General features: G+C 31.7%; 3 protein-coding genes across 4 annotated transcripts; 2 read left to right on the top strand and 1 right to left on the bottom strand.

The window, feature by feature from the left end:
* Positions 1 to 2,957: 2,957 nt before the first annotated feature.
* Positions 2,958 to 7,753, top strand: LOC134681267 (nucleoside hydrolase-like). Of its 2 annotated transcripts, none has more exons than XM_063540819.1 (6): positions 2,958 to 3,119; positions 4,387 to 4,591; positions 5,167 to 5,341; positions 6,087 to 6,203; positions 6,554 to 6,696; positions 7,364 to 7,752. In XM_063540819.1, exons 2-6 carry the CDS (start codon positions 4,409 to 4,411, stop codon positions 7,691 to 7,693), a joined length of 948 nt encoding a protein of 315 aa, XP_063396889.1. In that variant the 5' UTR covers positions 2,958 to 3,119; positions 4,387 to 4,408; the 3' UTR covers positions 7,694 to 7,752. The 2 variants fall into 2 exon arrangements, with proteins under 2 accessions (XP_063396889.1, XP_063396890.1); XM_063540820.1 differs by lacking the exon at positions 2,958 to 3,119 and adding an exon at positions 3,338 to 3,357 and having other exon boundaries at positions 7,364 to 7,753.
* A 2,112-nt stretch (positions 7,754 to 9,865) lies between these two features.
* Positions 9,866 to 13,549, bottom strand: LOC134681266 (toll-like receptor 4). The gene is made up of 2 exons (XM_063540818.1): positions 13,434 to 13,549; positions 9,866 to 12,546 (listed from the first exon to the last, which is right to left on the bottom strand). The coding sequence occupies exon 2, from the start codon at positions 12,520 to 12,522 to the stop codon at positions 10,318 to 10,320; it is 2,205 nt and encodes a 734-aa protein (XP_063396888.1). The 5' UTR covers positions 12,523 to 12,546; positions 13,434 to 13,549; the 3' UTR covers positions 9,866 to 10,317.
* A 4,611-nt stretch (positions 13,550 to 18,160) lies between these two features.
* LOC134727867 (nucleoside hydrolase-like) lies at positions 18,161 to 27,307 on the top strand. The gene is made up of 5 exons (XM_063592262.1): positions 18,161 to 18,351; positions 19,514 to 19,685; positions 21,090 to 21,206; positions 23,324 to 23,460; positions 26,978 to 27,307. Exons 1-5 carry the CDS (start codon positions 18,172 to 18,174, stop codon positions 27,305 to 27,307), a joined length of 936 nt encoding a protein of 311 aa, XP_063448332.1. The 5' UTR covers positions 18,161 to 18,171.
* Positions 27,308 to 63,254: the final 35,947 nt, after the last annotated feature.

Raw genomic sequence — 63,254 nt, 5'->3', positions numbered from 1 at the left:
ATTTTTTCATTACAAATTTTATTTATTACACAATTAGTTGTTACTTTATGATATGGTACAAAAAACAACCCACAAAAATGATTTGGTTTGGCCCAAGATGATTTTAAAACTTGAAAAAGCTCCAAATTATCTCCCTTTGGTGCGAAAATGCCATTTTTTGGCCTTAAATTTAAAATATCTTTTTTAACTCATCGGTGACCTATATTTTTTATTATTGTTTTCAAATAAGCTGTACATAAACTAAATTATTGTAAATTTAAGCGATTTCTTATATTAGGTTATTTTTTTATTTCGATATTTCCTCTTTTTCTCCTCCCCTGCGAAATGATTATGAATAGTTCATGAATGTTCATGGATGATTCATGAATGATTCATGAACATAATTCATGAATTGTTCATAAAAGATTCATGAACAGTTAATGCACTAGACATGAACTACAAATGGACAAGCATGTTCATGAACCAGTGAATAATGAACTATTCATGAACAGAAAGTGTTCATGAACTCTTTGGTTCATTAAAGTTCATGAACAAAAATAGTTCTTGAACTTTTATTATTCATGAATTGTTCATGATTTTATAGTTCATGAACACCCTTGTCCATTTGTAGTTCATGTCCTGTTCATGTATAGTTCATGAATTTTTTATGAATGATTCATGAATTTGTTCATGAACCATACCAGTCCATGAATCATTCATGAACACATGAACTACTGTGTTTATGAACTGTTCATTAGTAATTTAATTCATGAACATTGTTTGTCCACTTGTAGTTCATGAACTGTTCATCTAAAGTTCATGAAATAATTAAAAAGGATTTTTTTGAATTTTCATTTTTTGTGTTATTATCATAAGTAAACTTCTCTTCCTGTCTGTAATTAAAATTGCTGTATCAGGACTTCCAACTTGAAATGCTAAATAACATCTTGGTGCAGTTGTTCTGCTTGAAATTCTTCACAGTTGAACAGATCTTTTAATCAATAAATGCATCTGAGTTTCCCCCTGCAAAATCAAAAATCACTCCACAAAGAATCAAAAGTCCCTGATATTTGTTTTTATTAAAATAAACACTCAAGATTAAACAGTTTCTAACAGGTATAATACAATGTAATAATTTAATTTAATAAATGTTGTTTTTATTAAAATATCAATAGAGTAAGATTAATAACATGAATATCACTTCAGCCTTTTCATGACATTTCAAATAATGTACCTACCCCCCTTTTTCCCCTTTTAATTTACCCACACACAATCATAAGAGTGGCTGAAGCATGAATTATTTTTACCTAGAAATACAATATATTGTACAAATCTATCAGTTATTCCTGAATGGAAATCATTAAACTAACACTGTAAAATGTAAAGGCTACTTTCTGGTGTTTTATGTTTATTTTAATTAATCAATAATTATTATAAAATGCTTCAACAAATAGTTATTCAGCAAAAAAATATAATCAAAATATATATAATTTACTTATCTGATAACAAATCTGCTTTGTTTTGACAGCTATATTACTTCACTCCTCATCAAACATCTTCATTTGTATTCTAAGCGTCAAAAACATCATTTTGCTGACGTCATTATGACGTTTTTCTATTCCCAGTCACTTGTAATCATTTGTCTACATTGTAATCTTTTGTCAAAGTCATTGAAGGGTTTTACAATAGGTAAACGTAATTCATTAATAATGATAATTATTGACACCAGTCTGCAATGTTTGGGAAAGAATGAATTGTGATCAATTGTCATTAATCTGTGCTTTTTTTCCAAGTTCCTCTATGTGCGGTATGATGGTTAAGAAAGGCACATGTTTGAACTTTGAGAGACAATCAGAAATTACATCTTTAGAAGAAAGAAATTAAGTTTACCAAATTTGTCATGATTGTAAAAACGAAACATGAGAAACATCTCCAGCTCAAAGTAAGTTACAAAACTTCAAAGTTAGTCCCAAATTTTGTATGACTCTAAAAATGTAACACTCTTCTGGCGTAGTATGAAAAAAAGAAAAAGGTGCTAAGCTAATTTCTGTTGTTAAATGATTTTTTTTTAATGATTATTTTATTTTCTTTAATTTACCACAAAAAAGAGAGATATTTTATTTTTTCATATTTTATTTTTTTCTCCAACTTTTTCTCTTTCTCCCAGCCTTCCTCTCCTTTCTCCTACCCCCTTTCTCCTTTCTCCTACACCCTTCCTCCCTGTCTCCCTTACCCCTGTCGGAGTGTCCTCCCCCTCATACATGTATTTACACTTTTGCTATTCAACTGAATTTTGTCTCAAAATGATCTCAAGATCTGTAAATGAATAAACTGGAGGTCATGCATGCTAAAAGCACTTTAATTGTGATGTCATGATACAATGTAATGGATGTCAAATTTTATGAGAACTTGTATGACAGTCAAATTTATGATTTTTTTTATAAACTTTATGTATTCATTTATTCATTAAAAGTTCATAAAATGTTCATGAACATGTGTTATGAACAATTTATGAACATTATGAACTGACTTACAGTTCATTAAAGTTCAGAAAATATTCATGAACTGCATTTTATGAACTATTCATGAACTAAATTCATGAACGAAACTTAATGAACTCATTATGAACAGTCATGCATTGTTCATGAACATTCATGAACAGTTCATGGTGGTTCATCAGTTCATGAATTTCATCTCGCAGAGGCTATTACATGTATTAGTTCAACCGAAAAAAGGACATTAACAAGAATAAATGAACGGTGACCCCATTTTTTTATCTCATTTTTCTTTTAAGTATATGATAAAGTTCATTTATGAAAAAATATAGCGAAATCCTATATTAGAAAAAAAAATCATTTTATATACCCAGGAGCCCCTTTAATTTCCATAGGAAATTAAAAATGCTGATTTTGAGTTTTCCTCAAGTTACATTTTCTGGGACTTTTTTCTGTGTATATAAAGGGCATAATGCCATAGATTAAAACTAAAACATTTTCTGTTGCAATTAGTGTGAGGTAAAATCTTAGTTTGACTGGACTAATTAATGCTGAAGTTTCCGGACAGGTTGATAACAGTTAATGATTGACAAACCACGGGCTATTGACAATCCACATGTGATATATACGGCGTATTCTGTTCAGGTAAAGTTTATATTTTATATGGTGTATTAAAAATATACATCGGTAATTTGTTATACAAATAGTGATGACATTATGCATATCTCACTATGTTTATTTTGTTGTAAACAACTCAAATGGAATGACGACCTGTCGTACATGTAAACTGCTATTGATATATTCAGTGACCAGTGCTCAATGATGATTTAATAATTCAATTTACTATACCTATATATAATCGATAAAGAATAAGAGTCTCTTTGTAAGTTTTTGTAAAGTACAGTGTCTACAGTAATTTTTTGGGTAGAAAGAATAAATCGACCTTTACAACAAAACGTAAAAGTTTATTAACTAGGTCGAGTATTAAATAAATGTTGTGTACAAGAAAATATGGTGCGTCATGAGTGCTACTAGATATTTTAAAAGTCAACACTGCTTTTCTATTAATTTCAAATCTAAAATTTTACAAATGGGTTTCATATTTTGGAGATTGCTTAAAAGTTGTGAGTCTATTAGAACAGTTGACAATGGTTGATGTAATATGACATTAAGGTCAGGGTACAGTTATACGGTAATACTTTTGTACTGTGATATATATTTCTTAACTTGTATGGAATTTGGTCTGAGAAAGGTGTGTTGTCTCACATTGTCATCAAAAGTTCATAAATTTGTCTTACAATTATCAAACCTCCAATGTTAAATCGTGTTGTGTTGGTGCAGTAGAAATGAATGTGTCCCCTGACCCATGCTGTGGTGTATAACCTTATATCTAACAACTATGGGTTATTTGCCTGTGAGAAAGCTTTCATTCACATTATTTCACATGTTTCTTCTTATATTTATTTACAATATGTTGTTTATGTAATTTCTGTAATTTTATCAAAATACGTGACAAAGATTACTGTAACTGAAGCTTACTGCATTCTAAACTTCTAAACCAATCATATTAATTTTGAATCTAGAAAGGAAGAACACATTAAGCTTGTTAAGAGGAAACTTATATAATCAGTAGTTCTCATGATCATGCACGAGAGTATTTTGAAAAGATCTTTAGAAATACTCAATTGACAAGAAGGCTTCAAAATAAACTTTTTTTTAAATAACCCCTAAACGTCATTTTTGTTTGGATATTCTATTGCCTCTCGTACTAAGAGATGGAGATGATATCAAATTTATTCACAAGCACATACTTGAATAATTAAATTTCTTAATAATATATACAACATATGTATTAGAATAAAAAGGACAATGATGTATACATTACTTTCTTATTATCTGAATCTCCGATTAGGATAATAGAAACTTAAATCAAGATGGCGGCGATGAAGATGATAATAGATGTGGACACTGGCGTAGACGACGCTTCAGCCATAATGTTAGCACTGGCCAGACCGGAAGTAGAGGTGGTGGCAATAACTTGTGTTAATGGCAATGTCGGAATTGAGGATGTATGCCGGAATACTCTCAGAGTTTTGAAAGTGTGCAACAGACTTGATGTAAGTACATGTATATCATAGAAAAATGTTCAATTTCTCTGTCCTATGACAATTGAATTTCATTATTTTCACTGCGTTTTACGCTCGATGGGGGAATTGGGATGAACAATTCTAGTTTTAATAATATTACCTCCCGTAAAGGATGTGTTTAAAGGTTTAAATATGATAAACGAATCAGGCCTAGTTGGTCTGTTTCACGTTTACTCAAAATGATACATATAGAACTAAGGTATCATTATCTATAAGTATCATTAAATTAAGTTCGTTATATACCTCTGAACATCCATTGAATTCATTAGAATCAACAGAATAGTCTGAACCATGTTAAGTGACGAAAAAGCTTTCAATAATTTTAATTATACATTGTAACCCTATCATCATTTATGAAATCCTGTCTCAATATTCCAAGATGATTTATTTATGAATAAATTGTTACTCTTCAACTTGATTGCAATTTTTGACCAATTCAACTTTTTGATTCGAGCATCACTGATCAGTCTTTTGTAGCCTAAACGCGCCTCTGGTTTTTAAGATTATCTTTGATGAGGTTATTCTTCTATCATATTTGCTCGTAGATACCAGTTTATAAAGGTGCAGAAAAATCTATTTTGGGCGAAGGAGAACAAGCTTCACATTACCATGGCAACGATGGACTAGGCGATGCACCGAATCACGAACCTGTAGATGTTACCATGATTAAAAAGGAACATGCTGTAAATGCTCTTTTACGATTGGTCAACGAAAATCCAGGTAACTACGAATTTAAGCAAACTAGAGAACTCAGGATAAAATTGATATAACAGAATTGACGCGTATGCTTCCCGCGATTTTATCGTAATTTTTACGTCATCCGCTTAAGCAGGTGGAAGTAAAATGTTTCACAATGTCATTATGTAAAAACTTCCTCTTCGCGAGAATACGACGATAAACCAAATTACAGTTGTTAATGTCTGTGTCATTTTGGTCTTTTTTGGATAGCTGTCTCATTGGCAATCATACCATATCTTCTTTTTTTTACAATCTTTACATCACCCGACCTGAATTAATTTTCAAACGAAATAAACACGCATGCACCGCTTAAATTGAAGCCCTTTTTATGATGGATTGAATGTAGTCAAACAAATGTAGAACGTTTAACATATTTATTTTCTCTATAGGCCATGGTTATATATGTTTTAATCGACCTACGATTTTCAATGCCACTTGCTGTCTTCGGATCTCCTCCTAAAATGTTTTCATCGAAACAAATAATATTTCTGTCATCATTGTCTGTTTCAAAAGTGCAGCTTACTTGCCATCTAATGTTAGTAAAAGCCTGTACTATATTATTATAAATTATAACCTCAAGACATTAGTACTTGAAATCACCAGGTGTAGGATTTTCACAACTTCGCCATCGTATGGCAATGTTGTTAGGCACTATTCGACAGATGAATTTAATGGTACTAAGAAGAAAGATTACTCATGAATTAAAACATGCATTTTTAAATTTTAGGAGAAATAACATTAGTGGCTTTGGCACCATTAACAAACATTGCACTAGCCCTCAGACTTGAACCTGACTTCGGCAGCAAGTTAAAAGAAGTTTTCATTATGGGAGGAAATATAGAAGGTATATATTATGTGAAGTATAAAACGCTACATTAATGCAGTATTAAAGATCAGACGTAAAAAAAAATAGACGATAAATAAAGTTCAATGAGTCAGAAACCCAAAACAGCAAAGAAATATGCCAACATGCACCTGTTCATCCAACGAACTTTTAATCGTCTGTCGTCTTTATATATTGTAGATAACATCGAGCAAATATATGGCAAACGGCTCTTTGAATCCCCTAACAAAATTTATAAAATAAATAAATACTCGTTATCACAAGAACCGGATAATTAGAACCTCCTCGATACGTGGTTATCAAGGTCACTTTTTATTCTTTCTGAAGATTAGTGAAACATATATTTTCAGGAAAGGGAGGTGATAGACTTGGAGCTGAATTCAATTTCTTTGCTGATCCAGAAGCTGCTTACGTCACATTACAAGAGCTTCATTGTCAAACTACGATAGTTTCCTGGGAACTGTGTAAATCTGTAGGTGCAGGGGTTTCTTGGGTAAGTAATATATTTCTGATTTTGGGGAGCAATTGATACTCAAAAAGTTTTGTTATTACGCTTACTCATGATAAGATGGTCTAAAATTTCATGAACCACTTCTTTGAAAGTGATCATGATGTATACAGTGTAAACAATAGTTTTTATATTTGATCTATATACAACTTTGCATTTAATGCATGTTTTTCCGATATATTTAGTGCTTATTCTGAATTCCATTACAAAGAATATGCACCTATATCACCTCATAAGTTTGATAAGATTATTTAGATTAATATATTTACTGGTTAATGACTGTACAAGATGTTTATTTATGGACTTACACATTCTTGAATCTCATTTGTGTTTTAAGTTTTATAATTCATGATTTATTTTTATTCCTTTTAATGGAATTAAATCATTATGGTGTCTTAAGAAATTTTATGATAAAGAAAACAATTTCATGTTAAGTAGTATTTTACAGGATTGGTATGATCCATGGTAGGAAGTGGACACCAATGAAGCACGTTTCTTTAAAAAAAGATCTTACACATTCTTGAATCTCTCTTTTGTTTTAGGTTAATATTTCAACATTTATTTTTATTTATTTGAATGGAATTAAATCATTATGATATTTTAAGAAATTTGATAATAAACAAACAATTTTATGTCTTGTCTTATTTCACAGGATTGGTATAACCAATGGGTGGAAGTGGACAGCAATAAGGCACGTTTCTTTAAAAAGATCTGCCACATGACAGCTGAACGGAACAGAAATATCATCAAAACAGAAGACTTTTCTTTGTGTGACCTATTAGCTATGGCTTTAGCTATTGATAATAATATAATAACGGAGTATTTACATGTATGGTCAACTGTGGAATTAGGTGGAGTTCATACCAGGGGTCAGCTAATTTCTGACTGGAGAAATAAAACCAAAAATCCTCCAAACGTCAGAATAGTAAAGAAATTTAGTATTGAGAAAGCCAAAGAATACTATATGTCCATGGTTCTTTAACCAATGTAAGTCTGTAGTTTATACTCTTTGAATAAAGTTTAGACTGTCAAACAATGGTACTTTTTTTTAAAATTTCTACATTAAATGAAAGACAACCATAATAATTGATCAACGGCATTATTTTTCATGTCATTAGTAATATGATTGGTGCCTAAAGCAGGAACTTCTCTAATTTTGTTGTGTTTTGGTTTAGTACATTGCGTAAACGTATGGTTTCTAATTGCTTCCTTGGTATTTTATATTTTTCGAAGAACATGTTGATTTTTGTTTTGTAGTTTTGGTTTCATATTGCTTCCAAAGTTTCTACGTATTTATACAACCCGGAATTTCTTAGAGTTGTGACCTTGATCGTTCAAATCGTAGGTAAATCCAGAAAAAGGTCTTCGGACACGCGAAATTTATACAGTGATTCTTACATATTTTTCAATTTTATTTCATCCTGTTTCTTTGCATACAATTGTCTGTCATTGAATTGAACTTTTTTTTTAATCCAGAAACACTATTAGTTTATCGACGAGTTTATCAAATCTCGTAATTTAATTAAGAACATACAAATCAAGATTAAAACATATTAGGCGTAGCTCACCTGGTATCAAATATGTTTACTTCTAGACAAAGAACTGACGAAAACCCAAAGCTCAATTGCATATGGACATTTCTATATATCTTGTCATTTTCATGTCCCACTGCTATTCAACGAATGTTTCTAGCGATTTATTTCATATCGCAATGAGCTAGTAAACAAAAAAAAAGTATGCTGGAAATAAAAACACAAGATATGTTCCTAAAATGTAATAAACCAAGTCAGCTTTAACTTTTTAAAATGTTTTAACCTCTGTTTTGATGACGGCAACAATGACACTGAGCAATGAATTTTTACTCTTTAAAGTTTTCATCAACTCTTAAACAAAACATGTCTATCATATTTTAAACTCAAATTTAAATTTGGGGACATTTTCTCCATAAAACATAACATAAAAAACTTTCCAAAATAGAGGATTTCAATTTAAGTCTAAAACGTATATACCGTAAATTCTGAAATTATTTTGTGTATTTATTATGTCGATTTTGATGTTAAGAATAGACAAAAATACGACATCGATAATTCAATTGAGGAAAATCTGCATAAAGGTATGTGTATCTGATATCAGAATTCGAGTTCTTATGTTTGCAATACTCACCAAGTCGTATTAATCTCATTAATAAAAACCACGCCATAATTTCTGAATTTACAGTAACATGTACCGCTTCATTATATAACAAGTATAAAACACGTTGTTAATTAGCTATCATACAAATAAAGGAAACTAACAGAGTCAACCGAAAAAGGCTCAATTTTAAATGTCGAACAGCATGAACAGTGAAGCTTAATCTTACAGGAATTTAAAAAAATCTTACTATTTGAACACCAGTATTGTGATGACCACTAAAAATTTAATGTTTAAACCAATATACATAGAAAAGGATACACTGACAATGCCATGGCAAAAACTAACAGTTTATAAAACACGAAAGACTGAGCAACATAAAAGAAAGATAGTAAAATTGAAGCATGAGGTATACTTTTAAAGCCTGATTGATTAAAAAAATCTGACAAACATTTAACATTTTTCATACACTAGCGCTAACAAAAGTCTATCTCGCCAAAATAACGCTTAATTGAGTTTTAAATATAATGCAAGATTCATGCACTTCAATGATATAATACTAACTGTAACTTAATCTGATGGTGTTGCTCCTTATTCCAAGAAAGCTCCCTTATTCTTAGTTCGGATACATTGTTTCCATGTTAATTTAATGCGTTTAACACACACGCATTGCCTAGAACTAACACATTATTCTAGATGCATTATGCAACAAAATGTTGATTAAATTGAACCCCACTATCATTTTGTCTTCCGGAACACCCCCTTTTTTGTGAGGTTCTTGTTGCTCAGTCTTTATTTTTCTGTGTAGTGTTTTCTTGATTGTTTGCTTGATTGTTTGTTTGTCTTTTTTCCATGCTTTTGTCGGTCTTTCTTCGACGTGGGAATTTTGATTGTCCCGCCTCTTTTTGACATGAAATACATAAAAAAAAGTCGCATCGAAATACACTTCTGAGTATCTTTTTCTTCACGGTTTAAAATTACGGTATTTATAAGACAAAAAATGCACTAAATAACAAAACAGAGACAAAATGAATGATAGGTTTATGCAATAAGTTTTGATACATAGATTTCAAAATGAATTTCCGTTCAACAATTGTTTCCGATAATGAATTTGAGATCTTTTAAGCATCAGAATTTGAATGAAAAGGACCATCGAATATGTGTCATGTTTAATGATATATATCTTAAGTTGTTCCAATATTGCCTAAATAGCATTGAGTTCACTACAAAGCTGTACCAATTCTACTACTATGACGAAAAATATTCTTTCTAAATCTCCTCTCAAAGCTTATAAATAAATAAAATAACGATTTTATTAAAACACAGTCCTAGTATCATCTGCTCTGTCTCAAACTCTCCAACTTCAAAATATTTTGCTTTTTTAAAAAAAAGACTTAATATTTAATTTGTCATGTGTTGATACTCATTTGAATATATTTGTAGTTTTTAATAATAGTCAGATTGATAATTCCTCTTTTATGCATTGATAGCGTCTTTGATTTTCTCCCAGAAAATGAAATTTCCGTGCACATCACCTGGGTATTCGATATATGTTTTTTTCTGAATAATTTCATATAATACTAAAGGTAACTCCTCTGGTTGCAGTTGCTCGTAAAACACAAGAAAAATTAGACATTTGTCTTTCTTTCTGTGAATACTTTCCATTCTTGCCATATTATATTCAAACATGCAATAGTCAGATTCGATAAAAGACCTCGTTATGATGCAGATTGTTTTTCGACTGCTTTGGATGGCTTGGGTGATATTGTCAGTTATGGCTGCGCCCGGTAGAAAGTCTCGATGATGTATACATAGTTTAAAATGTCCGTCTTGTTCAAGATTATCAATACAGTCTTTCGTTACAAACGTTCTTATTTCGTCGGAGTAAGATATAAAAGCATCGTAGACGTATTGTCCACGATTGTCCATGTTATTTTGATGGGCATATCTCAATTTTGCTGTATAAAATAAATAACGGAGTTTCCACCTGTGTCTATAAATGAGAGATGCTATCAATAATGATATGAAGCCAAATAAAGTGAATGACACGCCAACTATCAAATATGAGTAATTCATGCAGTCTGTTTGAAGATGAAGTATTAAGTCCTCAAAAGAATTTGACATTGGCATGCTCCCGTTTTCTAGAACGCATTTGTATTGATTAAAATTTACAAAATGTTCACGAACATTAATCATCCATTTCAAGTAAGGGAGTAAAGAGCAGCCACAGTTAAGGGGATTTCCACCCAGATTTATTTTTAGATTATTATTTTCATTAAGAATTTGATCTATATTCGCTATTGAATCATCATCTAAATAAACGATTGAATTATTTGCAAGATTAAGCATCTCTAAATATATCATATGTTTCAAGTGAAAGTTGATATGCTTAAGGAAATTATAACTTAAGTCAATGACTTTCAAGTGCGGTTGGTCATTGAATAATTCAGAATTTAGTTTAAAAATTGAATTATTTGAGAGCGAGATAAATTCAAGTCTATTGTATTTGGTCATCATATAGGTATTGTTCGCTAAATAGTTTCCAAGTTTGTTTCCATCGATTTTAAGGGTTGTCACGTATGTGAGATTAAGCAATATCTGACTAAAACCCAAATTACTGAAAGCTAGACTTCGAAGATTAGGTGGGGCCCGTATACTACGTTGTTTTGGGAAAACTAGAACGTCGATATTCTTGAAACAATACAATTCACGAATGTGTGTATTGTAGAGTGCATTATTTATTTTGTCCCATGGAAATGTATGAACTGCTGGCATTAATCCTTCAGTTATATCTATATCCAATTCTAAAACTGTCAGTCTTCCGAGTTTCATAAATGCTCCTAACCCATCGATCCGTAGAATGTTGCACTTGCTTATATAGACATTGGTTAGATGTGGTGTATACTTGAATGTATCATTATGGAGGGAAACGGCATCACAAATACTAAAATTGAGTGTTCGGAGATTTTGAAGTGAGGAAAACCCCTTTCCAAATAACTGCATATTATGATCCACACAGCTAACATCTAATACTAATACTTCTAACAGGATTAAATCTGCAATTGTCTCATCTGGGAAAATTTTATTAATTGCTCCAAAATTATTGTTTCGAATAGAGAGCTGTTTCAAGGATTTTAAAGGCTGAAAGCTTCCCTTCGGAAGTTGTTTCTTATTGTAATACAAACCATTCTTTTCGAGAGCGAGATGTACGAGGTTATTTAGCCCATAAAATGTTTGTTCATTAATTGATGATACATGGCAATATGATATATCAAGTTCTATAAGCTTCTTCATACCGCCAAAGGTTTTATTTGGTATACGACTAATAATATTGTTCCCGAGTTTAAGAGTTTGTAGGTGTCGAAGACCATTGAACGTCTTGTTGGTATACAACATCAACATGTTGAATGATAAATCTAACGTCCTAAGATTTGTCATGTTTTCGAATGTATTATCTGGTATTTGCATCAGGAAGTTGTGCTGTAAATAAAGGTGAATAGTATTGTCTGGCAAACGTGGAATAATTGTTAGGTTTCTATAAGAACAGTCTACGTACAGTTCTTCTTGGTCGGTAAAGTTTGCACAGGGTAATATCAGATCAGATTTCACGGACTCTGTTTTGATTGTATGTTTTAAGAAACATAACACTAAACAAAACTTTAGAATTACTATGACTTTCATTTCGATCTCTCTTCGTGCACTTGCCTGTAAAAAAGATTAAATTATTCATAATGCCATATTGTTTAACACAATCAGCCTGACATAAACAACAAATATCAATTCAATTTTTGTTGATGATCGTTTAGCAAACAACTTCGTCAACGACGCTTCCACTACCATGCAATAGCATTTTTAGATTAGTTAATTGAAGCTTTTAAATTCTCTTTCAAAGTTGATGAAGTTTGTTGACAGCCCTTATAAACAAATTGATATCTGAAAACTTTTATATACATAATATACACAGCCATGTATCACCATCACTGCTGGTGATCTGATGGAAAAATCTGTTGTAGAGTTGTCATTGGCTCAGACGTATTTATAAATATAATTATTTTCTGTGACTGTATCTTACATTAATTTGTAGGATCCTTTACTATAGATAATTTAGCTGTAAGAATAACATCTTCATGCCTTATATATCATGTATTGTAGTACGACGCTAGATCAAAACTGACGTGGTAAGCTAACAACCGGCCACCGAAAGCTTCATTTTTATGAAGCCCAGGTGGTCGTGTGGTCTAGCGGGACGGCTACAGTGCAGGAGATTTGGTGTCACAATATCTCAGTAGCATAAGTTCGAATGCCGGCGAGGGAAGAACAAACAAATTGCGAAAGCAAATTTACAGATCTAACATTGTTTGGTTGATGTTTAGACGAGTTGTATATATATATATATTTATATACATTTATAAATTAACAATTATTTAAGTTAGTTTATCTAACTCCCATATTCCAAGATATTTGATTAAGTGATAGAACCGTCCAGTCTATCCATTATGAGTTTTAAAAGACCACATAATTATTTAAATAAAACGAATTACCAATAACAATTCAATTACCGGAGAATTTAAACAATACAGCTAAAAACTGACCTTTAGTAGGATAATTTATATTCAAAGCTATATCATCAGCTTCCTCTCTGTGTTTTGTCCAGATATAATGTGTAAAAGTAAATTACATCACAGGATTTCATTTTACTTTATTGACGTTTTTACTTCCTTTATAGAAAAAAAAAACACTTTGCAATTGTTATTGTAACTTCCTTATCCATAATTTTGATATATAGAGTCATCAAATTAGCATTTTATTATTAATATAAATAGTGTGACAATACAATTCTATATTACATTTTCACTGCTTGTTTTAGATAATAACATTTAACATACAAGTTTTACTGCGGTATATGTGCATTTCGACTATTTATGTTTCTTCAGTGAAGCACTCTGCCAAAAATTTTAAATCCAAATCTTGATAATACTTAAAAGGTGATAAAACAGAAAGCAACCAAAATGTACTGCCAAAGCCATATAAGGTATCAGAGATTTTTAGTTAATGAATATATTTTCTACATTGACCATATTTAACTGCAATATATACCTAATATGAAGGAGTCCATTCCTTCAGAATCAGGGTTCACAAGAATTAGTGTCTCATTTGTAAAATTGAACTTAACAGCGAAAATTTAGATAGAATTCATAAAATGTATGTTTTTACGCATTTACAATTTTTCAATTGTTAAAATTGACATCTTTTAAAACTAGCGATTACATTCAATATTTAAGAATTTCATTATCAATTCGGATTATCTGTTAACAATATCAACGTGTAATGATGTCTCTGTTCTCCTTAATACATTAAAAAAGAAATGGGACACTTAACCTTTCGATTGAATGTTGAACATATGCATAACCATGATATTATTTTAACCCTCATTTTCGAAAAAAAAGATTAAGTAAATCTTATTTTAACCCTACAGACAAATAAGTACAGGTTAAATATCCACAGATACAACAGCTATTCGTATATTTTAATACACAAGACTATCGTTCTGTGTACATTAGACTCGCCAGTGGCGCTCGGATTTAGCAGTTTGGTAGGTCAAACTAATTACGAAAGCAAGGAACATTGACAACATAAAGTAGATCAATATGCGTAAACTCTTAACGGTTTGAACTCTTATAGGTTTACAGAAAATGTATTAGTCTATATAACAAGAAACAGGATATCCACTTTGTTTGCTAGCTAAAACAGGAAATTATTTATTACCTCATCCTACGTTAAGAATGCAATGAAATATTAAAAAAAGTATATTTTATATTTTGAAACCTACATCCTATTCTTATTCATATACTAATATCTATCTGTTGTAACGGTAAAATCAGTCCAGAGATATTTTATCAAGCAGGGGCTAAAAAATCATCAACTTTGCTTGAAATAGCTTGACAAATTCTTCCTGAGTCGAAGAGCAACACTATACTGTTTAAAGAATTGAAGAAACATTAAAAGTGCAAGGTTATTATCAAGTAATAACTAGACATAACCGTAGCGGATCCAGAAATTTCCATAAGGGGGGGGGGGGGGCACTAACTGCCCTAAGAGGGGACCCGCTCCAGTCATGATTTAGTGCTTCCCTATATAATAAACCCACAAAGGGGGGATTCCGGTCCCGCCCCCCCTGGATTCGCCTATGCACAAGAACTGATGCGCTTCATGAATTGATAAATGCTCATCAACATATGTCTAACTATTTGTTGTTAAGGGGGCTCGGTGGCCCAGTGGTCAAAGTAGTCGAACTACTATATCACTAGCCGGTCAACATTGAGGTTGTGAGTTTGAATCCCGCACGGGGCAGGTGCACTCAACTCTAATGTGAATCGACTAGAATTGTCAGTTTTCCTACCGAAGGTTGGTGGTTCTCAATTCAGGAATATGACAGTTCTTGTCCATTCGTTTTTGATGCGTTTTGTTATTTGATTTTGCCATGTGATTATGGACTTTCCTAATTGATTTTCCTCTGAGTTCAGTATTTTTGTGATTTTACTTTTTTTTTCTCTCCGGGCACACCGGCTTCTTAAAATCTTTCACCAATACAAATGACCGCCACGAAATAGCACAATAGTGTTAAAAGTGGCGTTAAACACCAATCAATCAATCAATATGTTAGGGGTTATCCCTCCATACAGTTATGTCAATAGAAATATAACTTCAAATCAAAGCAAAAAGATAAAAAAACAGATAAACTGTCTTAATTCCACAAAAAATGCGAATGTCTTTTTTGTATTTTCACGTTGTAACATTGAGAGTGGAGGCATGTTCAAGCAACTAAAGGCGTTTCAAAATATACATTTCAGTTTTACGTACCGCGTATTTTTTGTGAAGAAAAGAAGTTTAAATTGAAAAAATAAATCAAAATCAAAGGATAATAGAAAGTTGCAAAAGAACATCTACATGTGGTCTAAAGTCTATCATCATATTTTTTTGATGTTTGAATTTTGTCATACATATTTGTATTTTTTGGCTATTTTAATTGCATTTAGTTCAAAACTGCAAAATTGCCAAGAAAGCCTCATTTTCAAATCGTGTCATAAGATATCAGCAAAGACTTATCAGCAAAAAGACATATTGCTACGAGGTAGATTTTACAGAGATTACACTGAAATATCGTTTTGGTAAGTCATTGGCTAATATCTATGTTGACAACAGCAAAAAACTACACGAAGAACGGCAATAATAAATCAAATATAACCATTTCGACCTGTTTTTGACGTCATTACGACATCACAAAGTGCCTTTTTCTGCAAGGTTTATCACGCCTGTTCTTTTATTAATTAAATTAACAGAATTTGAAAGGCTTGAATAATTTTGACTATTTAATTCATTACTATTCCATTGCCTACCTTTGGTTTTAGTAAACACATGCGTACACAAGATGAATCATTATCTTTGTTCTTTTTATTATCACCAAAATATTTTTTTTAAAACTGGAAAATTAAATAAACACTTTATATTATATATAACACTTAATTAAGAGCAGGAAAAGTATTAGAAAGTATCAGCTGCAACTCACATACAAAGCTTTTTATGAAAATAATTGAATGAAAAAGAGGGGCGAAAAGTACAAAAGGGATATGCAAACTCAAAAGACGAAAACAATCTGACAATACCATGGCAAAAGACGAAAACGACGAAAAGACGAACCACAGTATACAAAACAAAACACAGCAAACTGAAGATTGAGCAACAAGAACCCACTAAAAACCGGGGACGAATCTCTCCAACTTCGTATTTGATTTGGCCTACAAACTGTTTTAATTTATAAAATGATATAATCTCCTATTTATTTGTATTGTAGTCCTGTTATATTATGTTGTCATTTCAATGTTATATCTAACTTTGCCATTAAAGTGCGAGGTTTGGCATGCCATAAAACCAGGTTCAACCCACCACTTTTATTCCCCTTTAAAAGTGTCCTGTACCAAGTCAGGAAGATGGCCATTGTTATATTATTGTTCGTTTCTCTATGAGTTGCATTTTAACGTTGAGTCGTTTGTGTTTCCTCTTTGAGATATGGAGAAAAGACGTGGCACGGTACTTGTCTATCCCAAATTCATGTATTTGGTTTTCATGTTATATTTGTTATTCTCGTGGTGTTTTGTCTGATGCTTGGTCCGTTTCTGTGTGTGTTGCGTTTCGGTGTTGTGTCGTTGTTCTCCTCTTATATTTAATGCGTTTCGCTCGGTTTTGGTTTGTTACCCCGATTTTGTTTTTTGTCCATGGATTTATGAGTTTTGAACAGCGGTATACTACTGTTACCTTTATTTAGCGTCACCGATGAGTCGTATGTAAATGAAACGCCCGTAGAAATGTGCAAATCATGAACCTAGTATCTTCCGAGTGTTGATTATACTCATCTGTATGAATAGAGCTATGCAGCATATGCTGCAGCTACAATTGTCTATCTTGTAAATCTTAATATTTACCGTTATGACGTAGACGCTTTATTTTATGTGTAAGAAACCATACTTCTTCTTTGCCAGTAGTTTTAATTATTCAATATGTTGAATTAAAATTAACATTTCTTGTTATATTTTACTAAAAGAGGGGCGAAAGATACCGGTGGGACATTCAAACTCATAAATAGAAAATAGAACTGACAACGCCATGGCTAAAAAAGAAAAAGAAAAACAGACAAACAATAGTACAATAAACACAACATAGAACACTGAAGACTAAGCAACAGGAACCCAACACAATCTGGGGGTGATCTTAGAGATCTACGAAGAGAGTACAAGACAGAATGATTTATATTTTTTTAACAGCTTGAACATTTTTGAGCTGTGACATGTGACCGTTACACATTCGTCTCAGAATTTATCAAACAGAATAAACAAATATTCAATCAGCAATTTGACAGTGACAAGATTGGATTTGTATGCACGTTTAAATCTGGACGACTACTAACGGTTTACTGATACTTTTAATACAAGTTTGGGTATGATAATCAAGTCATAATGAGTAACTTTTTACTTCCTTACCTACTTTATAATAGTTTTCTATAACACATTAATGGCAGTTGAGTAATTACCGTTAGTATATTTTTGTTTATCAAAATAAAACAATTAACAGTAATTTAACTGTATAAATAAACAATGTAACTTACAAAACTGAATATCAATAACATTGAAGATAAACAATACCTAACTTGACTTTAGGTACTCGTATTGGCCCTGTCGTACATGTTTTGCATTTACCTGACTGTCCATATTTATATTAGCATTTACATTTATTGTTGATATATATATGTTTTAACATAAAGGCATAATTGAAAAGATGGCGACGAAACTGATTATAGACGTGGATACTGGCGTTGATGATTCAAAAGCATTAATGCTTGCTCTTTCGAGATCTGACGTTGACATTTTGGCTATCACGTGCGTAAATGGTAATGTTGATATTGACAACGTATGTAGAAATACTCTGAGGGTCCTGAAAGTTTGTGATCGACTAGATGTAAGTATAAGGTTACTTCAATAAGGGCTTTGGAACGAATTGTTTACGATTTTTGTATAAAAGTCACAGGCTAGTTGTTCATTAATTGCTGACGGTGGTTTTACAAAGAGCCTCCCCGGAAGGAACAGTTACATATATTTATTTCACAAGACTTCGTTTGTGAAGGAAAATAACACTTTATAGGTTTTTGTGCGATCGAAGACCTTTTCTGGTTTTATCTTTATCAAGGAACGCCCTAACCCTAAAGAATGTTTGTATACATGGATAATTGCCGATAATCTATATACGAACACACTGATATTGTCGTACGGTGACCTATAGATGTTGGATGTATACTAATTGATAATTTAGTCTTAGATGCATGATTATTTTGAATTATTTGTTAGTGGCTTTGAACTAGCTGTCAGTAACTACGAGTACTCTCAGATCTGTACTGAGTGTCTTTTTGTTGTTGGGATATACAAATATCCGGCCACATCCACGCTGTGTTTTTATTAGATTTATTTCTATTTGTATCCATCTGATGAGTTCCGCCTTTTTCAACTGATTTTGATAGTTCTTTCTGATATTGTACTGTTACACCACATTCACTGGTAAGGGGAGGGTTGGGATCGCGCTAAAATGTTTAACCCCACTGCATTCTGTATGTACGTGCCTGACTCAAGTCAGAGGCCTGTTATACACCGGTTGTCGTTCGTTGACGTGGTTCATATTTGGTTTGCGTTACCTTTTTTGTACAAAAATTAGCCGTTAGTTTTCTCGTTTCAATCATTTTACATTTGTCATTTCAGGACCTTATATAGCTAACTATGATGTATGGGCCTTGCTTATTGTTGAAGGCCGTATGGGGACTTATAATTGTTAATTCATGGTGGTATGTGCTCTGTTGTGGGGAGTTGTCTCATTGGCAATCATACCAAAACTTCTTTTTTATATAAACGAAACTATGGAATAAGTCCCCTTTATTGTATAAGAAAAACAAATAATAAAAAAATACACTATTTACCCTGCCTTTGAATTTGACCAAAAAATATTCAAATCACAACTACTGCAATTCAAATAAATCCATTGATCAAATTCATCATTCTTCGATCAATCATACAATTTTGTTAAATTTATGATTTATGAAAAAATGTTTGTGAATGTATATTTTTCTTCAAAGATACCGATTTATAAGGGAGCATGTAGGTCAATGGTAGGCAACAGAAAGCCTGCAGATGCACACGGCGCTGACGGACAAGGTGACCTGATGAATCCTATACCTGTTGACATGTATCTAATTAAATCAGAACATGCAGTGAAGGCCATCTTGAGAATTACCGACGAGAACCCTGGTACATATTACAGTTCGAAAATATGGAAAAAAGTAAAGTCACAAAAATACTGAACTCCGAGGAGAATTCAAAAAATGAAAGTCCTTAATCTAATGACAAAATCAAGAGATAAAACACATCAAACGAATGAATAAAAAACCTGTAATATTCCTGACTTGGTACAGGCATTTTCTTATAAAGAAGTGGATTGAACCTGGTTTAATAGCTTGCTAAACCTCTCTCTTGTATAACAAACGCATCAAATTCATTCCATTATATTGACAACGATGCGTGATCAACACAAATTGACATATTAGGTAACAATGTCAAAAATAGGGGTAAACCAGTCAACATTGTGTTATAATCTTAACTATAAAACCGTAAAAGCTACACTCAGGAACGTACTATTGTTTTTTTACTGTTGATTTAAACCATAAACATAATATGAATAATATGAATTAAAGATATTTGCTCCTCTTGTTTTTGACTTTTTGTCAGATATAAGAAATCCTCTGGATTTATCCATGTATTGCCATTAAAACAATTATCCCTCTAACCCCTACTTTTTTTAAATTTTATTACATATTGTGTAAAAAGGCGTATTTAAAAATCTTATTATTAACCCTTGTTATTTTTTCATGGAGTTTGAAACAAAAAAATGGCAGAAGTGAAAAATATGAAAAATCTAGAGAGAATCATTTCCCGGCAAATTTGTATTATATATCGAAAACAAGCATTTTTTTCTGCCTTTTTAGGTTCCTTATGTATACTTTAATTTTAGAACAGTCATTTAAAAAGCTTTTTATTTTGAAGCAGAGTAGCAAACATCCTTAATACATGTTCCGTCTTGTAATTTTAATGTTTTTATTCTTCTAATAAATATGATAACGGTAAAATATAACACAATCAGAAAATTGATTTTGCTCATTGTTTATCAAATCTAAATTAGTAAATATTCGATGTGTTGAGTACTAATATCATATACGATTGTTTGTATGTTATCATTAAACATAATGTTTAGTAACCATGGCTAAAAATGCAGCAGGGTTATACCATATGTATTGATCTAATATTACCTTAGAAGTATATCCGAGAAAATGAAACATATGACAAAAGTAGTTACCTTGCTATCAGATATTCCGCCAAACCTACTTAATATATAGATCTGGTTTATCTAATATTTGTATGTATCATATCAAATGTGTTTGTTGTTCATACACTACTTGTAAGTTTTAGAGCTTTTTCGAATCTATATTATTTTGCAATTATAAGAAAAGATATTCCTCCAAACGGAGACTAATTTCAATCTGGTTTATCTAATAATTGTATGTTCTATCATATCAAACGTGTTTGTTGTTATTACACTACATGTAAGTTTGAGAGCTTTTTCGAACCTATCCGTGCAACATTCAATTATATTTTTAGGGGAAATTACCCTGATAGCTGTTGCACCGTTAACAAATATTGCCTTGGCTTTACGTCTTGATCCAGACTTTGGCGGAAAGTTAAAAGAGGTATTCATAATGGGAGGGAACATTGAAGGTGAGTGTTACTGTTAAATGCAAAACAAAGATTTATTTTTATAGATTTTGTACATTCGAATCGCCTTTCTAAATTTATCTTAAGATTGAAGGCTCAGAACCCATTGTTTATAGCAAACGATGTATTAACCCTGCATAAATTGTGAGGAGCTATACAACCAAAAGTGACATGAAGAATTTACCCTTGTTCCTCTAATGCTAGCTATGTTTAAAAAGATTCTAGTAATGTTTAAATGATCTATATCATTTCGTGTTAGGTAACGGTCTCAATGAAATTTATTGTTATAAGATTTCATGGTAACTGTTAAGTTATGTTTCGATTCATGCAAACATTAATCTTGCAATGTAAATATAAAAACATTGAACGATTTATTAGAACGTTAATGAGTAAGAATATAAAGGGTTTAAACCACATATATTTAAAAATTTCTCAATGTCGATTACTTTAAATTTTTATACTTTCAAATTTGCCATTTCATTAGGGACTTTCCGTTTTGAATTTCCTTGGAGCTTAGTATTTTTGAGATTTATTTTTTACAGTAGACAAGAGTCATTGATAAAGTCTGGTTGCATTAAATTCAAATCAATAGTGTTTTTTTTACAAAACTTTTGATCTGAGCGTCACTGATGAGTCTTATGTAGACGAAACGCGCGTCTGGCGTATAAAATTATAATCCTGGTACTTTTGATAACTATTTACACCACTGGGTCGATGCCACTGCTGGTGGACGTTTCGTCCCCGAGGGTATCACCACCCCAGTAGTCAGCACTTCGGTGTTGACATGAATATCAATTATATGGTCATTTTTATAAATTTTCTGTTTTACAAAACTTTGAATTTTTCAAAAAACTAAGGATTTTCTTACCCCAGGAGTAGATTACCTTAGCCGTATTTGGCACAACTTTTTGGAATTTTGGGTCCTCAATGCTCTTCAACTTTGTATTTGTTTGGCTTTTTAACTATTTTGATTTGAGCGTCACTGATGAGTCTTATGTAGACGAAACGCGCGTCTGGCGTATAAAATTATAATCCTGGTACTTTTGATAACTATATACTGTTGTTTGTCTTTTTTCTGTTTTGCAAAGACGTTTGTTTGTTTGTTTCCGACAGACATTTTGCCAACAAATAAAATTGATCCTTTTGAAACATCTATGTGCAGCTCTGTCCCGGTGACATTTTTTTTGGGAAAATATCTCAAAAGTGCAAAAGTAGATTTAACATTTTTTTCATATTCTGGTTGACTGTTTTGTCTTGAAAATGCATATAAAGTAAACATAAACCAGTGTTTTGCCATTTTTCGAAATTACTTATTATTTGATCCATTTTGCACACCATGCTTCTTAAAAGAATAGGCACTACAAACCTAATTTTTGAAGTTCTTGATATAAAAAGTAAATAGTAAGCAACAATAAACAAAAACCTATGATGAGATTTATTGTTGTGACTTAATCAAGACAGAAAAAACACATATAATGATAGGTAAGGTCCAAATTGGCAACACTATTGATATCAGGTTCAGTGACAAGCATAACTTGAATGCTATAGCATGTTAGATATAATTATAACAATTCTGCGGAGATTACGTCAATGGCGTACACTATTTGTATAAAGCTTTATATTTGGACAGATTTAGCCTTGGATGCTTCATATTTTGTACAATACGTAGTTTGATAACTGTATTTAGTATATTAGTTTATTGAAAGGTCTGCATGCTCTTAAGACACGGATTACATCTCCTCGACCTCATTTGATAGACAAGTGATTAAGGATATTGTTACCTGATTAGGTCCATTTCTGAAAGCGAAGGAAGGGGGTCATATGTGGTTTATGAAATGATGTTTAGGTGTTCAGGTCAGTATGGCAGAATTTATCTGCTATTGTTGACATTTTTAATAATTCATAGGTCTTAGAAGTATGCTCCATTTATAAGATACTTTAAGCAAAAGGTCAAATGCATGAAATGATAGAAAGGTGTATATGTCTGGTATGTAAATCTTTTATGAATTTTTGATAATGTATATGTAATACTCATTTTATTCTTTGAAACTTTCACAATAAAATCAAACCGAAAAGCATGCGACACTTTTCAACGTATGCAATTCTTTTTCATCTTATAGGACGAGGAAATATAAGTTTAGGTGCAGAATACAACTTCTACGCAGATCCGGAAGCAGCATATATCACACTGCAAGAGCTGAAGTGTCCAGTAAACCTATTGTCTTTGGAAGCAGCAGAAGCAAATGGATTTAAATGGGTAAGTTAAATTGACAATAGATAAAGGAAGATGTGGTATGAGTGCCAATGAGACAACTCTCGATCAAAGCCACAATTATAAAAGTAAACCATTATAGGTTAAGAAATACTAAATACTAAACTTGTTCAAAGGGTATCTACATGTCTCAATCTTCAAAATCGGTTATCTAAAAATACTACCATCGCTAACATTTTTAACAATAAAAATCGTGGTTACCCTTCTATCGATAAGTGTCATGCCAAAAAGTGACTTACATGTCCCCGTCTTTCCACCAACAATACGGTAAGGTCCACGCTTAATGGTTGCACATTTTCTTTAAATTTTGAAACTGATATAACTTTAAAAACAAACAGTTTTATTTATTTAATCACATGAAACAAACCGGGGTGTGGTATTCAGTACGTAGGAGAAACTGGACGATATTTATCTAAACGCACGTCTGTATCGTTTTAAAAGACCAAATAAATTCAAAAGTATCATTTACCAACACCTTAAGAAGCACAACCATCCTTTTAAATATTTAGCAGTTCAACCTTTAGAAGTAGTAAATAAGCAGCCTGGTGAATCGCATTCAAAGTTTGTACGATCACGGAAAATAATTGAATTAAATTGGATTAAAAAATTACAGACAGTTTACCCTCTCGGTCTAAATGATAATATCATGGGAATTGGTAATATATCTAGAACCAATTCCGTTAACATTTTGGATATAGTTTCTAAAACTGTTCGTAAAAACCGTTCTCACGGTCGTAGAACAAATCGCAATCAAAGAAAATTTCGGGCTAATCATACCAATATTTCAGACGTAATTTCTATTTCAAAAAACAACGGCAAACATTATCTGTTAACAAAACTCTGTTCGTTACCGGTTAATAAGTTAAATAAAATTTTGGAGGATTGCAACACAATTTCATATAGCAGTCTTAGTATGAAATTGTTCAAATTATTATGGCATATTGTTATTCTAAATTATTTCCCAAAATTGATCGCCCTGAAGATCATAAAAAACATTTTATTAAAATTAAGTATGTCAATATTATCAAATTTATTCGTTCTTTGTGTAATCATACATTTTTTGGTTGCGTTAAGTCTGCTAATTGATATTTTATCGTATGTTTTTATATGTTGTGATGTTATGCTATTGTTTCAGAAAAAAAGGGAGAAGGTTTGGGCCCATTAAAACGTTTAATCCCGCTGCAAATGTTTGCACCTGTCCTAAGTCAGGAATCTGATGTACAGTAGTTGTCGTTTGTTTATGTAATATATACGTGTTTCTCGTTTCTCGTTTTGTTTATATAGATTAGACCGTTGGTTTTCCCGTTTGAATGGTTTTACACTAGATATTTTGGGGCCCTTTATAGCTTGTTGTTCGGTGTGAGCCAAGGCTCCGTGTTGAAGGCCGTACTTTAACCTATAATGGTTTAATTTTTGAAATTGTTATTTGGATGGAGAGTTGTCTCATTGGCACTCACACCACATCTTCCTATATCTATCTACCAATAAAGGCTTTGATTTAGTAAATATTGCCGGTATATTTAAGGACCATTCTGTTAAAGAACAAATTCCTGGATATTTTGACAAGACTGAGCTACCTCTTATTTGTTATATTTACAAGAAATCTACCCAACAATTTGTGTTTAATAATAGTCAACTGTGTAAAGATGTTAATATCAGTGAAAATACACCTACTTCATGTAATTGCAGTAATTCCGAATATATTTATGGACCCATTTCCCATGTTATAACAGGAAATATTAACATCGTTCAAGACCGAGAGTTAAAATCATTCCTCAGCAAAGGACCTAAATATCGTCCCCCGTCAATTATTAATTGGAATGAGTGTCGTAATATCATCCACGACTCACTCCATACTTACTGTATGAAATGGATAAAACGGGAAAAAGCTGATAAAAAATTTTTGGACTCTTTTTTTAATTCAGTAATGAAGATAGTTGATATACGTATTCAACATTTTAAAGAACATTTTACTATTAACAATAACCACAATAAACCTATATCTCGTATCAAACATAAACTAAAAGAACTAGCCAAGGAATTTGTTTTTGTTCCGGCCGATAAAGCTGCTAATAATATTATTATTGTTTGACGTAAATTTTACATTGAGGTTCTGAAAAAGGAAATCACCAATTCACCAACATTCCAACTGACTGAAAACGAAATCTGTAACAAACATAAACTTTTAGCCACCGCTTTACAAGCAGAGCCAAATACAATGAAAGTCCCAACTATGTATTGGCTTCCGAAGCTACACAAAACCCCTTAAAAATATAGATTTATTTCGTCTTCAAGCCATTGTTCAACTACTAAATTGTCTATTCTTCTTACCAGCACACTTGGTACAATTAAAAACCTTATAATAAATTGTTCAAATAAGGCCTTCGAAAATAGTGGAATATATTACGTTTGGAGTGTCAAGAACTCGTTGGAAGTACTTGATAAATTGCATGCTTATATTGGTGATTTTGAATCTGTTCAAAGTTTTGATTTTTCTACCCTGTATACCACATTGCCTCACATTCTCATTAAGAAAAAAATCACACACATGATTAAATGGGCATTCAAAAAATCAGAATGTGAATATATATGTTCAAACTCTTTTAGGTCATTTTTTAGTAGCAATAAACAAAAAACTATGTTAATTGGACATGCTTTGATACTATATATGCCCTTGAATTTTTACTAGATAACATTTTTGTTCGCTTTGGGGATTCCGTATATCGTCAGTTTATCGGAATTCTAATGGGGACTAACTGTGAACTAGTTATTGTGGACCTCTTTTATATCATTTGGCCTTAATTTTTGTGGACTCGAGCATCACTGATGAGTCTTTTGTAGACGAAACGCGCGTCTGGCGTATATACTAAATTTTGTCCCGGTATCTATGATGAGTCTATTATTAAATGAAATTCGGAATATACGCCAAGGACACTATCACCAAAAAACGCCCATATATACTTACATATTAATATTTTTATAAAGAGTAGCATGCAGTCTTCAACACTTATATCTTCATCGTAAAAGCACTGATTTATTCAATACCTCTTGAAGACTTGCCCTGAACCACAAAGTATCAATCATATAACATAACAAAAACTACTGTTCCTTTAATTTTAACGGCAAAAAACTTCTTACGATTGTTCGTACAATGCGAATTATTCCAGGAATGAAATTGAGAATGGAAATGAGGAATGTGTCAAAATGACATCAACTCGACTAAAGAGCAGTCAACAGCCGAAGTCCATCAATGGGTAGTTAATGCAGCGAGACACTCCCGTTCTGGGAGGTGTGCATCAGCTTTTCCCATGCGTTTTCTGTAACTCAAAACCAATGAATTAATGGTATTTTATGAATTATAGGTACTTGGTTACACACAGAAATACAGGTACCATCTTTAAATAATAATTAATGTAAATTTGAAACTTGAGTTTTGCAAACTTAGTCCATAATGGCAGTATCAATTTCCTACTCGTATATTATTTATATCTCTCAATTGTAGGAATGGTATGACAGATGGGTCAATATGGATACCAGAAAGAGTCGATTTATTAAAGCTTTCTCCAGCAAAAAAAGTCGTTATTGCAAGACACTCCTAAAGCACCCAAAATATTCACCGTACGATCTGCTGACAATGGCAACTGCTATTGACCAAACAGTTATAACTGATTCTGTTGACAAATGGTGTACTGTTGAGATTGGAGGTGATCATACAAGAGGCCAGCTAGTCATTGATTGGACAGGTAAAATGGGAAATAAGCCGAATGTAAAGATAATCAAGAAAGTCAACACAGATAAAGTCAAATCATATTGCATGTCCATGGTTATGTGAAAATTGCCATGAATATATACATTTCATATATATTTCATGAAATAAAAGTAATTACAAAGTAAATAGATTTAGTTTTGTTCTTTTTATTTGACAAACCTATATCTTGTATTCAGTTGTGCCTTTCTGATTTTTTGTATATATTTAGAAAAACACTTACCTTTAATACCTCTATTAGTGACGTTTTTACCTATTGTGTCTGTTTGTTTTGTTCTCACATCGTTGTTAATATAATGGGATTTGATGCGACTGTCAATAAGAAGAGGTTTGGCAAGCTCTAAAACCAAGTTTAATCCAACATTTTCTACATCAGAAAATGTCTGTACCAAGTCAGGAATATAATAAGAGATATCCATTCGTTTGATGTGTTTGAACTTAATACGTTAAAAGCTAAATGAAGATACGATCGTCATGTATACCACACATATGAGAAAAGAGAAAATTCCAAGGCAATAGAAATTCCGTAATAGTTTCGAAAATTGGGATTTTAAATCGATAACGACACAATAGTTTTTCGAAGAAAAATGACAATAAATCTTTAATCTGATTATACCACATGGTTTCTAAATTCGATTCTGAAGATATACCTGTTACAATGCAACAATGAAAAAAAACACTTTATAAAAAGCACAATATACCTGTTCTTTTATAATTATTATATGCTGTCTGTAGTGATACTCGTAAATGAAATGTCAAGGATTATTTTTCGAAATTCATTTATTTGTTTGTCAGACATCGTCGTAAAAGTGACAGACCTTATAAGACCCTGTAAGATTGAGTTATAATACTGTTTTTTAATCTAATGTTTAACACTTGTACGAACTGTCACGATGTATATTGTGAAGTGGGAACATGACAGTTTGGAATTGTTTGGTGTAACAAACTGATTCTACACTTAAGATACCTAATGATATATATTGTAACATGGTTTTATTACAAATGTTTTCGAAATATTCATTACTGATTGTTTATAGATCTTCAATATTGGTATCGTCCGAGACTGAAAATGATCAAAGAACTCTTTTCCCACCCCAAAAAAACAACCAAAACGAAGCCCCACCGAACAAACTTTAATGGATATTTTTGAACTCACACAACATGAACAGGAATCAATTTTGAATATGAAAATGTCAAAAAACACATGTGCTACACGAGTGCGAACAGAACACCCAAGAATTTAATTCCAATAACAAAAATGTTCATGTGGCTTTCTACCCGGATTTCTGGAATGTCAACTAAAATGAAAAGTTTGTATAGTAAAACATGTTTTCAGTTGTAAGTTAACATATAACATGTTTAATGTAGATAAACTCATCAAAAGACAGCTACGGCAGCGGAACTGTTTAAGACATGAAAACTTAACTCTTATTATACAACAGTTTACAAATAGGATAATGGATTTGTACCGTTTATAAAAGTAACATGTTGTCTAAGGTGTTATTTTACTCATAAAAAATGACAAGGATTGTTGTTGAAATTTGTTCATTTGATATTGAGACATAGCCGTGAAAGTGACAGACCCTGCAAGATTGTGTAATGATTACAGATTTTCAATCTGACATTTAACACTTGTCCGAAACACTTATTATGCATACTGCGAAGTAGAAACATAACAGAATAGTATTATGTGGGGTAACAAACGGCTACTACACTTTCAAAAATATTATATAAAAGATATATCGTAACTTTGTTTTGTTACAAATGTTTTGAAACGCTCACGTTTAGATTGTTTATAAATTTTCAATATTGGTATATTCAGAGACTGAAATTTCTGAGACACAACTTTTCTCATAAAAATATTTAAATCTGAAGAAATTGAAATTCCGTTATTGTCTCGTTGAGATTTCGAATTGAAAACGACTAGTTTTTCGAGGGAAAGTTACAGAAACGGACTTTTAATGATGCAGCAAAGAAAAATAACACTTCTAAATCTTTTTATCTTTTTATCGAGGTACTATGTTGTCACCGGTGATATATATAACTTAAAAAATGCCAAGGATTGTTTTTTGAAATCTCTTTATTTGATTTTCAGACACGCCGTAAAAGTGACAGATATTATTAGACCTTGTAATATTTAGTTATAATTACAGTTTTTAAATCTGACATTTTACATTTGTCTGAACTCTTATAATGTATACTAGTCGGAACATGGCAGTATGGAATTGTTTGATGTAACAAACTGCTACTCAACTTATAAAACATTGAATGGAATATATCGTAACTTTGATTTATTACAATTGTTTTCGAAACATTAGTACTGATTGTTTATAAATCTAAACTATTGGTATCTTCAGGAATTAAAATTAAAATTCCTGAGTCACTCCATTTCTTACTAAAAAAAATAAACAATTGAAGCTCTAACCAAAGAAATTTAGTCTATAATAGATACAATATCATGAGCAGCTTCTAATTTTAAGAAAGAAAATGTTTACAAATACTAGCCCTTCAATTTTGTGTAGGTAAGATCAGAGTTCAATTCCATAAACAAAAATGTTCATGAGGCTTTCCTCCCTGAATTCGGGAATGTCAATTAGAACGAAAAGTTTGGAAAGACCAACACTTTAAGTTTTCAGTTGTAAGGTTTACATTTAACATGTTTAATGAAGATAAACTCATCATAGATGAAAGGAGTATACAATTAATGCAATTGATAATCTATAACAGTTTTGAAAATTGAGATTTCGAATCGATTATGACAAATATGGATTTTGAAGAAAAGTTTCGGAAACGGACTTTTTATGACATTTAATTTTAAATCTTATTATTTGAAATGGTTTATCAATTTGATTCTGAAGATATACCTATTACAATGCAAAAATGAAAGAGAACACTTCACCAATAGCATAATTAACCTGTTCTTTTTATATAAAGGTAATATGATGTTTATGGTGATATATTACACATAAAAGAAATGCCAAGGATTGTTTTCAAAATCTGATTATTTGATTCTTCAGACATCGCCGTAAAAGTGACAGACCTTTTAAGACTTTATAAGATTAATAAATAATTACATTTCGTTTTACAATCTGACATTTTACACTTGTCCGAACTCTCATAATGTATACTGTGAACAGGGAACATGATAGAAGGAAATTTGTTGGTGTAACACACGGCTCCTACACTTAAAATATTTAATGAAAGATATCGTAACTAGTTTTTTTAATTTTTTTATTTAAAAATGTTTTTGAAACATCCATTACTGATTGTTTATACATATGTAATATTGGTATCTTCATAGACTGAAATTCCTCAGCCTCCCCATTTCTAAACAAAAAAATTGAAGCTCTAACTGAAGAAATTAAGTCTTAAATGAATACTTTTCAACTCAAATATCATAAACAGTGGTTAATATTCAAGACGAAAATATTTACGATTTGAGGATTTCGTCATTGAAATCTGAAAAGTCAACTAGAAACATAAAGTTTAGAAAGCCAAACAACACTTTACACTAAAACGGCTTAAAAATAAAAAAAAAACGTGGATAAATCATATATATTTCAAGCATTCTTTGTTATCAGGTAGCAAAACAATTTTTTTTTTTAAATTTTGATTTTAATTAAAATATTTATAGTATTAAGTTTCTTAATGTTTTGTATATATACAGTATCATACGTTGAACAGGCAACCTATTTACTGAAGATATACTCGTCATACACAAAATGAGAGAAAAAATTAAGGCAATTTATATTCGGTAATAGAAAATTGAGATTTGAAATCTATACACATGGAAAAAAGTATTGCAACACCTTGATTTTTTAAAACTTGAAAAATCAGCCTCTTTTTTTGGATGAAATATAATAAAATATGTGTATAATATTATTGAAACATAGCATGCATAGTTTATGATAACATTGGCATTGAAACGAACAAACAAATTTTGAAAAAAAATGATTTATATAACCACAATTTTAATACCAAAATGGAGTGTTTTTTGTACAAAAAAATGCATTTTATAACTTTTACTGTAGTCGAAATTTACAATGTCAAACATTTCAAAATTAATCCTTAGGTGACTGTTCATATCATGGTTGATTGTTATACGCCAAAGAATTAGTACTTTGTGCGCAGCCTCCATTCAAACGGATAACCGCATCTAAATGTCTTCTGATTCCTGCCATAAATCGACTTACTTGTTGCTAAGGTAGCAGCAACCATTTCTGATGAAGGGCATTGTTTATTTCATGATGTGTTTGAACTGGGGTGTCTTTTCGCGCACTTTCCGCTTAATAGTGTCCCAAATATGCTCGATATGGTTGAAATCCGAGCTACGATCGTGCCAAGGAAGATGAACCGAATTCCATTTGAACATTGGATCTTCCTCCACGATGCGAATTTCCAACTTTGGTGAGCTCTGCACTACATTGGATACGGAAAACTGTGTGTCTGTTCGTTAGCAAAGGTCTCCGAAATGGTCTTATCGCACGATAACCAGTAGCGATGAGTCAATCTCAAACAGTTCTTGTCAAAAGGCTGCTGTATGGCCACCACTCTCTTTTTAGGATTGTCTTGTATGCAATGGTTTTCCTTCTGACCAACCTTCATTATGCTCGATTTTCTTTAGCAAATGGTATAGGGGGTCTTCATTATCTCGGAATGTCTTCAACAGCGTTTTTGACTGATTTATTCTCAAAACGACTTATAGTGAAATGGTGATGATCAACATTACGTGCAGTTTTTACAGCGACATCTCTGCTTTCCTTATGCTGATTATCTGACATATTGGTGCAGTTAAGAGTTGTCAAGGACCCATTATAAGGTGTCAATGACATAACTTTAAAAATTTGGTTATTTAAAGGGTTGAAAACAATGAGGATAAAAACAACTGTTTTGCTGTTTACGGGTACAGTACCTGCATGTGCAGATAAAAAAATATCGAGTCGATATTTATTGATTAAACTCATGTGATACTTAAATAATGTTTAACTAGTTCTATTTTACCAAATTATATCCCTAAAAAATGAATAGTGTTATTTTAATTTCAATTTCAATTTGGTGTTGCAATACTTTTTTCCATGTGTATATTACGACAGAATAGTTTTTAGAAGAAAAGTTTCAGTAACGGACGCTTTATAACATTTAAGCTAAATTCTTTTATGTATACAAAAAAAAAACCCACAAAAATACTGAACTCCGAGGAAAATTCAAAAAGGAAATTCAAAAATCAAAAGGCAAAATCAAAAGTCCAAACACATCAAACAAATAGATAACAACTCTCATATTCCTCACTTGGTACAGGCATTTTCTAATGTCGAAAATGGTGGATTGAACCTGGTTTTATAGCTAGCTAAACATCTTACTTGTATGACAGTTGCCTCAAATTCCAATACATTGTCATTGATGCGTGAGCAAAACAAACATACTCAAAGAGTAAAAATGTCAAAAATAGGGGTACATCAGTCAACATTGTGTTATCATCTTAATCACTAGAAAAACAACAAAGGTAACGAAGAAGCATAAAAAGGCATGCATCAAATTTAACATCCTCATTATGCATATCTTATACTATTTTATTTATCTATGTAAAGTCTATCCGTAAAGGTTGGAAGGTTTTCAATACTGGTGTAAAATTGCGCGCTTGAAATTCGCACAGGTAGACATAAACTAATTTTGTCGTTCAAAGTATGACGGCATACATAAATGCAGAGTCACGTAAAGTAGATATAAAAAAACCCAGACTTAACAGTAAAAATAATAAAAATAAATAAAATGATAGTGTGGTTCAAAGAATGACGGGATAAATAAGTACAGAGTCACGTTAAATGTATATCATAAAAAACAGACTCAACAGAAAAAGTAGTATTGATGAATAAAATAGTTTTGTCATTGAAAGTATGACAAGATCCATAAGGAAGAAGGACAAATCACCTCACTGGCAAATCGCCCCACTTATTCACCAACTCGACCCACTTTAAAAAAAACCCGACCAAACTGATTTATCAAATCGCCCCACTTTTTAAAGAATCGCCCCACATGTGAAATGGGTTAGATCATGTTTAATATAACTCCTGCCAACTCGCCTCACTTAATGGAAAACGGTAATTTCTTGATTAATATATAATTTTCATGTCTGTTAACTTTCAACTATGCAGAAGAAAAGTACAAAAAAAGAAGCATTTCAAACGTTCTCATAAGTGGGACCAATTGGAAAGCCAACACACATTACAGTTTAATCATTTCATTCGTAAGTGGGGCTAGTTGGTAGCCTTTAACTCTATTCATACTGTACTCTTCATAATATATTAATCTAGATTTTACCGTTTTACATTAAGTGGGGCGTTTTTTTAAGTGGGGCGAGTTGGCAAAAAAGTGGGGCGATTAGGTGTGGAGCGATTTTCCAGTGAGGCGATTTGTCATGGATTCATCCATAAGTAAAAGTAATATAATTAATAAATAGAATAATTTTATCGTTCAAAGTTGGTTCAAACATGGTTTCTTTTAATGTAATTCTGAAGATATATTTGTGACAAAGCAATAATGACAAATGACACTTTACAAATAGAATAGTGAACTTTTTCTTTCTATAGAGGTAATATGGTGTCTACGGTGATATTTTACTCATAAAAGAAATGCCAAGGATTGTTTTCGAAATCTGTTCATTTTATTTTCAGACGTACCCGTGAAAGTGACAGACCTTGTATCACCTTGTAAGATTTATTAATAATTGCATTTTTAGACCTCACATTCTACACTTGTCCGAGCATTAATGATGTATACTGTGAAGTGGGAACATGACAGTATGGAAATGTTTGGTGTAACAATGAATGATATGGTATCTTTGTTTTGATAAAAAATGTTTTAACTGCTAGTAGTCTTTTGTTATTCATGTATTATTGTCATTTTATTTATTTTCTTTTGTTACATCTTTTAACATCGAACTCGGACTTCTCTTGAACTGAATTTAAATGTTCGTATTGTTATGCGTTTAATTTTTTACATTGGCTAGATGTATAGGGAGATGGTTGAGATCTCACAAATATGTTTTACCTCGCCGCAATTTTGCGCCTGTCCCAAGTCAGGAGCCTCTGGCCTTTGTTAGTCTTGTATGATTTTCAAGTTTAGTTTCTTGTGTATTATTCGGAGTTTAGTATGACGTCAATTATCACTGTATTAGTATACATATTTAGACAGCTGAGGGACACCTACAGGTGCGGGAATTCTCGCTACATTGAAGACCCATTGGTGGCCTTCGGCTGTTGTCTGCTCTATGGTCGGGTTGTTGTCGTTTTGACACATTCCTCATTTTCATTCTCAATTTTATTTCGAAATTTCAGTACTGATTATTTATCGATCTTCAGTATTGGTGTCTCTAGAAAATGAATCTACTCAGACACCCTCTCCTCCCCAAAATAATATTCAAATGTAAGGAAATTGACATTCATTATTGCTTCGAAAATTATCGACATAATAGATTTTGAAGGAAAGCATCGGAAACATAGTTTTTCATGACATTCAGAATTAAATCTTATTAAGCTACATGGTTTTCAAATTTGATTCTGAAGATATACCTGTTACATTGCAAAAATGACAAATACACTTTGTAAAAAATATAATGATAATGTTCTTTATTGAAGGTATATGATGTCTATGATGATATATTACTTATAAATGAAATGCCAAGGATTATTTTCAAATATGTTTATTTAATTTTCAGACATCGCTGTTAACTTGACAGACCTTGTATGCTTGAGTATTTAATTCTTTTAACAGTTTCAAAATCTGACATTTTATCTTAACACGATTCACATAATGTATACTGTGAAGGGGGAACATGACAATATGGAATTGTTTGAAGTAACAAACAACTCATACACGTTTGAAATATTTAATGAAAGAGATAGTAACTTGATTTTACTACAAATGTATTCGAAACATTCAGTACTGACTGTTTGTAAATCTTCAATATTGGTATTTTAAGACATTATAAATCCTGAGACACCCTTTTTTCCACCCTAAAAAATAAACAATCGAAGCTCTTTACTGGATACTTCTAATCTAACACATGATGAACAGCGGCTTTTATCAAAAAAGGAAATGTTTACAAATGTTTGCGCTACAATTTCGCAAACGTTATACTAACGAAAAATGTGGAAGGGGAAATGGATCCTATATTTGTAAATGTCTTATCGTTGAATTAAGAAGTATTCGAATGTAAAACTTGAATATAAAATTGAAATCATATCTTTTAATATATGATGGAAGCAATCAAGAGTTGTTTGAAAATATACTCATCATAGATACCAGGACTAAATTTTGTATATACGCCAGAAGCGCGTTTCGTCTACACAAGACTCATCAGTGACGCTCGAATCCGAAAAGGTTAAAAAGGCCAAATAAAGTACAAAGGTTATAGAATATTAGTGTTCTAGGTGACAACTTTTGTGTTACTAATGCAGGGCAGAAAAGGGGGAGGACACACATAACCTAGAAGATCACATACTAGTAATATGATTCCTAGTAATTGCACCAGTAGATTCATGTAGCTTTTTTTATGTGATGTAGTGTAGAATCGGATTTGTTCTTTTTGTCGTTTATAATTTTTTCAATCATTATCTTATTTGATTCTTTAAGTTTGATTACTTTGATTTTGTATCCTTTTTGTATGATTTCTGTAGCAACAACGCAAGAAGCTTCAAATGGTGCAAAAAACACATTAAGTCAAAGAAAGTTATTCGATTATAGAGATAAAACCAAGACAAACTTGACTTTTATGAATCGAGGATTCAAGTGAATGCGATTCTTCTTCATTTCAAGTCTAATATTTTGAATGACAAAGCATGATGTTATTCACATGTATTTCAATGTGGTCTGTTATTTATTTTTTTGTATGTAATTGGGAAGACGTTGTAAGTTGAAATTACTTATGTGTGATCTTTTTGTCACTGTTTTATGGAAAATTCAATATTTTGAAACTATATGGTTGCCAAAGACATATGTATTTCAGCAAAGAAAACGTATACAATTTCTGGTGACATGTTCCTTCATATAATAGCAATTAATCGATATTTCATATCCAAGCTACTAAACCATTGACAAATAAAAATACAATGTTCTTGAAAGACTTGAATTTCAGAACTTGCATTTTCAGAAGTCAAGTAATGGCTCTTATCATAACTCATCGGTCAGCTTTATCAAATGATAGCAGTATATAAATGTGCCAAAAAAAAACCAAACAAACATGAAGATAGGATTGATAAGTCATCTCGTTACTCTATAACCGAAAGTAAACGTATAAAAAGATGTACATAAACCAGCTAAAGACAAATATTATTTCACTGCAATTTATTTTTAAATGTGCAAATAAGTTCTACAAATTTTAAACATTTGTTTTTTCCACTTTTACTGAAATTAAATATACCTACATTTACTTCCATATTTTGTTAATGTATTATATGGAGAAATGTATGTACCGCAACATAGTTTTTTGTTTTAAATTGCCATTACAGTAAAAGAAACCAGCATAACTGTCACTTCACTAACACTCATCATACTCATCCACTCAATAATATTTGTCTACTCAACTGTTATAAATTGATTGTTTGTGATGAAATTGTTTCATAGATGTACGGTGTATTTTTTCTATATCTGTCATGTTATTCGTACTGCAACTAGAATGCAAAATCTTGTCGTTTTTCCGGGTGTCTTCGTTTTCAAACCGGATGCAATCTCAAACTGGTGAATACTACCATATCTGTAGTTGTTATTTGAATTATTGTGATGTATCAAAATAGCCATGATAAACCCTCAACAAAATCATCATAAACAGTTTTTCGAAGTAATTTTTCCACATTTGTAAGTCCATTTTCTTGTGCATAATCAAAAGCTGTCTTGCCAAATACATCTTGGAGTTGGATGTATGCCCCTTCTGCAAGTAAAAAAGTTACAAATCTTATAATGTCATCCTCATCTGCCTTTGCTTGACAAACATGCATAAGAACAGTTGTCTTTGTAGCGTCCTTATAATTAAAACAGCGTTCAGCATTGATCATTATCATTGCATCATCAAAATGACCATCTGATATGCAATTCCAGATATAATGTTTCCTTTCTGACAGTCTTTTTCTTGAATGCAGCTTTTGTCTTTTCAGCTTCTTTATCATTCTATGAGCTACGGTAAAGAATTTCATATTGTAAAATATTAGAATACCAGTTGAAAAAAGGGAGCTCTAAAATAAATGGTTAGAATAACTCAAATGAAAATTGTTTATATAGCATTCCCATTTCCTTATTTGGATTTTCTTCACACCTTTATTTATTTGCCCATATCCAGTTGCAGACCGTAAGTTATTAAATTGAGGTAGCACCTACTCATCTATGACTAATATAAGAATTTAATAATGTTCATCAAGGATATCTGTTTTAGTTATATCATGTTCTACGAATGCAATAGGTTATTAAATGTCAAATTGGTGGTAATTAATCAAACCTTCGTCATGACAGTTTTTCACCGATGTGTGATAATAACAAATGACTAAGGTATAATATATGTGCATCTAACTACACTAAAATTCCCTGTGAAGGAGTGAAGAATGAAATACAACTGAAAACTGTTTACAGAAATGCCAGACGGAAGTTAACATTTCTAAGCTGTATAAAGAGTACTTTCATTTCCTACCATTTCCACTGTTTACATGGTTGATATCTGACAATTAAAAAAAAAAGGATATAGAGGAATATACTATTTGTACTGCCAACAAAAAGTTTTATAATGGTTGTTCCATGTACAGAAAAAAGAAGGAGTATATATTGAGGGGGCCATCGGAGATCATAAGTTTATAGAATACAAGCAAAACCACTAAATAAAGAGTGACATCCTATTACATTATCAGCAAAAGACTTGTAGATCAGGTGACACCACGGGTGCCACATGTGGAGCAGGATCTGCGTACCCTTCCAGAGCACCTGAGATCATCCCTAGTTTTTTGGGGTTCTTGTTGTTTATTCTTTAGTTTTCTATGTTGTGTCATGTGTACTTTTGTTTGTCTGTCATTTTTAACCATGGCGTTGTCAGTTTATTGTCGATTTATGATATTGACTGTCCCTTTGGTGTCTTTTGTCTTTTATCTTATTTGTAGATCTTGTCTTGCTTGTCATTTTTGTCTATTTAAGTTGCTATCTATTTATTATTTTTTTTAAGAAATACGGCAAAAACGTAAAACATTGTCAAAATCATCTTTAAAGGGCAATAACTCTCATAAGGACTAGCAGTGATTTGTTATTTTAATCTGTATTCAATTACTCTGTCAAAAGTGTCTGCATATCATGTATTTGCCAACATCTTCCTACTGAACCTAACGTATAGTGCTTCCATGTATAGAGCCCTTAAATATTTTATAGAAATAATGATTTCCAGAATGATAAGAGAGTAAAAATGCTGATGAAGTACTAGAATAAAATGTTTTACTAAAAAAAGAGTACAAAAAGAACAGTCCGAATTGTATATTTTTGTTTTAATAGCAATCATTATATATTCAAATGTTAGTATTTGTAAGCTTACATTTGATTTGTAAATCTATTTTCATTGTTTATTTTTTCCTTAAAAACAACTATTTCTATCTTGTAATTTGTTAAAACCTACTATAAAAGCCCCGACAATCTTATTGGTTTTTATTTTATTTGATATTTTTATTACGTTTTATTTGTATATTCATTATATTTTCTCCATTGGTTAAAATTAACAAAGAAATGATACAGGATGTATCTGATTGTTCATTTCCTGATTGAAATTCCAATGTATACAAAATGAACAATCGAATCAGATACCAACAAGTATACATGTTGTAACAACAATAGTTTAATCTTGTCTTGATTAAACTCTCCGATTTTTGAAAAATTAAAGTAAATCAGTTGTTTTCCCAAAAATCGTAAAATAGAAAGAAAGCAATTAGTTCAGTTATCGTTTTTAAACGAATGTTTTTCATTTACCGACGACCTGTAGCTTTGAAAATCTCTGTGACTTGACGACCCGTAGCTTTGAATTCTCTTTGACTAACCAATACTATTAATCGTATTTGAGAAAAAATAATATTCATTATTTGTCGAATTCTTAATGAACCGTTGGTTTTCCCGTTTGAATGGTTTTACACTAGTAATTTTGGGGCCCTTTATAGCTTGTTGTTCGGTGTGAGCCAAGGCTCCGTGTTGAAGGCCGTACTTTAACCTATAATGGTTTACTTTTTAAATTGTTATTTGGATGGAGAGTTGTCTCATTGGCACTCACACCACATCTTCCTATATCTATGTTACGATTTCAATTAAGACTCTCCTACTTTCATCTGTTTTAATTTAAATCAATTTTAATATACTAATTAATTTATTGTTTTTTGTTCTGATATGTTTTGTAATTGTAACACAAATATTGTCTCTCATATTTCCAATTTTACCGTTTAAATCCCCCAAATTAATATATAAAATGCAATTTGAAAACACTATTTGCAGAAGAAAATGTGTGAACATGTTGTAACACGCAGCCATTTTCTGATTTCTTTTCTAGCGTTATATTCACGACTAAAAACAACAGTGTATCATTCCAGACTGTCCCAACAGTTAATTCCTGTATAAACAGCTTTACATTTTTCCTTATATGTTCGCCAGTTTCAATCCATACAGGTGTATATTGATGATAACGCGGGAATATATAGACATACACGGAGTAAAATACCGTACAGTGACTTATAGCTACGTCAGTTAGTTTCCGGCCGCGTGTAGATTAATTGTCAAAACTCCACATTTTCATACTTTTATATTCACACTGTTATTTTGACACGTTTTTCCAACTTCTACCGACCAATGTAGCTTAGACAATTAATGTACATTTCAGACCCCATTTTGACCTTTTGATTAGAAAAAGATAAACTACTATAATTGTTATGTGTTTTCTTATTTTAAGAATATACTAATATTTCATTAAATACAACCATGTTCGTCTTAACAATGTTATCTATAATTATACATGATACACAACGTAGCAATTATAGTTGGAAAATGGGACTCCACCATCAGATTGCTAGCAGTGAAGTTATGTGCAATAAACTGTCTAGCACTTATTTATTTGAAAATTTCTCTGTTGTCAATTTTAATATGTTTAAACAGCATCTCGGTAGGACAAACTTGATCCCCTCATTTTATAAAAGCAAGTTGTATATTGGGGCCAACTAAGATTACAACGTAAGAGCAATATATACTTATGGTAACAATAGTGATAATCCAAGGAAAAAAATGCACCAAAACTATCAAAAAATGCTCTTTTTATTAGATCACCAGATGTAGTCGGCATGTCATAACGTCTTGCTCTTTGGTGGGGTATTTGTCTCCTAGACATGTTCCGCATTTCAATTCTCAATTTTATTGCTGTATGTGACCAATCATCATTTATGATAAGTTAACGAGCTTCTAAAGTTGGGAGAACGTGTTTTTCAATCCATGCAGGTGTACATTGATAATATTAACATTTACGTCAGTTAGTTTCCGGCCGCGTGTAGATTAATTGTCAAAATTCCACATTTTCAAACTTTTATATTCACACTGTTTTTTGACACGTTTTTCCAACTTTTACCGACCAGTGTAGCTTAGACAATTACTGTTCATTTCAGACCACAATATTTCATTAAATACAAAAAATTTCGTTTTAAAATTTAACAATGTTATCTATAATCATACATGATACACCATGTAGCAATCATAGTTGGAAACTATTAACGTCTGTTCAAAAACCTTTAGGAATTTATCATATTAGAACTAAATTATATTCCATTTCATTTTCAAAACTTTCTTTACTATTTCAAGATGCCAAAAATACTTCCGTTACTGATTCTCGTTCTGTTTTGTATAGATTAGTTGCAATTACCATGGACATTGCTAACCATAGACTATTTAAACCCGTATTGACTACATCCAATAGTGATGAAAAGCGTTACTTTTTTAAGGTAGAATTCGTCAATAAAGGTTTAGATGCTGTAAATATTGGCAATATTTTTCATCAAAAATCTGTACAAAAAACTATACCTGATTGCTTCAAAAATAAAGCTACACCTGTTATTTCTTATACTTACACCAAGTCTATTGCATCAAAGATTTTCAACCACAAGAGAGTTTTAGAGGATTTTAACCTCAAAGATACAAAATCCAAGCCTCCGGATTGCTCATGTGCATCTTCTCAATTCAATTATAGTCCAGCTGGTCATATTATTACTGGTGACCTTAGTATTGTTACCAATAAACAACTAAGAGAGTTGCTAGCCAAGGGACCAAAGTATAGAATCCCCCAGCCCATCAACTGGAAAAAGAATTTCAAGTTACTGATGGATGCAGTTGAGGACTATGCAAGAAAATGAATAAAGCGCGAACCAGACGAACCAGAACTGGACACTTTGTCTGAATGGATCAAAGCTATTCGATCATGCATTCAGAGGCGCATACAAAAACTAAGATGTAATATGAGTACAAGAGTTTCTAACCCTTTCAAGAATCCGGAGGTTGTGGATGCTTTATCCTCTTTGCATGACAAATATGTCGTTGTTCCGGCAGATAAAGCCTCCAATAATATTGTCTTCATGTAAAAAACATTATTTGCAATGTCTCACTACAGAGCTTGGAATTGATCAAACTACTGGTAATCCTACATATTCTTTAACATCATTTACCAAGGATGAAATTTTACAAAATCATAAATCTGTCCTTCTTTCTTTTGGTATCAACATCAAAGAAAACGAAGAAAACTAGCCCTCATTATACTGGATACCTAAATTACACAAAACTCCAGAGAAAGAACGATACATAGCTGGGTCTTCAAAATGTTCGACTAAACATATTTCTAAAGTATTGACTACTATTCTTTCTACAGTTAAAGATGGGCTTCAAAAATATTGTGAGGAGATATATTCTACCAGTGGTGTTAACCAGATGTGGATTCTCAAAAATTCGAAAGATCTACTGCTTAACCTTCGATCACAATCTTTGCAATTTTGCAGCAACATAAAAACTTTTGATTTTTCTACGCTATATACTACTATTCCCCATGCTCAGTTGAAAGATCGACTTCACCAACTCATAAAACAGAGCTTTTTCTATAAAAATGGGAATCGTAGATACAAATTTCTTGTTTTGGGATACAATAATTCATATTTTGTGAAGAATCACACTGAATCTTCCAGAAAATATACTGAAGATGATATTATTAAAATGCTGGACTTTTTGATCGACAATATATTTGTTGAGTTTGGAGGATTTATATTTCAACAGACAGTCGGTATTCCAATTGGTACTAATTGTGCACCCCTGCTGGCTGATTTGTTTTTGTATTCGTATGAAGCAGAATTTATTCAGAACCTTCTAAAAGACAAAAAGAAAAAGCACCTTGCAAAATTCTTCAATTTTACTTTCCGATATATTGATGATGTTTTATCATTGAACAACCCATACTTCAGCCAGTACTTACATCTCATATATCCCAGTGAACTCGAAATTAAGGATACTACTGATACTAGACGGACTGCTTCATACCTTGATATTTTCCTCAATATTGACGTAGATGGACGACTTCACACAAAAATCTATGATAAACGGGACGATTTCAACTTCCCAATTATCAATTTCCCATTTCTCAGCAGTAACATACCCTCTGCCCCTTCGTATGGTGTTTACATATCACAATTGATACGTTATTCACGTGCTTGTTCACACTATACGGACTTCATAAACAGGAGTGTGCTCCTTACGCAGAAACTGAACAAAGTTATGAGGAGGACAGATTAAAATTGACACTCCGTAAATTTTATGGACACCATCACGAATTGGTGGATCCATATGAGGTTTCTTTAACCAAACTAGCTAAGGACATTTTTACCATATGGTAGATTGTGTTTTGTCATTATGTCGTCTAATCTTTTAATTACCAAACGTGACTTATTCCCGATTGTGATCTTTTATATCTAGGCGTTATGTATTCAGGTTAAGTTTTCTGTAATTAGTTAATACTTCAGTTTCTTTGTGTATATCTCTTTCATATTCATTTGATAAAATTTACTGTTTGCAATAGCATGAATTGTTCTATATAATAAGAATGTTCTTATCCCGGGCATAAAAACAATGCCGTTTTTGGTGAAACCTTTTCAACTTTTGATCTTCAGTGCTGTACAACTTTGTACTTTTTTCACTTTCGATCTTTTATATCTGGGCGTCACTGGTGAGTCCTGTGTGGACAAGGCGCGTTTTTGGCGTATTGAATTTTAAACCTGATGCTTTTTGTTATCTATTAATCATGTTTTTCTTTGTCTTATATGTTCTCCTATTTATTTGTATTGTAGTCCTGTAATATTATGTTGTCATTTCAATGTTATATTTAACTTTGCCATTAAAGTGCAAGGTTTGGCATGCCATAAAACCAGGTTCAACCCACCACTTTTATTCCCCTTTAAAAGTGTCCTGTACCAAGTCAGGAAGATGGTCATTGTTATATTATTGTTCGTTTCTCTGTGTGTTGCATTTTAACGTTGAGTCGTTTGTGCTTTCTCTTATTTTTGAGATATTGAAATAAGACGTGGCACGGTACTTGTCTATCCCAAATTCATGTATTTGGTTTTCATGTTATATTTGTTATTCTCGTGGTGTTTTGTCTGATGCTTGGTCCGTTTCTGTGTGTGTTGCGTTTCGGTGTTGTTTCGTTGCTCTCTTATATTTTATGCGTTTCGCTCGGTTTTGGTTTGTTATCCCGATTTAGTTTTTTGTCCATGGATTTATGAGTTTTGAACAGCGGCATACTACTGTTGCCTTTATTTTTCAACAAATTATCGGTATTCCAATGGAAACCAATTGTGCAACTGCACTTCTCCTGTCAACGTATTAATTCATTGAAATGAGGATGACTGCATACAAGAACTTCTTAAAAAGAAAGAGAAAAAAATTAGCAATGTCCTTTAACTTAACATTCAGTTTTATAGACGATGTTCTCTCACTAAATATTTTAAAAAATGGGGACTATGTTGAACGTATCTATCCCATCGAAATAGTGATACAACAAATACATTTCCGTTCGACTTATAGCTTGATTCACATCTAGAAATTAGAAATGAGGGTTGGTTGAAAACAAAACAAAACAAGACAAAAGAGACGATTTCAGCTTCACAATTGTGAACCTTTCATTTCAATAAAGCAATTTTGTAGGAACGCCTGCATACAAAGTATATATCCCCCGAATCGATACGATATTCCCGGGCTTGTATATTCTATCATGATTTCCTTGATAGAGGGCTGCTGCTCACAAGGAAGCTATTAAACCGAGATATTCAAAAAGCAAAGTTGAAATAATCCCTTCGTAAATTTTACGGAGGCATCACGAGTTGGTTGACTGTTACGTAACATCAATTATACACATGCTATCGGATATGTTTCTTATGTCGTAACTATAATTCCGTTCCCATTCACGAGATCCCCCTAATGTTTTGATGTGGCTCATGTTGCATAGTCCTTTGTGTTCTATGTTGGGTCTTGTTTTCTATTATTTGTCTGTTTGTCTTTTTATTGCTTAGCCATGGCGTTGGAAGTTTGTTGTTGATCTATTCGTGTGAATGTCCCTCTGGTACCTTTGCATCTCTTTTGTAATTTTTTCCCGCAGTTTTGTCTCGTCTGATGAAGAAATCTGTCAAAATTACCAAACTATCAAAAACAGGAATATTACGGATGTTAGAACTCAGAAGAAGAATGCATTGTCTAAATATCTGTATTTTCTAAATGTATTATTCACTGTAAAGTACAATAAAAAAGAGTAACATACTGGTAATTGAAGGTGTAATATGCTTTAATATAACTTGAGTATAATTGTCACTGAACATTATACCTTGTACAATTATGCTATCATTTATCCATGGCTTATCCATCTACGCCAATTTTACAGATTTGCTATAGCATCTGTAGTGGTAAATAACATAATAGTGAAAACAACAGTGCACACGCTGAAATTATTTGCCTTCTTTACTGACCATTGATATTTTGTTGATAGTCCTAAATATGAAGCTTTATTACAAATATTACAATAACTTATCTTGATTAAAGCAAATAAGGTCAAGATCATATAAACCAAACAAACATAAATGCACACCTTACAATCATTCAATACAGTAAACATTGTTGACCTATTGTTTTTAGATTTTTAGAAATGTTCAAAGTATATAGGAAAAACTCAAACCGGAAGTATAGTCTGACTTGAAATTTCGTCAAAAGACGGAAACAATGTCCGGACGCCTTTTTTCCGTTTTTCTCCCCAAAAAAAACCAAACGGAATAATCTTAAGCAAGGATAACAAATGTGACTATGCATGTTACCTTTAAGACACAGAAGCATGAGGATTTATTTATTGTGGAAGGAAGAGAAGCGACACAAAATGAGTTCTCCTCGTTTTATAGTATAGACACAAATTTTAACGAAACTCTCAAAAGCTTTTCATCATGTTCATGGTACGCAGATTTTTTTTTAATTTCTTAGGTAAACTATTGAAATTATATTATATTTAATTTTATTACTCTTAATTATCAACTTTAGAATTGAATAATAATAATAAAAAAATGATCTATTGTATCTACATTTGGTACTCTATCTATTTATAGTTTTATATGTACATAAAGGACAAGGTTCACGAAGGTTTAAAATAGGCCGAAGTTTTTTTTTATCGGCCAAACACTTACAAATTTCAAATAGTAATACTTGTTATTATACCTTTAAAACAAAATCATATTTTTTGGCACCTCACTTTAAAGTTCATGAAGTTAAGATCCCTTAAATAAACAGTATTTTTATTTGGGTCAATTTTGGTAAATATTTTCCACAATGTTAATACTTTTTGACATAATTAACTTTGGAATACACGATCCAAAACTATTTTATATTGATGAATTCTACATCAAAATTGGAATCTTATAGTTATAAAACATTTTGGATCGTAAGTTTTCCTAGAGCCTTTAGGTTCGAAATTTGCACGCAATCATCATATTTTGACAACATCTCTAAAATTGGCTTACTTTGGAGAATATTGTACTGTTATGAAAAGAACTGATTTATTTCACATTAAGACTTTTGAAATTAACCGATTTACCAAACAAATTGTGACTCTTTTGATGTTTTTGACAAAGTTCATAGTTTATGCCATAATCGGACCTTCTCCTTTCGAGACCTTTCATTCGTTAATCATGTTAATATGTGTTATTGGTTTTGCTACCTATTGAAGATCGTACGATGACCTAATGCTATTTAAATAAAACATTGACGCGTCTTCGGTGGAGAATTGTCTTGAATACATCTTATTTTTCTATAAATGACATTTTTTGCTAATAAAACATTTGACTGGCCATGGGGTGATCAAAGGTATTTCCAAATGTTATCCTTGTACTGAATAGTTGATAATCTTTATTTAATCAACTTGTGATTCGTTTTATTACAGTTCTTTATTAGTCAACATCTGATTATGACGTCAAAGTTTCTTGATTTTTGCGGAATTTCCCATTGTGGCGTCATGAAGAAAAACCACCATGAATAATCACATAGACAGAACTTTTTTTTTCGCGAATTATTTGAAAAAAAGGATTGACGTTGTCTTCATTGTGTTTTTTAAAAATTATTAGAATAGCAGATTCAACCCTTTAAATTTGTAAAATTCGATATTTTTCCAATCTCAAAATTTGTCTTTTCAATATTTGGCGGCCATGTATCTTAAATATTTTAAAACTGAATTGTATCGAACGGATTGATATTGTATCAAAATCAATACAGTGGTATATAATTTATAAACTGGCGCTTCTGACGATATATTGCTTGTTGTATTTGATTATATAGGTTATTGAAACATATATCTATGGCAAGACAGTACATTACATTCACGTTACTTAAATATCCTAACTGGAAATTGAACATGACAACAGAGTGCATTTATCCAACTGTGTTTTCAAATAACTTCAAATATCTTCATTTAAGCATCAGTTATGCAAAAGTTACGCGCTACATTAGTAAAAACTTAACAGAAATGAATGATCTTTCAATGTAAATTAAACGGAAAAGCGAGTTATTTTAAGGGGAACAACAGAGAACAACATTTCAAGAATATGGAATAAGAGCTTGGCAAAACAGGTTCAAGCAATCTTTAATCTTTAATTGACCATATTGTATCCATCTATTCTTTTTTGTATTCTTATACTTTGTTCGTTTTGCAATATAAATCAGAGAAGGATGACAAACAAAACTACTTGACAACTAAACGTATATATAAGGATATGTGCCTGGTAACTCGTAATATTCGACATTGTTTGTGAATTAAGGAAGCTGTCAGGGAACTACTTTACAATAAACCTTAAGATAAACAAGTTTAAAACTGTTTAATTTTGAAGTTGTGTACCAAGCAAAGAAGTAGCAGTTGACCTCTAAAAATAATTTGAATATATTTTTTTTGTTGCAGTTCATTGTTTCTGTTGTTTCTGTTGTTCTGTTGTTTTCCTTTTGTAGTCGATTTTCTCCTCAGTTTTAGTTTGTAACCCGGATTTGTTTTAGCATAATCCATTTATGATTATGGATCATAACATTTGTAAAATCCCACAACCCCCGAAATGGTTAGCATGTATTTTACCACGGTTATCAAACAAAGCACCAAAGCAATAAACGAGTTTAGTCAAGATTCTTGCAATTATATAATGGTGCGTGTTTGAGTGAACGTATTAATAATGTATATCTAAGTATTACTTAAAAATAAAGAATATAATATTTTTGATAGATATATTTACGTAAAAAATACAAGAACAAGAAATATGTTAAATCTAGTCTTTTATCTAACCTCCTATACAATTCTAGGAATGTGATTGGTTAAAAGTGCCCTCGTGGAGACCATGTAAATTTCATATAAGGTTAGTAGGGAGGCGGGGCTTATCTCATAGACGGTAAGTGGTGGTGTTACGACCCTTTATATACCATATAAGGTAGCAGGGAGGAGGGGCTTATTTCACACACGGTTAGTAGTTGTGTTACTTCCCTATATAAATACAAAACGGTACTGAGAAAAAATCCTAAAAGTTTCAACAGATGAAAAAAAAATATCATTAAGATTGTAATAAATTTATTAAACACATTTAAACAAGTTGTTATTGTTGGTATTTGTTTTGTAGGATCAATGGAAGTGTATAGTTTCTTGATGCTAATGATGCTAACAGTATTTAAACTTGCTCATTTAGGTCGCTAGTCTAATAGTCTATTTCACATGTTAAGATAGTCGGGAAGATACATTCGTTACATATATTGCTAGTGACCTAATACGGAATATATGGGGTCAGTAAATTCCATATGGGGATTCGCTCTCACTCAATATGGAATTTTCAGACCCCATATATACCGTATTAGGTCACTTGCACACTATGTAACTAATACTATCTGCTATAATTGTGTATATTTCGAATCAATACTACGTATGGGTTTCATGAATATATGTTTAACACAGCAGCCTTATGGTCAAATTTGACACATTCTAAATTTAGGTATTGAAAAGTTATGCTCGTGGTAAAAAATCCAGAAGCACTATGAAAGCAACAATTACGGAAAATACAACTATGCCGACACATCCTATATATAATGACGATTTCCTAAAATCTGTTGCGCTCTGTAGCCTTCTTTTATACGATGATAATGTTTTCTTTTCTACCTTTAATTGATTACCCGGAACCTTGTTGCTTGCCGTTTTTGGTACATCAAGACAATTGCATGTACATGTGTTAGTACATGTTCCTGCGCATGGTTCTGTATTTGATATTGCCATCGAGGATAGAGGTGTCATGAATTTCAATGTCATGGTTGATGATTTTGTAGATGTTGATGAAAGGGAGGTATCAGATATTACAGTGTCATCGTTTGTTTTTCTAGACGACAAATCTTCAGATGTGGTTGTCATGTTATCAGGTCTTGTTGTCTGGGGCAACTCGGTTGTTTCAGCATTCATTGTCTGTGAGTCTGTTGATATATAGGTTAGTGGCCGTGTCGATTTTCTGTCAGTTATAGTCGACATGTAATTGTCTGTTGTTATTTGTGGACGTCCTGTTATATCAGCTGTAGTGCTTTCCAATAGTGCTGTGGTCTCGTCAGATGTTTTAGGTTTACCTGCAAATAATAAAATAATCATAGAACTCCAACCTGATAAATTTGCTATATCAAGTTACCAAATAGAAGACTGTTTACAAAACTAATTGTTTCCAGGCCAACGTTTCACAGGGCTTTCTTAACTTACTATCATCGTATCAGTTTACGATCTGTTTACGTCTGGTTCTACGTTCACGTTACGTATATTCAACAAAGGCATCGTAAAGAACTACTAAGTTGATCGCAAGTTAAGTCCTGTGTATCATCGTAAGTGTATCGTAAACCGAGATGAGTGCTTTTTTTCACGTCCGCCCTTTTTTAAGAGTATGGCATGCCAATATTACATTTTAAATAATTATTACGGATGGCGAATTAGGACGATTTGTTTATATCACCATCGATGCAAGAAAAGCTTTTTAGCCTCTTTTAAATAATCAAGATAAGACACTTATATTGTGGATATAAACCTAATACATAATTGAGTACGATTAAAGAATTATGGAAGTATTCCTGAAAATTATTCTGCCTGACAAGTTTATTTTACATTTTACACAGGGAGGTAGGCTTTCAAATACTTTCTTTCATTGAAATTAAATAACTACGGCGGTTGAGAAGACATGTATTGTCCATTACATATATTACACATTAGTCTGTCTTTCTTGTATTTTCATTGTAATCATTGATTTAATTGTATTCAAATAATTGTAATCATTTTGTAATCATTGTACCAAATTTAACTTATTTGATTATTCTGCCTGTAATGGGCGCCTTTAATTGACAATAAAATATATTTGATTTTTTGATTTTATATTAACAACACTTTGAACAAATACATGTACTCTTTTAGAAGACAAAAACAGTTAAATATATTAATCAAAACTATCTGTCACAGTAAGGGTCTGGTGGATTGGGGGTGGGGGTATTTAATTCTTTGTTCTGTACTTCTTTTGCCATTCGTATCTATTCAGTAATATGTTTATTCTTATCTTTAAATTATTTATCCCTTTTGCGATAGGAGGTTATAGTACTAAGAATTCGAAGATGGGCATTTATTTTACAACATATACAGCAGCATAAGTTATCCAACATTAAGAGTAATCTGGAATTTGATAGAGTAAAATTTGATCACCAGAACTAAATTTTATCAACTGCAAACGTCCAACAAAATTAATATAGAAGAAAAATCCAATCAATCAATTGTTTTTGGAGAAATATCAACGTATATTTGACATTCATAAGTAGTAAAACTAGGTGCTCTACAGGGCACAGCTTTATACGATCGCTGAACAGTTGGGGCGAGTATGGACACAACACTCAAGCTTGATACAGCTCAGAATTTGGATTGTGAGTAAATATTCGACACATTTCTGACACAAAAAGCATGGGGTCTAAGAACTTCAACTTAAAAACTTTCAATTGGACATTTACCTATAATGGTCCGATATCCAAAATCAAAATACATGGTTAGATTGAGCATATAAAAAAAACCAAGAATTTATTTTTTTGTTAAAATCCTTCCTTCCTTTGAGATATCACATGTGTTATGGTGGTACCATTATTGATACTCGTACAGACTTTTAAAAATATAATACCCACATCTTATTCACAATGTCCTATAGTATGTATTTTCATTTATTTTTGAATTTGAGGCCAGACATTGAATTACGGTAGAGTCAGTGTATACCGCCCTCTTGGAATGTACATCCGCAGTACACAATCGGTCTAGTTATTTTTGGTTATAAAGTTTGTTAATATCATGAAAAAAAACCTTGATAATTTATTGTACTATTTAAAGTATTCAAACAAATATCAAGTTGTGTGTTTTAAGAATAATCTTTTTTCAAATAAGCCATTAAGGAGATTTAACTCTTTTTGTAAATAATGAATACTGGACTGATAGGGAAATTTTAATTGATACTTATAGCAAACAAACAATTTCAGTGACACCAATTTTTCCTTTTTATTTCTTTGAAAGACATTATAAAAACTATCTTTTCACAATGTATTTGAAAATTCTATCTCATAGATTTCTTTTTATGAACATAAACGTATTTTTTCATGAACAATCTAAAAAAAATTATGGAACTTTCAACGACTCATAGCTTGGACAATAGCACAGGGCCCATACTTTTTATCATGTCTGAAAAAAAAGCATCATATAATCATCTTTTGGGCAAAGTATAAGCGAACTCTGTCGAAAAAATAAATATACTTATGATCTACTTTTATAGCTTGGAAATAAGTGAAATGTGTAATTTTTGCCTTGCAATAAAACATGTAAAACGCTCTTTACTAGGACAGTTATAAAATTCATGTATCCCGGTTCCATAGTGATAGGGTTTTGAAATATTAGATCTGTATATGCACTGATGAAAAATTAAATTACCCATCTATTCTTTTGAAGCCCATTTTTCTACACTATTACTTCTTTTGAAATGGTTATGTTTGAACGTTCTCATTTCAATTAAATCCAACATACTCTTCAGACATATGAAATACTTTGAGTTTTACTTTTCTATTATTTTCCGATAGTGAAGTTTTATTTATGTGTGGCCTCACATGACTGATTCTATATTTATTACAGAAGAAGCCGTCGCTGTTTTTGCGTTGGTCGTGTTTGTTCTCTTGTTTGTGCATTGACAATTGCTTTGTGTTATATTCTTAACGCATTCTGTTTACGAATAATTATTTTGACTGTAAAAAGGTAAGATTTCAGTGTTTCATTGAACTAAAAAAATTTTCCTTTTATGATGCATATCTATTATATAATATCAATTAGAAGATAAGTCAATAAGACAATTACATTTCATACCTGATGTATAGAATTTCCATAGTCCAGTTGTACCACCCATTGTGCAAATTCCAACATTTAAGATCGGCAACAAATTAGTAACACTAGTCCATGTGAGAAACTCATACCATTTATCAATTGGCCATTGACGTATGGATACATTGATAGTAGTAGCATTCCAATTGATAAAAAAGTCTGTAGGATAAACACAGTGTAGAGCATGATTTACCGTGATTCCAGATATTGGCCCTGAATTGTCCCTTCCAATCTGCAAATATGATTTTGTGTTCAAATCATAACCGATGACGATTTCGTATAATGGATCAGAGTCCGTGTTTCCAGAGATTAAGCCAACATAAGCATTGTTACAAGCTACTATTGTAAAATATACAAATCTGTCGCTTATGGTGTTGGTGAGATTTTGAATTATAATGTAATCGCTACTGCCTGGGGTATAAACATAGATTACTGCACCTAAAATGAGAAAGAAAAAAAATTAATTTGGAAATAAATAATAGCATGTGACACAACAAAACAACAAAATAAGAATAAACAACTAGATTTGCCATTGCAAGCAATAGCGGATGGCACCCTTCCCCAATTGCCAGGTGAGCGGCAGCCATTTAAAAAATTCCAAAATCAAAGAGTGCATCTACAGATGCAAATCATCATTTTTGTAAAGTTTCATTAAGTTTGGAGCATTTTGAAATTTTGCACATTTTTGCTGTTTCCATGGTAACGGCGGCCATTTTGAAAATTCCAACTTCAAAATGCGAGTATGCTTATGCCAGTTACTAATTCTGTGAAGTTTCATCCAGTTTGGAACACTTTGAATATTTTCGGATTTTTGCTGTTTCCATGGAAACGGCAGCCATTTTGGAAGTGCCAACCCTCAATTGCAAATCTTTACATGGTGGTTAACATTATGGTATAGTTCCATCAACTTGGGTTCTTCCAATTCTGAGATCCGGAGTGGACAAAAAAGTGTGGAAGAAAAATAAAAATAAAAAAAATAAAAAGAAACGTAGAATAACAATACGACACCCCAACTCCGTTGAGGGTGCCATAATAACAACAAGATCATTAATATTCATAATAAACGTAAACATTACAAGAGTCGACTGCCCTCAGTTCTATAGACTGTTTTAAAAAGATTATATCTGAATGTGTGGTCTTGGATTGAGTAAATATATAGTTTTATCATTATAATTATAATTTTATATGAAAAAAATCAAAACAAACTTTTTTGTTACTGTTACAATTACAATATGGAAAACAACACGTTTAATAATGTATTGCGTCCGAAGCGCTTTTATGAAATTACCTTCACCAGGAACGCTCAAAGGTTAACATTTGAAATCCGAAGATATTTAAGTACAGACGATTGTGATGAGCTATCTGTCAAAAATACCTAAAATAAATAGCCAAATTCATCTAAAGCAAACTTTGCCTGAAGGAGTTGAAACCTTAGTTTCATAATAATTTCAAAATTTATAAACGGACAACTTTTGTAAATTTAGTTCATTCATGCCAGTACCGAAGCACTGATTACCGAGCTGATGATACCCTCGGGGACTGTTAGTCCACCAGTAGAGGTAGCGACCCAGTGATGTAAAAAAATATATTGTACAACATGCACAATATAATAAAAATTGGCAGTTTTTGCAAGATCGCACTTCTCTTGATATTTTAAAAGATATCTTACCTTTTCTATCAGTAAATTGTTGTCTCTCAGACGACATTTTGTTGTCAATGCTCTTGTTGTTCGGTTTGAGCCAAGGCTCCGTGTTGAAGGCCGTACTTTAACCTATAATGGTTTACTTTTTAAATGGTTATTTGGATGGAGAGTTGTCTCATTGGCACTCACACCACATCTTCTTATATCTATCTATATAATTTTCTTTTGTTTATTTTTAGTTTTACAAATTTAATAATCTTTCTTATTGAAACATGCACAAACACAAGCCATAAGCCAAGTAAAATGAAATAAGCACTAAACGTACTTTAATAACGCCTTTTTTATGGCTAAAGGACAAACAAAAATTCACTGTTAATATAAAAAACTGACTGAATAAAAAAGATATGTTATTTTTGCTTCTGAAATCCTTAAAATTGTAACCAAAAGATAAACCGAGCCATAATTGAAACAATCATTTAATAATTTTATAATGATTAAACTGACCAAGTGTGCATTGTACGTACACAATTACTTTCGTTTCGTTTCGCTAATGATGAGAAGTGTTTCGTAGCCAACTTTGCGATATTATTTATAAACTCATATTTCCTATTATGTCTTTTTTATTCACGCCTTGTTATAAATATAATGAAACTGGATGCGACTATTTAAGGCCAACATACTACTGAAACATACGATAACGACTTCTAATAATTTGAAAAATCAATCGGTTCAGGGTACGCTAAACTCGTCTAATATCTTTTTCAATTAAAACAGGCTTATGTATAATCGAGTATCACATAATACCAGGAAAGGAAAAGCAGCTTGTTAAGTAGTAAGACGAAGCCAAAAATATAATAAAATTACACTTTTAAATACCGAACTTCAAGGCAAATTCTAAAATGGGGCTGTTTGAATCTGACTGAGTTAAACGCTATCAATCAAATGACAAAGCAATTGAACAAGTGAGAAACACCCGTTACCTTCCTGAATCTTTTCCGATATGCAGTATATATGTTACAGTGAATTTGTATAATCATTAGAACAAATGTCAGGGATTATACATAATAACTCAAATGAAGAAATAGTTCTATTTATAAAGAAAATGAACAAAAGTCCAATAGTGTATGCTATAAAATTATAATAAAACAGCAATACACAGAAAAAAATAAAACATAAAATGTTTTACATCGGTACCACAAATGACATGCTCTGTGGATTTACAAATAGAACATGAATATCCATTTAACGCTGGCTTTTAATAAACAAACAATACATGCAAAGTTATCGTTATAAAGGGAATGTTGATACTCTTAATTTTGAAGTCTTTATCTGGAAACACTGTGATGGTTTTATATTAAAGATAATCCTATGTGTTTAAAAACAAAATCATTTCATCTGGCAAAGAATATGAAATTAAAAATGATAATTTGTCTATATATTTTTTAGCATCCTTAAATATTTCATAATCCCTGAAATAATATTAGGGAATTTGTAGAATAATTATTAAAATGTTCAGTGATTATGTAAAATCACTATAGTCATTTTCAGGGTTTACATATAATTACTAATGATTAAAGTTTTCTACATATTCCCTAAAAATCAATCATTCTAAATAATCCCGGATTATACAAATTCAATGTACCATATTTAAGAAGTTATTTTGTTTTAAATTCTTAAATATGAAAAATCACTAAGGTATATTCAGTTACTTTTGAAGAAGTTATTTACCGCAAAAGAGAACTGAAAAAGATGTTTTAGCATTCGAGGCTGTCTGTAACATGTATGATAATATATATAATCAGTTTGTTAAATATAAATTGATATATTTGTGTGAATTATATTCAAAATATTAAGTACTCACCGAAAACAACGAAAGGCAGGAAAATATAGACAAGAACTGAAAACAATTTACCTACAATAATCATCATGATTTTATAAAGATTGCAGTAAAAAAGAATATCCAAGCTTTCGCTTTTATATTGCAATTTATTGTCAAAGATCGATTACTTATAAAACACATTGTTGTTGTCTTTCATAGGTGACTTCCTGTTTTTCCGAATAAAAAAGGTGTTAGAAATTTAAAAGACTTTTATAAAATAATCATTAGAGGAAATAACCTGAATTTGACGAATTGATTTGGTCAATTAGTATGGTAACGATACAACAGAATGTCAAAAGCACAATGCTTTCCATACAATATATCGTGATATCGGTACAAACGAATATGTCAAGTTTTCAATCGTTGCTAAACATAATAATCTTTTTAACATCTTTAATATGTTGATCTGTCAATTTTAATGGAAGGTTTTAATGGCATATTCATTCATTTTACCTTTAGCATCTTTTCACAAATATTTCCCTGTTCATGACAACGACCAATATGAATATTGAGTTTTTTAAGAATATAATACACTAAATTGATTTGAAGAATATTTGACATATACTTTATCAATTGATTTGATTTGATTAGAACCGTAGAGCTCGTAAGGTTATTTGCACCAGCCAGGAATATGACTATGACAAATATGCAGTTATTGCAAATGCAAAATGCAATCTAAAAAAATATAATACTATAACAAGTCTCAATTTTTCTTTTAATGGAATCTATAACTATTACACATCTGCCAACCAAGTCAAAATGCCAGTAAAAGCAATAGGACGTATTGTAAGAGTTTATTCCATTACAGATTATTAGCTTGAATTCGACTCGAATAAATAAATTGACATTCGCAAATTTCTATTTGAGATATTAAACTGGTCTTATATCTGTTAACTGTGTTAACAAACGGTTTTTATTAACTTTCATAGCAATTTGTTTTTCATCTTTTCAATTATGATAAGTTAAGGGTCAGGTTTTAAGGTTGATTTTTTTGTATTTAGTTTGTGATACAATAATAAGTTTAGATAACTACTTTGCCATTTCAACTCGGAAATTTAAACTGTATAAAGATAAGAAATAAAAACTATATTGAACAGTGACTCAACGTCCATTTTTCAAACATTTTTTGTCCGACGTGTAGAGTTCACTATTTGATTAATACTCTCACAAAATGAAAAGGTCTAGCTATAAAAGAAAAGTTTGACACAGAAAAAGACTGGTGATTTAGAAATATCATTAATATATAAATTGAGTAAAACATCTATTTGTAATCGAAATTAAAAGAAAAGGGTGATATTATTAAACTCATCATACATATAAGACTTTCAATGGCCTTTACAGTTAATAAAAATACAAGAATAGTTTAACTATCTGTATACCTAAATACCTAAAAGGAATTTATATGTTATGCATACTATTTAGATATCAAGGTCCAAATTGTTAGCCGTCATGACGTTACAAAGACGAATAAAATAACTCAACTTTATACACAACTAATATCGGACAAAGTTGTTGATTAAACATTACACTCTTTTTTGTTTCCCAACACTATTAATAAATAAAAGGTCCAAGGTCCAAATTGTTAGCCGTCATGACGTTAGAAAGACGAATAAAATAACTCAACTTTATACACAACTAATATCGGACAAAGTTGTTGATTAAACATTACACTCTTTTTTGTTTCCCCACATAATTAATAAATAAAAGTTCTGGATCGAATCCTATACCGATGACAATAGTAAATGTGACATTTAGTTTCCGGTTGTTACAAGAAAAACAAGAACGAGTTCAAAACGAAAGACTATAAAAGCGCAGAAAATGGGCACATTATAATCATCATGACTTTATCAGTTGACATTACAAATACTGAAAATGCAGTCAAATAATAAGTAGTTTGTACTTTAATTCAGTCACGAAACCGCGATGTCGCAGGTTAATTATGGTTTATTATAAAAATTGTAAATTCTTTAACAAACAACTGCTTTAAATAATTTATTATACATCATTAAACAGGAAACCTGCAAAATTAATATGCATTATCTTTAAATAAATGCATGGGTCTATAATAAAAGAGGGACGAAAGATACCAAATGGACATTCAAACTCATAAATATAAAATAAACTGACAACGCCATGGCTAAAAACGAAAAAGACAAACAGACAAACAAATAGTACACATGACACAACATAGAAAACTAAAGAATAAACAACACGAACCCCACCAAAAACTAGGTAATAATAGTTTCGGAGCTTAAATTTGTTTTATTCATAATGTTGATGTCAAGAGAAAATTATCAAGTATGTAGTTTTTATATATACTCCAAAAAAAAAAGAAATTAAACATTTGTTCATTAATGAGGATTTAAGTATTGTACGGTCAATTTCACTCAAATTTTTTCTTATTCCTACTCTTTCATTGGCACTCACATAACATCTTCTTATGTCGATTTTGCAATAAGAACCGCCAAAATATATCAATATTGTAATGAATATTTCTCAGAATCATACTGGATCATATGTCATCTTAAACTTTGTTTACAGACGCTTAAAGATTTATATCTATAAAGACAACATGATCACATTTTCTGAGTGCTTGTTACATTTAATGATATGCAAACGTCGTACAAGCAAAAGGGTAAGCTACCTAAAAAGCCAGCTTTAATTCCCCATTTCATACCTATGAAAATGCATATACCCAGCCAGGAATATGACATTTGTATTCCTTTAGTTTGATGTGTTTGAGATTTTGATTTCGCCATTTGTTTAGGGACTTTTCGATTTGAATTATCCTTGTAGTAAATATTTTGTTATTTTACCTTTTTGATGCAAGTTTGGCAAATTTGGACCGACCACCCAAAATACATCCCTTTTTCGTAATCAGTGTTTTTTCACGATTGTTTAGATAATAACTAGGTAACGTAATTACTTTAAGTTAGGACAAAATCAAATGTGTATCAGAAAAAGTGATGTTGAAATAATTATTATTATCTTGCTCATTAAATAACAGACATTACTCGTCGTAACAAATAGGATGCCATGTTTAACATTTAATACAATTGAAAGTTAGCCATATTATAATTTTCTGATTCAGCAGACCATTATCATATAAATAGCATGCATCACCATGTATGGTATGACCTGTTGGAAAAAACTCTCAGAGGTAATGTCCCTCTGGTAACCCTCGCTCCTCTTGTGTAGTTTCCATAGTGTTGTCTCGTATGAATTAGAAAATATGTCAAACTGACCAAACTATCAAAACCTTTAATTACGTACTTTAAAATTCAGAACTAGGATGCGATGTCGAAATATCTTTATTCTAAAATATTTGATACACTGTAAAAGAGGGATGCAAGATACCAGAGGGACAGCGAAACTCATAACTCGAACACAAACGGACAACGCCTGGCTAAAAAGGAAAAAGACAAACAAACAAACATGATAACATATGAAACAACATAGAAAACTAAAGAATAAGCAACATGAACTCAACCAAGAACTAGGCGTGATATCAGGGGCTCCGAAAGGGTAAGCAGATCCTGCTTCACATGTGGCACCCGTCGGTCGTGTTTCTTATGTTATAATAAATCCGGTCTTATTCGGTAGGTCATATTTATGAAAGGAAAGGGGGTTGTAGTTACGACGTTAGTAACCTATCCGATATAATTTGTGAAATGGTTATTCCATAACGGTCTACCAACCAATAATTTACACCTTACAATCACTCAACACAATAAATATAGTTGTCCTATTGCTTATAGTTTTTAAGAAACAGATTTCAACTATTAGTTCAGGTGAGGGCGAATGTTGATATTTATTACAATGTTTAAATCCGCTGCATTTGTTTGCACCTGTCCTAAGTCAGGAACCTGATGCTCAGTGGTTTTCATTTGTTGATGGGGTTCATACATTTATTGTTTCTAGTTTTTTTTATATAGATTAGACCGTTGGTTCCTCCGTTTGAACGGTTTCAAACTAGTCATTTGTTTATGTTCTTCATGGCTTGCTGTTTGGTATGAGTCAAGGCTCCTTGTAAAAGAACCTACTTTTACCTATAATGGTTTACATTTTCAAACTAGGATGGAGAGTTTTAACATTTACCAATGAACCATGACCAGTCATATGAACCATGTCAGGCAGACATATAAAACAGGGACGAAAGATACAAAAGGGACAGTCAAACTCATTAATCTAAAACAAACTGACAACGCCATGGCTTAAAAAGGAAAAAGACAAACAGACAAACAATAGCTTACATTCCTTTCAAAGAACAATGTTAGTTAACCTACTGCTATGATTGAAGGAAAAACCGACCAAACACAAATAAAAAACGCTGAGTAATGAACTGTGAAAAAAGGTCAGGGTTAAATGAAACCTGCGAGACAGCTATGTACAAAATAAAATATCTACATACGCATGATATAGTTCTTTTGCATACAGTAAAACAAAACAGACCAAAACACAAAATCTTAACTATTATTCCGAAACTATGAGAACAATTTCTAGTTGGAAATGTACACCTTATCATCCTTCAATACATCAATTATGTTATATCTATTGTCTATAGTATCTGAGATACTGACCTGTCCACAAAAATTTTACCTTGATCACTGATCTATGAAATTAGGTAGAGATCAAATCAAAACTATCTGACGGGCATTATGACCTTGCAAGGCACGCACATACAAAGTGCAGTTCTCTTCTGTCACTTATAAAAAGAGAGTAATTAACATAACAAAAAACAGCTTTTTTTCAAGTAGTCAATGACCCATGAAAATGAGTTCAAGAACAATGGAAATGTGCCGGACGGAAACTTCATGAAATATGGCATCTATGTTCAAAGAATGAAGCATTCCATCTTCTTAAATATATAGATGTTACCACCGGATCACTTTTCTTATGTTGTGGTTCCTGAGAATAAAGTCGCAGAATCGACAAAAAAACATACCATTCAAGACGAAGACAGGTTCAAATGAATTGAAATTGTCTATCTCATACCGAAAGGAAAAGAACAAGTTTTGTCAAATTGAAATGCCTGAACACAATATTAAATAGCTTTCGAATAAAATAAATCGTTTGAGCACTTAACAGCTTTATAAATAAACCTTTGCTTCTGAACCTACTATAAGAACAGATAGTTATCTGCCCTAAAAATATTTATTTTAAAGAACACAAATAAACAGTATTTGCCAATGGAACAATTATCCACCAGTTAGATGTCAGTATGTAACATTGTGATCATTAAAGGTAAGATTGTTCCAGAGCAACAACTCGTAAATAAACTCATCATAGATACCAGGATCGAAATTTTATATATCGCCAGACGCGCTTTTCGATTACAAAAGTCTCATCAGTGACGCTCGAATAAAAAAATGTTAAAAAGGCGAAATAAAGATTGAAAAGCATTAAAGACCAAATACCCCGACATGATTTACAAAATATTTGACCACATTTAAAATAAACAATTAAACAATCGAATTTCGTTTATTGACTTTTCCTCTTCAAGATCACGATAGGTTTAAAAATTACCTCCTTTTTTCTATATAATGTTAGGATGACATTGGATACAAGATGGACAAAAGTTACCAAAGAGACAGTCAAACTCATAAATAGAAAATTAAATAAACTGACAACGATGGCATGGCCAAAAAAAAATAATAAAAAGACAAACAGACAAATAATAGTACACAAGACACAACAAACAGACACATAATAGTACATAGTACACAAGACACAACAAAGACTGAGGTGTAAAAAGTAAAATCACAAAAATACTGAACTCAGAGGAAAATCAATTTGGAAAGTCCATAATCACATGGCAAAATCAAAAAACAAAACGCATCAAAAACGAATGGACAAGAACTGTCATATTCCTGACTTGGTACAGGCATTTTCAAATGTAGAAAATGGTGGATTAAACCTGGTTCTATAGCGCTAACCCTCTCACTTTAATAACAGTCTCATCAAATTCCGTTACATTTACATGATGCGTTAAATAAACAGTCACAATCAATAAAATAGTCAAAATATGGGAACATCAGTCATCATCGTATAACAATTTAACAGGACACAACAACATCTACTATCTACGAACACATGGATTGATTTGAGTGTCTGACGTCAGAAAAATTATATACGTCACATAAATTTGTCGTTCAATGTAATACCACCAAATCATGGTACGTTACATCCGGTTGTATATAAAAATAGGTCGAAAAAAATATTCCCTTGAATTTGACAGTTGTAGGTTATTATCCTACATTTTATTGCAGTAAATCATTTTCGTGTCTTAAACATATGTCTTGGGTATTTCAAAGCACCAATATTTTTCTATTTGTTTTTTTTTATATAAATATTTTGTAAAATTGAGGTTACATTGTTACTAAATCTTGAACACATGTTAAATAAGGGGAGAAATTTGATTAGTTAACTCCCAGTGATGGGTATTGTCTTATATGCAATGAAATGTCTTGGAGAATTTTTTCTACAGTACACCTAAGCTACCTGCACTCCGCCAAAAACGGGATCAGCATACTTTATATAAGTCTTTTTTTATGTGTTTTTGACACATATAATTAAACTAGTTTCTAATCTAACTTCCTATTTTAGTTGATATTATATTCGTCTTTAAAAAAAAAAACGTTTTTCAATTGTCATCGCTTGTTTGATAAAAGTTATCTATATTTATAAATCCAAGGCCTTATAACACTCTTTTTGAATTGAAAAGTCTTATGTCAAAACTTCTAAATTCAAAAGTAAATTAAAAAAATGGGACATCAATTAAAACTTACATTGTGTAATCATACGTTTTTTGATTGAGTTAAGTCTGCCAATTGAATTTTTGAATTGAAAAGTCTTATGTCAAAACTTCTAAATTCAAAAGTAAATTAAAAAAATGGGACATCAATTAAAACTTACATTGTGTAATCATACGTTTTTTGATTGAGTTAAGTCTGCCAATTGATATTTTATCGTATGTTTTTCTATGTTGTGATGTTATGCTATTTTTTCAGAAAAAGGGAGAAGGTTTGGATCCATTAAAACGTTTAATCCCGCTGCAAATGTTTGCACCTGTCCTAAGTCAGGAATCTGATGTACAGTAGTTGTCGTTTGTTTATGTAATATATACGTGTTTCTCGTTTCTCGTTTTGTTTATATAGATTAGACCGTTGGTGTTCCCGTTTGAATGGTTTTACACTAGTAATTTTGGGGCCCTTGATAGCTTGTTGTTCGGTGTGAGCCAAGGCTCCGTGTTGAAGGCCATACTTTAACCTATAATGGTTTACTTTTTAAATTGTAATTTGGATGGAGAGTTGTCTCATTGGCACTCACACCACATCTTCCTATATCTATTTACAAAATCAAACTTCATCAATCAGCGGAACGAGTAAAACAACGTTCATATCCCTGAACAGGAATTTTCTGTTATTTTTTGTGGAATTGAAATAGAAATTAACCTACTTGTTGTTGTCCTAGCTTCAAATCCAATTAATATGCCAGTTGATTAAAG

This window comes from Mytilus trossulus, chromosome 8 (assembly GCF_036588685.1).
Source record: "Mytilus trossulus isolate FHL-02 chromosome 8, PNRI_Mtr1.1.1.hap1, whole genome shotgun sequence".
Classification (NCBI taxonomy): Eukaryota; Metazoa; Mollusca; class Bivalvia; order Mytilida; family Mytilidae; genus Mytilus; species Mytilus trossulus.
The sequence above is the reverse complement of the archived record's forward strand: the minus strand, read 5'-3'. Positions and strand labels throughout refer to the sequence as shown.

Excerpts from the sequence above, each read along its gene's own strand:
- LOC134681266 (XM_063540818.1), bottom strand. The coding sequence starts at position 12,522 with ATGAAAGTCATAGTAATTCTAAAGTTTTGTTTAGTGTTATGTTTCTTA.
- LOC134727867 (XM_063592262.1), top strand. The coding sequence starts at position 18,172 with ATGGCGACGAAACTGATTATAGACGTGGATACTGGCGTTGATGATTCA. Across the intron at positions 18,352-19,513 it reads AAGTTTGTGATCGACTAGAT|ATACCGATTTATAAGGGAGC; the intron begins GTAAGTATAAGG and ends TTTTCTTCAAAG. Across the intron at positions 23,461-26,977 it reads AAGCAAATGGATTTAAATGG|GAATGGTATGACAGATGGGT; the intron begins GTAAGTTAAATT and ends TCTCAATTGTAG.
- LOC134681267 (XM_063540820.1), top strand. The coding sequence starts at position 4,409 with ATGGCGGCGATGAAGATGATAATAGATGTGGACACTGGCGTAGACGAC. Across the intron at positions 4,592-5,166 it reads AAGTGTGCAACAGACTTGAT|ATACCAGTTTATAAAGGTGC; the intron begins GTAAGTACATGT and ends ATTTGCTCGTAG. Across the intron at positions 6,204-6,553 it reads TATGGGAGGAAATATAGAAG|GAAAGGGAGGTGATAGACTT; the intron begins GTATATATTATG and ends ATATATTTTCAG.